The following is a 72089-nucleotide window of genomic DNA, read 5'->3' as shown; positions in this document are numbered from 1 at the left end:
ACAATATTGTTTAAAGGCAGCATGTTTTATCATAAATTTCAGTCGGTGGTGATGCTTCTCTGACACTGGCGATATATATTCAAAGCAGCATTGGCAACTTCATCAAAGGTGTAATATAAATGATCTCTTTACTGTATGACAAAACAATTAACATGTGTCAACAAAAACTGAACCCTGATTCTTACAATACAATAGTGAATTAAACATATCAATAATAGACATATAGAAACAGGGGGATTGTGGTTATTTGATATGTGTATATACATTGTTTAATGTATATGTATTGTATGGTATAGTGTTAGAATATGTATGTAAACTTTAGGCGTGATTGTACAAAACTTGTATTGTATCCTCAGGCGTGTTTTTTTTAACTTATTTTGAGAACATGATTGAGCGTTTGCAATATTCATATTTCCATAATACTGAGAAAATGCAATCGTATTCACAATATTCATATTTCCAAAATATTTAGAGTGTGCATTTGCGTTCGCAATATTCATATATCCATAATATTGAGAACATGCAATTGCATTCGCAATATTAATTTTTTCTTAATATTGAGAATGTGCAATCGCAATTGCAATATTCATATTTCATAATATTGAGATCACCCATAGGCACAGTGAGCGTGTGATAGATAGGCTTTTGCCCAGGGTACGTGCACCACGAGTGGAAAGGTTGAGACTCAACTTGGATTCACTCAGTGATGCTGAGATTTATGACATGTATATGCTCACTAGGTAACAGTTAGCTTATACAATGTCATAAAGGATGACTTAGAGCTACGCAAGTGTATACATACTGCTCTCCCTGGTATGTCCAAAATGCTCTGCTGCATACACATGTTGGTGTCCGGTAATTTCCAATCCACAGAGGGGTATTTGAGTGGGTTAGCTCAAAGCACCTACTCTATGGTTTTTGGAAAATTCCTGACAGCCATCGCCAACAAGTGCCATCTGTTTATAGGATTCCCTCACACTGAGAACACTGGGCATGATCTCAAGAGGGAGTTCTATAATATGAATGGCATACCTAACATGTTGGGGGCAATAGACTGCACCCATATTGCTCTGCGGGCTCCAAGGGCCAAGGAAATGGCATTTTGCAACCACAAACACTTTCATTCTATTAATATGCAGTTTATGTGCATTCGCAATATACATATTTCAATAATATTGAGAATGTGCAATCACATTCGCAATATTCATATTTCATAATATTAGATAGATATTAATATAAAACATGTTTGCAATATTATGAAATATGAATATTGCACCTAAGGATACAATACATGATTTTTACAATCACGCCTGAAGTTTACATACAGTACATATACTACACAATACATATACATTAAACAACGGATATACATATTTAATACACCACATCCCCAGCTCCTAAAGTTTTAATAGGAAGTTGTTGTTTTTTGTCTTTATTAACAAAAAAGACAAAACACTGTCCTCCATTTTAGCTATACCTTTATATACCTCAGCCATATCAGTCTCTCCTGCTTTTCAGTGGTGATATTTCCCAGAGTGACAAATCTAGCGAATCTACAGTGAAACTGAATATACTTGTGCATAATTTGAAGTGTTAATACACAGAAAACATTTTTTATTTTCGCCACTGTACAGTCTGTTTTGATTTTTTTTTTTAATTTCTTTTATTGAGGTTTTGCGCAAGTTACAGTAATACATATTTCACATCAGGTACATAACAAAATATGCTCTGACTAGAAAATCTAGCGGAAAGGATGTACAGAGTAAACTATGCTGATTATAGTAAGTAGTATAAGCAATAACAATAATAGAAAAGCTTTAAAAAAAAAAAGGGAACCTCATTTTTCTATTTTATTACAATAGCCTCACATGACTTATAAGGCCACTCTTGGACCAGACTAATCTAAAGACACAAGTAGAGGAAAATTAGTAACTGAAATGGTCACTTTTGGACCTTAGTAATAAAAATGAAATTTAATAATAGAAAAGCTTTTAGAATGTAACTTAATTTTCCCACTATAATATCCTCACATGGCTCAAAAGGCCACTCTTGGGCCAGAATAATTTAATGATACAAGAAGAGGAGAACTAGTATCTGAAATGGTCACTTTTGGACCTTAGTAACAACAATAATAATAAGATATAAAATAGCACAATCTTGAGGTTTTACGTAAGTTACAGTAATATGTATTTCACATCAGGTACATAACAGAATATGCTTTGACTAGAAAATCTCGCAGAAAGAGCCATATCCTGCACTTCAAATTACAAAATGAACATTTCAGCAAACAAGTGAAAAGGACTCTGGAGGAGTAAGTGAGCGCTCACGATACCTTTTACCCTACAAAACAGAGACGCTTCATCGGAAACGGATCTAGACGTGATGCAAGATGAGCTAAATAAATCACAGGCTACCTGCGGTCACGGGATCCACCAAACAAGAGACCTCGGCAGGAAAAAGACGCAGTGAGTTTGTTTGCAACTGAGCTGCAAAAAGAAAGCTTTGAGACGCTATAAAGTGTGAAGCATATGGAACGGCAGAGAGAGGATACAAGTGACCAACACAAGAGTGTTTACAAAGGGTCACGGAAGGTAAGAGGGTAGTGGGTAAGAACAACAACACCCACTCAAACCCTTTACTTTCACAGCACCGTATTAGTCTTTGCACTATTTAAAGTATTGGATAAAACATTGGAAAGATTGACTCTATCCTAATAAACGGAAACATTTTCTATACAATCCACCTCCTGAATCTAAACTGATACATATTATCAGAGTAGAAACTGAGATTGCTGGACGGTATTATTTCTGGGTCCTTCAATATATTTTAAGCGCAAACAATTACAAAGCGCTTTATGTTAACCCAAAGTTAAGCCCTGTGACAGAATAATCGGTTACTTTTTTAAGTATTTTACTAATGTCATTTGATTGTTCCCTACTTTTTAACATATGAATGATAAATTTATTTTGGATGTTTTTATATATCACATATGTTTAGTATGATTGAATACACAGGTGTAAAAGTTAGAGTGTGCGTGGTGCAAAACCTTACACGCATAGCTTGTTTGATAAATTGACTGTTTATATTATTTGTTCATGTGAAGATTTTGCATATTTATTAAATTGCTTTGAGACATTTTAAAGAAGCTCTTTATTATTGAATTACTATTGAATTAATATCATTACCAATAATAGTATCCCCAGATACAACACTATCTTGGTATTGGAGATATATTTAAGAAATATCTAGATTATAGAGATCTAGAGGTCACATATAATAACCAAACATTTGTCTTTTAGTGTGTCACCAGTTTAATATTTCATATATCCGAAACCCTCACCAGCATATTTTGCGCCAATTCTTTATAACTGTTAGATTTCTTAGTATTTACAAATTAATTTTGGGATAATTTGTATAATAAAGAGGCAGAGTGTGGGATATACAGAATAGTCTCTCCAATATATTTTTTATCTGAAAAAAAATCTAAACCATATTGATTATAGTAAGTAATATAAGTAATAACAATAATAGAGAACTTTTACAAATTAAACCTAATTTTTCTATTGTTCTATCCTCACATGGCTCATAAGGCCACTTTTGGACCAAACTTATTTAATAACACAAAGAGAGGAAAACTAGCAACTGAAATGGTCACTTTTGGACCTTAGTAATAATAATCATGAGGTATATACAGTACAATCTGAACGTTAATGACTTTATAACTGGTAACCCACTCTGAGAAATAAAAGAGGAAAAATATTAGGGTGAAGCAATCATGGTCAAAAGGAGGGTATCTAAAAGCCCTTGGTCAGATGGGACTGGAAAGAAAAGAAAGGGTGGAATCAGGGGTCTTATGAAAGTGTAGGTGTAACTTGTTGTATAGAATGCAATTGCTTATCATAAATAATATGATGTCTACTGTTAGTAGTTGGATCAGATCATATCAGTAGATTTAAGATCTAGATACACTGGCTATAGTAGTATGATTCTCAAGCAGTATAAATTTAAGAGTAACTAAACTCCATTGTCTCGACAGCTGACAAGGAGATATAGCACTTTATATATTGCTATATGACTTGCAGATGTTAGTTAAGGGACCACAGATTTTAAACTAGGGTTCCTATTAGGTAATCTTAGAGAATGAAATATGATCACTGATTTGTGCAATATAATTGAGCTATTGCTATTACAATCCTATGACTGCAACACTCATTGCGTATGGTGTCAGTAGGGATTAACTAAATCTTGGTGTTAGCTGTATAGACCAATAGAGATCAGAAATGTTATTAGCTAAAATTAAACAGCAATATATAAACACAAATATATTTAACATCAATATCCAGTTCCCACATGGTTATCGAAAAGTGTAATCCAGTAAATAGATATAAGGAACAGCAGAGTTAAAAAAAAAACAAAAAGTCTGCTATGTCTAGAAGAAAATATTATCACTTATGTTAACCTATGCCAACCCTTAGTGATTGAGGACAACAGTTATCATGATCCACACCAGGGATAATGATGTCTATCATCATACCAGGACAGACTGTTATGGCACACATTGAATCAGCCCATGCAGGCAAGCACAAGTGCAATGTTAACCTTATGTATTCCATCGTATTCAGAAGCTTGTTGAATCAGGAGCAGTTTGATAAATATCCCTTGTAATCCGAATTGTCATAAGACAGGAACCTGTCTGCTTCAGCATTTATGCCATCTAGGGACACATCAGTGGCATCCGGATTGTCAGGCTCCTCTAATGTCGCATAATCCGTCAAAAGTGGCTTGGTTTGTACCTATTCCGTAGAGCTCACCCGATGTACCTCAGAGAATGCCTCATGAAGCACGTTTTGTGAAAGTAGGCCTGCAAAGGTATCGTGAAGTAGACATGCTAGTTCCTGAAAATGATCATCCAGTATTTGGTGAACATGTGACTCCCATCTGTCAATCAAGGACATTGTTGGTATTCTGAGAGCCAACAGCTTCACCTTGTAATATCTAGAAGTTATATGAGCGTCTTTGTACTAAGTTGTGGGTTAGTGAGATTGAAGATTATATTTTAAGCACATCTTAAATTAATTACCCGGAAAGCCGGGGGGGGGGGGTCTGATGTATCGCGGTCGACTGCCATCCTTAGTTGCGTAGATCGAAGTTTGGGCTCATAAACCTATTAATAACGTTCTTTTCAGATATGTAGGATATTGTGGAATGCCAAACATACATTTTTCTGTCACTGGATGTTGCGTAAAACCTGATATAGTGAGTAGATTGAAGAAATATTGTAGCCACATCCCCTGCACAGTCTATTTTGTGTAAACACACTTTAAAGACAGTTCTACCTCCCCCGCTGCCTACATTGCAGCTCAGCTGCGATTTTGGCGGACTTTTGTTGGAGTTACGATCCCCTTCAAATCCTATGAAAGACACATCGACACTCGTCAGCACAGCAAGGTTCAGCCCACTTTTTTGAATATATAGCCAGACAATATTTTGTAACCAAAAGAGTGCTTTACCTACATTTTAATTTGCAGTTTGTTACTCCTGTTTTAAAGAGACTCTAAAAACTAAAGGCTAGATTACAAGTGAAGCGTAAATTAACGCTTCCGCTTGAGAGTTAATTGCACTAGAAGTAAGATTTTTGCACTCGCTGGGTTGCACTCGAATTATGAGTTGAAAGTAAACTGGTTTTGCTCTAGCGGTAACCCGACTAGCGCAAAAATATGAAGTTAGAATATTGCGTGCGTGTTCGCGTATTCCCCCATAGAAGTCAATGTAGAAAACAAAGTGGGAAAAAAACTAACACCCTACTCTTGTGCAAACACGATTGCATATTCTCTTTTGCGCTAAACCAACATGAAAATATGAATATTTCACATTCGAATGTTCTTAACATAACAGAATATGTTCTATTTATTAATAAATAAACATTTCTACATATATATATATATATATATATATATATATATATATATATATATATATATATATATATATATATATATATATATATATATATATATATATATATATATATATGGCATTTTGGTACAATATATATCTATACCTATATTTATATATATAGGTATAGATATATACAGGTATAAGTAGGAATATCTATTTAAAAATACATTGAACATATTCTGCTATGTGCAGAACATTGGAATGTGAAATATTTACAGCAAATACATAATTAACCTTTATTAAATAAGAATATTGCATAAATATGCCTTTACAACTTGTAATTAGAGCGAAAATCTTGATGTGCAAAAACGGCCACAATAAACCTCTGTTTGCTTGTGCATAACTGTTAACGCGCCACTCTTAATTTAGCCCTTTATAAGCATACTATTATGCATTTAATCGCAATGCAGTTTCTGAGCAAGTTTTCACATTGGTGCTTTTCCTTCACCTACATTCTGCCCTTTGCCTTATTTTACCACTGCATGGCAAGTGTCGTTGGTTCTTAAAAAAACATGCTATATTTTGCCAGTCAGCTGCTACTTGTGGTTTCCATAGGATAGTTAAGTGCTCCCGTACCTCCCCTTATATGTTCTAGCACCCCCCCCGGGGAGGCTACAACAGTGATGTAGACTGACACAGAGGTAACACATGTCCATGGAGATGTTCTAAACAGCAGCAAAGGGAATAAAACAGTAACAGAATGATGAGAAAGAAAGATACATTAAAATGTATAAAGATCAATAGGCTTTGAGTTTTGTAACTACAATGGACCTAGCTGCACAACCCCTAATTACATGTCTAAGGCCTAGATTTAGAGTTTGGCGGTAGCCGTCAAAACCAGCGTTAGAGGCTCCTAACGCTTGTTTTTTACGGCCTCCGGTATTTAGAGTTTAGTTACCGACACTCAAAAATCACCCAACGCACAAATCTCTACCGACAGCTCAAACCCAGTAGTTAACATATACCGACAAAATAAACATCCACGAATCACAAAACAAATATTACACAAAGTACACTTACACTCATACAAACACTACACTATATTTATTTTTCAGATTTAATAATTTTTCTTCAAAATACAAAGGATCAAAGTTGCGAGATCTCGGGTGTTAGAAAAAAAACAACACAAATCCATTTTGCCATTGACTTACATTGACACACGGGAAAAGACCCTCATATAGCTACATCTACATCTAACTAATAAGATTATCACAAACATACACTGGATGCATACAAACAATATACACCACATTACATACACAAAAAAGTTATTTATTACAAAATGAACAAGATTTAGTTACTTTTTCACACAAGCTCATGACGTCACTCACTTTACGAGGAAAACCAGTCTTTGAAAAAAAAATGTCCTAAATTTTGAGCCTCCATTGACTTCTATGGGGAAGACGTGCTCGTGCACGCGACAGACAGATTTCCCTAACGCACGCAAATAGCGTAGACAAAAAAACTCCAAATACCAGCGCTAGAAATAGGAAAAAAATACATGCTTTTCTGCGTTAGACCCAGCTATGATAAATAGATCAAGAAATGACTATTTCCCTATAGTGGACTTATGGATTGTACTTATTGAATATTCACAACAGCATTAAATTGTTTCATACTTTTATATTACATCAACTACAAATCAACATCACTAGTAACAAACTTTTTTAACAAAAAAATCACATTTAAACGGACGCCAAAATGATTTAAACTTTTCAGGATTCACAAACAGTACACAATGGGAAACACCTCTCATTTACCTTTATTATTGCATTTCATTTATTCAACTCATATGCTTGCAGCAACTGCATATCTACATAGGCTTAACACATGATCAGTCATGGATGCACATACATTACTTTTAGCATTCACTCATACATGTGCATTCAAATGATGGGGGAAAAACACATTACATTCTCTCTAGGAATCACAAAACAGAACATATGGATTTTACTGTACTTTTAACATCATGATTCCATCACAATAAACCATTAGGAATTACGTACAAGAAGAACATCATTACACAAGATTACAGATGTCACTTTATGGGAACAATGCCAGACCGCTATATAGAAGTCAGCATATGTGGGACACAATCACAATATATACGTATATGTACATAACACGCATCACCCATCACGCAACCACAAAGCACACATTTAGATTTTATTCAGCACACAATAACAATGTAGCACAATACAACAACACAATGAGGATTTCAGAACTACATAGGCAGGTTAATAATATGATGACGTCATTAGAAGATTCAACCATACACATCACAGATTCACCACTGTACCGCCCCTTTCTGAACTTTAACACTCAATACTACAATACAACATATACTTAAATAACAGTTTGGAACAGCATTATTAGGGAGATTTGAATGGGACAATTAATAAATATTGTCAGATCGCAAATCACTTATATATATAATACTACAGATGACAGCCGGAAGTTATTCAGTATTAGTGCCATTTGAATGGGACGCATACAATATTGACAGCTCGGCAATCACTTATATATACAATACTACAGATGGCAGACGGGAAGTTCGGAATTATTATTGCGATTTTAAAGGGACGCATACAATATTGACAGCTCGGCAATCACTTATATATACAATACTACAGATGACAGCCGGAAGTTATTCAGCATTAGTGCGATTTTAAAGGGACGCATACAATATTGACAGCTCGGCAATCACTTATATATACAATACTACAGATGACAGCCAGAAGTTATTTAGTATTAGTGCGATTTTTATGGGACGCATACAATATTGACAGCTCGGCAATCACTTATATATACAATACTACAGTTGACAGCCGGAAGTTCAGATTTTTTATTGCGATTTGAAAGGGACGCATACAATATTGACAGCTCGGAAATCACTTATATACACAATACTACAGATGACAGCCGGAAGTTATTCAGTATTATTGAGATTTGAATGGGAGGCATACAATATTGACAGCTCGGCAATCACTTATATATACAATACTACAGATGGCAGACGGGAAGTTCTGAATTATTATTGCGATTTTAAAGGGACGCATACAATATTGACATCTCGGCAATCACTTATATATACAATACTACAGATGGCAGACGGGAAGTTCTGAATTATTATTGCGATTTTAAAGGGACGCGTACAATATTGACAGCTCGGCAATCACTTATATATACAATACTACAGATGGCAGATGTTACTTTATCGTTTTCAAACAATGTTGCAGCAACATTGATCAATCACATTCGATGCACATTATACACAACTATGAACTTTCATTCATGTTAGCCTGGACGTGTGCTTGTTACTATAAGATCGCGTTTAAGAAATATTGATTACGCATATGATCAAACATTACAAACATGCACTGTATGTGTGATATTGTACACTTTCACATTGAGATTCATTGTGGGAAAACAACATTTCAGCAAACAACAACAAAACGCCCACTGTGAAAGCATTTGCGCCGCTCACATACAAACAAGTGAATACAATTAGCAATCATTACAAACTCACTACCATTGGACTAATTGTACTATAAATCCCCCAAACAACATGGCCAATGCATCACTTGTGATCCACATCAGATCAAGTGCATACCTTGTTACGCTGTTTTGAAAGATGGATGACGATGACATGGTAGACGCTGCTGGTGCTGCTATTGGCGAACTAGCTGTTGATCGAATCAGGCAGCCTCGGCGGCTCAGACTGAGACGAAGGGGTCGTCTGGTTCGAGGTCCTCGTGTCTACAGGGTGAGACCCACCTTGGAAAACATGAGCGACTTTGAGGTTTATGATAAGTATCGGCTCAATCGCGAACAGCTCATTGGCCTTTACGATCTTCTTAAACCTCATTTGGAGCCACGTATAAGAATAAGGACTGCTGTTCCCGCCATGAGTAAGATGCTAAGTTGTCTATACGTCCTGGCCTCCGGGAGTTTTCAATCCGGAGAAATGTACATGCATGGCCTGTCTCAAGGTACATTCTCTGTGGTGTTTGATAACTTTCTGGATGCCATGGTACGTATCAGTAAGCAATACATAGGATTCCCACAAAATGATGGTGATTGGAGGCGCCTGAAGCGGGAATTCTTTGATATTGCTCAATTGCCCAATGTCTTGGGAGCCATAGATTTACCCACATTGTGCTGCGTGCTCCAATTGATGACTTGCCCTTCAGAAATCGCAAACATTTTCATAGCCTCAACGTGCGGTATGTTTGTGACGCACAGATGAGGATTATGCATGTGTGTGCGAATTTTGGAGGAGCTTGTCATGATGCCTGCATCCTCGCTCAGTCGTCCCTGTGGAGACCATTTGAGGAAAGACAAATGCCCCCTGGGTATCTCGTTGGTGAGTATTTGTGCACAACATGGTTAATTAGTTTGACAATTGCCACTGTAGTTTTAAAATGTTAGCGTAATGTTCAGCTATAGGATGCAATTTAACCATTTATTTTTATTTCCGCAAATGTCTAGTTTTAGTTCAATGCAGATATGTAGCATGTCTTACCTTAAATGCTCAGATAGAGAATGCAATGTTACCATTTAGTTTGCATTTTACACAAGGTTTGGTTTAGGAGAAATACGCATATGTAGCATGTCTTAGCTGAAATGGGAAGATATTAGCTAATGCAATTTAACCATGTCATTGTCTCTTTCCGCTAATGTCTAGTTTTAGTTCAATGCAGATATGTAGCATGTCTTACCTTAAATGCTCAGATAGAGAATGCAATGTAACCATTTAGTTTGCATTTTACACAAGGTTTGGTTTAGGAGAAATACGCATATGTAGCATGTGTTAGCTGAAATGGGAAGATATTAGCTAATCTAATATAACCATGTCATTGTCTCTTTCCGCTTATGTCTAGTTTTAGTTCAATGCAGATATGTAGCATGTCTTACCTTAAATGCTCAGATAGAGAATGCAATGTAACCATTTAGTTTGCATTTTACACAAGGTTTGGTTTAGGAGAGATACGCATATGTAGCATGTCTTAGCTGAAATGGGAAGATAGAGAATAATATTTAACTAGATTATTCTTTTAAAAAATAAACATTTGTTAGTGGATTATCGTGTACAAAAACTTTTATTGGACTCAAAATACTATTTTGAGGATTCAGTTTGAATTATGTTCTGTTCATCATTTATAGGTGATTCTGGGTACATGAGCCGGCCTTGGCTTATTACCCCCTTGCGTAGCCTGACTGATGTGTCTGAGGAGCGCTACAATAGGGCTCATAAGAGAACCAGGGCGGTGGTTGAATGAATGTTCGGGCTCCTGAAGATGAGGTTCAGGTGCCTTGACAGGTCGGGAGGAGCCCTCCAGTACAACCCAAAGAAGGTGGCTAAGATCGTTATAGCCTGTAGTGTCCTGCATAATATTGCACAGCGGGCTGGGATGCTGCAGGGCGTCCAGGCGCACCGAAACCTCCTCAGAGATGAGGAGGATGATCCTGTTCTAGAGGGGCCATTCCGGGACGAGGGGCTAAATGTCAGAGCAGACATCATCAACCGCCACTTTAGACGGTAAATAATAGAAGTTAGACTGGAGTATTGTCAATAGATGTGAACGCTAGGGAAATGACAAGTAGAGAATTGTGCAAACATGTTAGGATTGTTCATGAAATGCTAAAAATGTGTTTGATTTCTTAATATAGGTGATGCTCTGGTCATTGGGTCCTGTAGCGAGTCTTTGCCACCTGGTTTTTAAAGAGGACATCAGCTGGTAAGTATAAATGTATGGACTGTTGCTGTCATGAATTGTACACAAATACATCATATGGCATACATTTTCTAAACTAGTATTTAGTTTACACATTACTTAAAATGTAAATACTCAGAAAGGGATCCTCTAGCATAACTATCCTCTAGCATGACTATGGTTCAATGTCACACATTAGAGGTTCGTTCTGCTCAATATGACTCATCATCACACTTGATAGAACATAACACAAGATGCTACACACGCTTAGTAAGCTAGTGACAGAAATATATTCAGAAATGGGGGGTGGGAGAGGGGTACAGAACTGATTCACACACTTGTATTAGTAATTTTAAAAAACAATTTTATGCCATTAGGGAGATGACTTCATGTAAAGACTGAAAGGGAAGAATTCGAAGAATGACAGTGAAGAATTCCCAGACTGACAGTGGAAAAAGACAAGATTGAAATTGAAGAATACCAATGGGATCATGTCTGGCATTATCTTTCAAATCTGCTGACCTTGAAAACCATACAAAGACATGTTCACATGGTAAGTGCCAACTATTTGATAGAATAAGGCTGTGGAGGCATCCTATTGGAGACACTTAGATTATTTTCTAATTTTTAGATGGTATTTCACAGTCCTCTATTTTGAAAATGATGAATAAGACACCTATTGAAGATCAACTGTTTACCCCTGAATTGACTTTCAAAGACCATGCATTATCCAGGTTGGTTTACCAATGCATGCTAGTTAAGAATCACAGGAAGAATGTCGAATATTAGTAGCTTACATACATTAGTCATACTTAGTTCATAATTAGATATTTAGGTATCACAATCAGACACTTAGATTATTTTACTTTTTTAGATGGTATTTCAGTCCTCTATTTTATGAAATGATGAATAAGACACCTATTGAAGATCAACTGTTTACCCCTGAATTGACTTTCAAAGACCATGCATTATCCAGGTTGGTTTACCAATGGATGCTAGTTAAGAATCACAGGAAGAATGTTGAATATTAGTAGCTTACATACATTAGTCATATTTAGTTCATAATTAGATATTTAGGTATCACAATCAGACACTTAGATGATTTTACTTTTTTAGATTGGATTTTCAGTCCTCTATTTATGAAATGATGAATAAGACACCTATTGAAGATCAACTGTTTACCCCTGAATTGACTTTCAAAGACCATGCATTATCCAGGTTGGTTTACCAATGGATGCTAGTTAAGAATCACAGGAAGAATGTCGAATATTAGTAGCTTACATACATTAGTCATATTTAGTTCATAATTAGATATTTAGGTATCACAATCAGACACTTAGATGATTTTACTTTTTTAGATTGAATTTTCAGTCCTCTATTTTATGAAATGATGAATAAGACACCTATTGAAGATCAACTGTTTACCCCTGAATTGACTTTCAAAGACCATGCATTATCCAGGTTGGTTTACCAATGGATGCTAGTTAAGAATCACAGGAAGAATGTCGAATATTAGTAGCTTACATACATTAGTCATATTTAGTTCATAATTAGATATTTAGGTATCACAATCAGACACTTAGATGATTTTACTTTTTTAGATTGGATTTTCAGTCCTCTATTTTATGAAATGATGAATAAGACACCTATTGAAGATCAACTGTTTACCCCTGAATTGACTTTCAAAGACCATGCATTATCCAGGTTGGTTTACCAATGCATGCTAGTTAAGAATCACAGGAAGAATGTCGAATATTAGTAGCTTACATACATTAGTCATACTTAGTTCATAATTAGATATTTAGGTATCACAATCGGACACTTAGATGATTTTACTTTTTTAGATGGTATTTCAGTCCTCTATTTTATGAAATGATGAATAAGACACTTATTGAAGATCAACTGTTTACCCCTGAATTGACTTTCAAAGACCATGCATTATCCAGGTTGGTTTACCAATGGATGCTAGTTAAGAATCACAGGAAGAATGTCGAATATTAGTAGCTTACATACATTAGTCATATTTAGTTCATAATTAGATATTTAGGTATCACAATCAGACACTTAGATGATTTTACTTTTTTAGATTGGATTTTCAGTCCTCTATTTTATGAAATGATGAATAAGACACCTATTGAAGATCAACTGTTTACCCCTGAATTGACTTTCAAAGACCATGCATTATCCAGGTTGGTTTACCAATGCATGCTAGTTAAGAATCACAGGAAGAATGTCGAATATTAGTAGCTTACATACATTAGTCATACTTAGTTCATAATTAGATATTTAGGTATCACAATCAGACACTTAGATGATTTTTTTTTTTAGATGGTATTTCAGTCCTCTATTTTATGAAATGATGAATAAGACACCTATTGAAGATCAACTGTTTACCCCTGAATTGACTTTCAAAGACCATGCAGTATCCAGATTGGTTTACCAATGCATGCTAGTTAAGAATCACAGGAAGAATGTCGAATATTAGTAGCTTACATACATTAGTCATACTTAGTTCCTAATTAGATATTTAGGTATCACAATCAGAAAAAGGAATACATATTATAGTTGATATAGAGGTATTTGAATGGACATGAAATATTACATTTATGTTCAGCATACATATATATTTATTATTGAAATGTGATATACATTATTATGTATAATTAGAAATTCTGATATTTAAATTTAATTTTTATTACACAATATAATGGTGTATGTTTATTTTATTTATTTTTAAATTTAAATCATAAATATCTTGATAAAATGTTGCACAAAGTTAGAGCATAGACACAAGATGATTGTAAATGTATTTTATGAATATTTGACAATGTGTGTATTAACTTTGTAAAATTTTGTTTTTTAATTTCAGATTGTCATCTGATGACTTCCAGGAATATTTTTTTGTTTTTGTTTTTGTTTAAAAAACTTTTTATTTTTAAATGGTAATAATCAACATTTTATTATTAAATACCCTCTTTTAAACAGATTATAATAAATATCCATATAATCTGTCAATAAAAAACAATTTGACTCCCATGACTGGTAGTTGTCTATTTGACAAGCATATGCATAAGATCAAATTATGCATTAATTTTAGAAAATCCACTGATTCAGAGAATATTAAATTAAACTATCTTTTTTTAAATTAATTGGGGAGTGAGATCCATCGATGCTTTTCTTTTGAAATTCTTAGATGTTAAAATAATTTCGGATATGTAGTCAGAATTTGACCTAAATTTTTTAATTTCACTTTTAAGAAGGGGAAGTGGTTCACTTACATTAAAGTGACAGTGTTGTTGAATGTAAAATTAATTTTATAAGATCTTGTATCTTCCTTAGGTATCTCAAAACATTATTTTATTAAATTTATAAATTTTTACATTTATAAATGGTAGGTCATTTAACTTCATATTTTTCACAGGCTAGTTATTGGATGCCATGTTAATAGATTTTATTTTCTAGTGGAGTCATTTAAAGGGACATTTAACTATAGTTATTAATATTATGTAGTTTTTAAAATCTTACCTCTTGGGTTAGACATCACATATCTATATATAATTTTCATTCCCCTTTAGTTTCTTTCGACAATGTTAAATCAACATTCCGAATGTTTTTGTCCTTAAAGGGACATTCACAAAGTATATTGTGTATTGATTTTTAAAAAATCATAAAAGAATTTAAACATATTTAGAAAGTACTATAGAATTACATTCAGTCTTTAAATATACTTCGAAAAATATACATCAATGCACATATCTTAGTCAATTACATAAGGCATCTATGTGCAACCAACAATCAGCATCAAAATAGCCTATGTAGATATGTATTTAATCCAAGAATATATATAATTACAATCTAATGATTGAATACCAAAACATATTAAGTTGTTCAAATATTATAATCTTATCCAAAATGCATAAATAACATATAGCTTAATGTCCCTCTAAGCTGAAGACTGCGAAATGCATCCATTACAATATATATTTCAGTCAGTGTGTAAAACAATCCAGAAGTTAATCTAAATATGCTTTACTCATATGTTATACTAATTTAGCAAAAGTAAGGTGCCTAGGTTTATGATTTTTCAAGCATTATTGTGAAATGTCTCTTTAAAGGGACATGAACTCAAAATATACTTAAAGGGAGACAGTTAAAAAATTAATGATTTATACATTCTGAATGAGTATTCTATTTTAAGCAACTTTATAAATTGTCTCATATTATCAATGTTCCTCGTGATGTTGCTATCATTACTTTAAAAATAAGGCATTAAATTGATTATTTATTTGCTTCAGTACTCTGGACAGAACTTGTTTTTTTTTTGGTTGGATTAATTTATCCAACAATCATCAAGGACAACCCAGGTTTTTTGCAAAAATTGTCCGTAATCTAAAATATCATTATTGATTTGCAAAGAAAGATAACAAGATAATTCTTAACATTTGAGAATCGGATTAAATTATAAAGTTGCTTAACATTTCATGCTCAATCTGAATCACGAACGCTAAATTTGTTTGGACAGTGTCCCTTTAAGAGATTTAAAGAGTGTATTTAATTCTCTTCTTATCTTGACATACTTTGCTTGAAAAGCATATCGAGATAGGCTCAGTAGATGAAGATTGGTGGATGCACAGAGATGCCTTATGTGATTGGCTCAACCATGTGCATTTAAATTTCTTCTGTTGAGGATATCTAAATACAAAGATAAATTGAGTTACATTTTAAAGTCTAAACAATTTTCTATCTCTACAGATCATTTGATACAATTGTTTGTTTGTAATGTCTATTTAAAAATAAAGACGCCATTGCACAATAACATATATGAGCAGTTCAGACAAATACAAGCTCGAGGTTTATTTACTAATAACAAACAAACCTGTAGTTTAACATCTATAAACAGATTATCCAAGTTACTGACATTATAACCTGAATTTGAACATTCAGAAATGTTGCGTGGGAAACGGATCTTGAAACACCAGATTTGCATCTTTAAACATTAGAGTCTAATGTCACGCAATAGCACACAATCAATGTGCATTATAAAATACATTTAATAGAGCAATGTCAATACTTCACAATAAGTCAACAAATTGATTTTATGAACAATAAAGACATACAATATTAAATATGTATTTGTATTAAAGAAACAGACCATTATTAAACCGAAAAATGTATACAACATTTAATAATGTGACAGTATTAGATTTTAAAGATAATTTAAACATTAATATTTAACGGATCACGGATATTAAATCTGTGTCACACATATCCGCATGACAGGCCCATGAGTTACAAATAAGTCTACATGAAAAATGAAGTAACAGCACCACCAGGAGGTATGTGTAAGGAAGTTACTAAGATATGAAACATTAAGGAACGGCCAATCAGAGTTCATCACACAAACACAACTTGAGTCAGGATGGTCTCACAGACATTCTAACAATATTTCAAACTTTTATCCAATCAGATGTACAGATAACTTGTCCCATGGTGCATCTCATGTTTACTTCACCATATAAAATTCCATTACACGTGGCCATCATTGTCAGTTCTCTAATGCCTGCAGGCAGTTTATATTATTATAATATATTTATTGGACAACCCAGCAGGCATGTCATCTCCCAGGTTCACCAAGCAGGAGAGCGCTGCACTGGTCCACGCCGTCAAGGACTTTTATCCCCAGCTGTTTGGGAACAAGAGGAGGTCGACAGATGCGCCTGTTAAGAAGGCCCTCTGGGAGTCTATCACCAATGCGGTTAAATTGGTGTGTGGCGTCCAGAGGAGCCAGGATCAAATCATGGGGAGATTCGGAGATATGAGGTTGCGCTTGACAAAAAAAGTCAACCTCATAAGGGACTGGGTACAAGCCCGTAAAAGAGGGGGCCAAAGAAAGGCCCCGCGGAAACTATACATACTCCCTTATGAGGTGACTTTATGCGAGCTCCTCAATCTCCGGGTCCCCAAAAGATTTAGATCCTCGCCATCCTCGGCCTCCTCTTTTTCCCTCCCAGCTGCGGGATCTGAAAGTCCTGACGCGGGGGCCAGGACAGCTGCTTCTCCGTCCGGTGGCCTGGGAGGAGATGAAAGAGAATCTGAACCAGGTAACTATCCAACTTCATATAATATCTTAATATTTGATTACAATTTTAGAAAATGTGTATATAGTAAGATACTAAACCTATACAGATCTCACAACATACACTACATATGATGTTTAGATATCTGATTTTAGATTAGTGACACATGAAATAGGAATGATGTTTCTTGCGCTCTACAGAATATGCGTCACAGAGCGAAAATTGAATTGCGCATACACGTTAACATGGGTTTGCTGTAAGTGGCATTGCTTTATACATGTTGGTCAAATGATGGATGCGTAATTCCGCTTGGAATCATTGCGCAATGATCGCAAAAATTAGAATTGCGCGTACACATTAACATGGGTTTGCTGTAAGTGGCATTGCTTTATACATGTTGGTCAAATGACGGATGCGTAATTCCGCTTGGAATCATTGCGCAATGATCGCGAAAATTAGAATTGCGCATACACGTTAACATGGGTTTGCTGTAAGTGGCATTGCTTTATACATGTTGGTCAAATGACGTATGCGTAATTCCGCTTGGAATCATTGCGCAATGATCGCGAAAATTAGAATTGCGCATACACATTAACATGGGTTTGCTGTAAGTGGCATTGCTTTATACATGTTGGTCAAATGACAGATGCGTAATTCCGATTGGAATCATTGCGCAATGATCACGAAAATTAGAATTGCGCATACATGTTAACATGGGTTTGCTGTAAGTGGCATTGCTTTATACATGTTGGTCAAATGACGGATGCTTAATTCCGCTTGGAATCATTGCGCAATGATCGCGAAAATTAGAATTGCGCATACACGTTAACATGGGTTTGCTGTAAGTGGCATTGCTTTATACATGTTGGTCAAATGACGGATGCGTAATTCAGCTTGGAATCATTGCGCAATGATCGCGAAAATTAGAATTGCGCATACACGTTAACATGGGTTTGCTGTTAGTGGCATTGCTTTATACATGTTGGTCAAATGACGGATGCGTAATTCCGCTTGGAATCATTGCGCAATGATCGCGAAAATTAGAATTGCGCATACACGTTAACATGGGTTTGCTGTAACTGGCATTGCTTTATACACGTTGGTCAAAATGAAATGTGAATTATTATGTATGTGAAGAATACAGTATTCTTATTTTCAATATTATACATAATAAAAAAAAATAGCAGAATCCAAAAAAATAATAACATATGCCCATCAATTGATGAGAATGAAATAACACAAAAAATAATTAAAGCTACAGTAAACAACACAACTGATTGAAAATAAGAGTACAGGATATATTTATCATGAATTTAATTGAGGAAACAATTAACTCATGGGACTACCAAAAGATTAATAGTTTTTAATTGATTTGCTAATAATGTAAAGATTTTAAACATGGCATGATTTGTATTAATGATATCCAATCCTCATTTAATATATTACAGATCTGGATGTTGGTGCTGGATCCTCAAGCCAGGGCTTGTCACAGTATGGTATGTCTCATTTTAATTGACATTTGTCTTAGAAACATGGACAGAACATTACATACTAAATCCACATTGTTCAATATTTATATGTATCTGCAAAATGGATTAGTAAAATATTTACAAATAAGAATAAAAAAAAAAAACATAGGATTACATTGTAAGACTACTCTGAATTTTTTTTCAAATTTAAAATATCCCATCTATTCTGGATAACTTAATTTTAATGTAAGATTCTTTGAATGTCCAATTTATATTCTTCCCTTGTGTATTGCTTAATCTTATTTGTATACATTTTGAAAAAATTCACACACTTTTGCATATGATTTGTTTTTTAAAAATATAGATTCCATTTTTTAAATTGATCACGTCATTTAAGGGACATGCCAACTAAATTTTACATTGAATGATTTGTAAACGTGATTTTATTGTTTTGTTTAAACATTTTATGAGCTACATTGGTTCAGTCTATTGTTTTAGTTCTTCTAAAAACATATTGATTTTGGTTTAGGTTAAACAATGCATTACTGGTATTATCCGGCTGTTTTTTTATGCATAAATTGGCATTGGGTCAAAAGTTAAAATCATGGGGCCCATTTATCAAAGGGCTTGCGGACCTGATCCGACACTGCGGATCAGGTCCGCAAGACCTCGCTAAATGCGGAGAGCAATACGCTCTCCACATTTAACATTGCACCAGCAGCTCACAAGAGCTGCTGGTGCAACGCCGCCCCCTGCTGACTCGCGGCCAATCGGCCGCCAGCAGGGAGCTGTCAATCAACCCGATCGTATTCGATCGGGTTGATTTCCGGCGGTTCCTGTCCGCCTGCTCAGAGCAGGCGGACAGGGTTATGAAGCAGCGGTCTTTAGACCGCTGCTTCATAACTTGTGTTTCTGGCGAGTCTGAAGACTCGCCAGAAACACGGCCCTTCAAGCTCCATACGGAGCTTGATAAATGGGCCTGATAGTGTTCAGATAACAGTAGTACATAGTTTCAAAAAGTATACAATTACACATTTAGAGCTTCATGTCCCTTTAATAGATGAAAATTAAATAATTCTTAGGATATCCTTAAATAACATATTAGATTCGAATTGCATGCTCAATCCCATTCATTACATCAACATATGGAGTAGAGAATTCATTAACACCAACCTTGTCAAATCAATATATTTTTATATTAAAGGGACACTGAGCTAAAATTATTAATGTTGTCATTCAGATAGAGCATGCAATATTAAGCAACATTTAAATATAATACTATAATCATATGTGAAATATTCTATTGCTAAATGTATTTTAAAATCAAGAATATACGTTTATCTGCAGCTCAATTTTGGTTGACCAACCTGGGTTTTTATTGATGATTGGTGGATACCTTCAACAAATAATATTTATTGAATCCAATATTGCTTATCTGCCTTTAAGATTAAAATGTAGCAACATTAAAATTATAATAGGAGTCAATGTTAAATCATTTGGAACAGTTTGAACAGTGAAATCAATGATTGAAATAAATCATGTCAGTGTCCCTTTAATAAACAATTGATTCATTAATCCTTACATTCTTTGGATTAGACAATATTGATATATAATTCACATATTCACTGTTGGAGTTACTTTATAGATATAAGCATACTCTAACAGCACCATGATTACATATTTGTACTAATCAATTTGGTTTGGTATTGTGATCAATATGTGTTGTGTCCTAAACAAGATTACTGTACATTGCACAAATGGCTCGATGTGCCACATGTCTTTGTTTATATTTGTCAACAGCTGTTATTCAAAATGTGGTTTGTGTGTATTCTTTTAAGAACATTGATCAATGGGTATATTTAGATATGCAATAGCATCGTATGAGATGAGTTTAATGTCTAATATAGTCAGAAATTAAACATATGTTCAATACATCATTTTTTACAGAATCCCCTTGATTCAATAAAGCATTTTTTTTTATAATGACTGCTCTATTCTTCACATTTTCAAGTTGATTATTCTTATAAATTGATACAGATGTGATTTAGTGCTATCCCAAATGTGTTCACTAATATATATCTATATCATTCATAGAGAGAGTTGGTGTAGGGAGCCCAGAGGAATCCAGCACCGACACAGAGCCGCCTTTGCGGTCTTCTCGTAAGTCCATTGACTCATTTATATGTCATTGAAGGTGTATTGGTAATCAATATTATGAGCATGATTCTGATGAAGCATAACATTTGAAACAAACATATAATTGACTCCTCTGATTATATATTAATTTTATTTGAATATTGAAAGATTAAGAATTAAAACTTTCTTAAGTCTACACCTTTGTTATTCAGAAGATGTATAGCATATGTTTGTTTCCAGGTTCATTTTTGACAACAATCATCAAGTGATACACACATGAGAAATCTTAAATGTTCAATGTACTATGCTTTTATGATTTTAAAATTAATACAAACAATAAATAGAAAATCTGAATCATTGAGAATAACAAATCTAATGTCATTTGTATGCTCCATCAAAATGATGTAAATCATAACTTTGGGTGTGTATATCTTTAATGCAACATTGATGTGTGTCTTTGAGCAACAGTAACATATGTTATAATATCTGATCTTAACGTGTACACAACATGTTATGTTTTACAGAGATTGATTTAACATGTGGGACGGAGGAGGAAGAGGCTCCCTTGAAGTCTGATGGTATGTGAAATATATCTAACATGTTTCCAACATGTTGCTTTATTGGAAATCATTTTATTGAAGACATTCAAAGTTTACAGCTTTTGCACTTTAAAAAGGAATATTATTTGTCTGTTCAAATACACTACTGCCCCCTTTATATATCAGGCAGCATGAAGATATGCTTGGATTTGTTTAAATATTTGGATTTGAAATTCATGCCATCATGATGTCACATGCATATTCTAGGCCAAACCACAATAATAATTTTACAATTGTACAGACAGTCATTGATATTCATCTGAGTGCCTATATGCAAACCATATCCTCATGTCATCATTGTTTAGAAATTCAAACACACTTCTAAGTATATTGCAAACATAATCAAGTTGAAATGCGTTGATTTGATTTCATGATGTATGAGATGTTAATATATTTATTATATTTATTTCAGATGGATCCTCTGCTTCTGGTCATCATTGTTCCTCCCCTGCCCAGCCCCCTGCCCAGTCCCCTGCCCAGCCCCCTACCCAGTCCCCTGCCCAGCCCCCTGCACCTCCCGGCCCTTCCCATTTGTCCTGTCCTATCCCTCCCAAAAAACGCCCCTTCGTCCCCCTTCGCCGCTCTCCCCGTCTTTTGGCCCGTACAGCTACCCCAGCTGCCCAGCCCCCAACTCACCACTCCCCAGCTGTACGAGCTACCCCAGAGCAGCAGCCCATCCCTCCCCAACCCAATCCCATCCCTCCCCAACCCAATCCCATCCCTCCACAACCCAATCCCATCCCTCCCCCCTGTCTCAACCTTCATTGTCCTGGGTGTCGGATTGTCCTTCCCAGGCACAGCTGTAAGTATCATTCAAAATCAACATTATAAGATACTTAAAGGTACACTGAATGAAAATTTTTCAATTGTGATTCAAATAGAGCATGCAATGTTAATCAAATTTATAATTTACTACTCTTATCATTTATTCTTCATTCTCTTGCTATCTTTATTGAAACAAAGAAATGCCTATATTTTTTTTTTTATTCTAAAAAAATATGGACATCATTTCTTTATTGTTGGATGAATGTATCCATCAATCAGCAGGGACAACCAAAGTTGATAACCAAAAATGGCCTGCCCTATAAACTTACATTCTTGCATTTAAAATATAGCTAGAGAATTCTAACATTTAAAGAATAAAACTTTCTTAAGTCTACACCTTTGTTATTCAGAAGATGTATAGCATATGTTTGTTTCCAGGTTCATTTTTGACAACAATCATCAAGTGATACACACATGAGAAATCTTAAATGTTCAATGTACTATGCTTTTATGATTTTAAAATTAATACAAACAATAAATAGAAAATCTGAATCATTGAGAATAACAAATCTAATGTCATTTGTATGCTCCATCAAAATGATGTAAATCATAACTTTGGGTGTGTATATCTTTAATGCAACATTGATGTGTGTCTTTGAGCAACAGTAACATATGTTATAATATCTGATCTTAACGTGTACACAACATGTTATGTTTTACAGAGATTGATTTAACATGTGGGACGGAGGAGGAAGAGGCTCCCTTGAAGTCTGATGGTATGTGAAATATATCTAACATGTTTCCAACATGTTGCTTTATTGGAAATCATTTTATTGAAGACATTCAAAGTTTACAGCTTTTGCACTTTAAAAAGGAATATTATTTGTCTGTTCAAATACACTACTGCCCCCTTTATATATCAGGCAGCATGAAGATATGCTTGGATTTGTTTAAATATTTGGATTTGAAATTCATGCCATCATGATGTCACATGCATATTCTAGGCCAAACCACAATAATAATTTTACAATTGTACAGACAGTCATTGATATTCATCTGAGTGCCTATATGCAAACCATATCCTCATGTCATCATTGTTTAGAAATTCAAACACACTTCTAAGTATATTGCAAACATAATCAAGTTGAAATGCGTTGATTTGATTTCATGATGTATGAGATGTTAATATATTTATTATATTTATTTCAGATGGATCCTCTGCTTCTGGTCATCATTGTTCCTGCCCAGCCCCCTGCACCTCCCGGCCCTTCCCATTTGTCCTGTCCTATCCCTCCCAAAAAACGCCCCTTCGTTCCCCTTCGCTGCTCTGCCCGTCTTTTGGCCCGTACAGCTACCCCAGCTGCCCAGCCCCCAACTCACCACTCCCCAGCTGTACGGGCTACCCCAGAGCAGCAGCCCATCCCTCCCCAACCCAATCCCATCCCTCCCCAACCCAATCCCATCCCTCCACAGCCCAATCCCATCCCTCCACAACTCAATCCCATCCCTCCCCCCTGTCTCATCCTTCATTCTCCTGGGTGTCGGATTGATAAGTATCATTCAAAATCAACATTATAAGATACTTAAAGGTGCACTGAATGAAAATTTTTCAATTGTGATTCAAATAGAGCATGCAATGTTAATCAAATTTATAATTTACTACTCTTATCAATTATTCTTCATTCTCTTGCTATCTTTATTGAAACAAAGAAATTCCTATATTTATTTTTTATTCTAAAAAAATATGGACATCATTTCTTTATTGTTGGATGAATGTATCCATCAATCAGCAGGGACAACCAAGGTTGATAACCAAAAATGGCCTGCCCTATAAACTTACATTCTTGCATTTAAAATATAGCTAGAGAATTCTAACATTTAAAGAATATGAGTAAATTAATAATTCTTTTTAATGTCATGCTCTATCTGAATCAGTAACTAAAATATTTAGGTTTACTGTCCCTTTAATTTGATATCACTACATATACCAATCACCACTATTTGGATCCAACAATGTATGTACAAATGTTCATACATTATCTCTTGTATAACCCAGTGGGAATGTGATTTCTTCTGGTTGCTATGTTTACACAGCTTGTCCTCAACGCCAAAATGTTTAAGGATAGGTGTGCCTACCACAGTATAACAAAAATCTTTAAATTGCTAATGTAAGTACAATGTAAATCCTTTTACAAGATTTTAGACACTCAAGCTGTAAAAGTGGATCATCAAAAACCAATTAAAGGGGACAACATGTTGGATTAAAATGTCCATTTAATGGTTTAGGTCTGTCCGAATAACATATTTCATGTGTAAATAATCAATGCCAACAAATTAATTTAAAGAATGATTTGTCTTTATGATGACAATGTATCTTTGCTTTTTATTTTGTCTATTGTGTTATTATCATTAATATTTGATTTTTTTCTTTATTTTAGGCTGTGACTCAACATGACTCACGCTAGAAGGTCTAGCACGCGTAGAGCAGGCTGTGTTGAGGAACGCAGCTGTCCTGAGAGGGATGGCCGACACCATGCAGGCCCAGCTACAGGTTCAGCATATGACTCTACGTAAGATGAGGCGGTGGAACTCAATGCTTGAATCTGTAGCTGGACAGGCACAGCACAATGAAGGGGATGACCAGTAAGTGGAGGATCTGGAGATGCTCCAAGGGCGCAGATAAGAATCCTCCGTCCACATGTTGATGTTTGTTTTTATGGTTGCCATTTGGCCTTTTTTTCTGTTTATTGTTGTGCCTGTTGCACTCTTTTACCTTGTCATATGGCTCCAATGGGGCTATGCTGGCCCTTGGCAACTCTCTTCATGGACTGTGATGCACTCTGTTACCTTGTCATATGGCTCCAATGGGGCTATGCTGGCCCTTGGCAACTCTCTTCATGGACTGTGATGCACTCTGTTACCTTGTCATATGTCTCCAATGGGGCTATGCTGGCCCTTGGCAACTCTCTTCATGGACTGTGATGCACTCTGTTACCTTGTCATATGTCTCCAATGGGGCTATGCTGGCCCTTGGCAACTCTCTTCATGGACTGTGATGCACTCTGTTACCTTGTCATATGGCTTCAATGGGGCTATGCTGGCCCTTGGCAACTCTCTTCATGGACTGTGATGCACTCTGTTACCTTGTCATATGTCTCCAATGGGGCTATGCTGGCCCTTGGCAACTCTCTTCATGGACTGTGATGCACTCTGTTACCTTGTCATATGTCTCCAATGGGGCTATGCTGGCCCTTGGCAACTCTCTTCATGGACTGTGATGCACTCTGTTACCTTGTCATATGGCTCCAATGGGGCTATGCTGGCCCTTGGCAACTCTCTTCATGGACTGTGATGCACTCTGTTACCTTGTCATATGGCTCCAATGGGGCTATGCTGGCCCTTGGCAACTCTCTTCATGGACTGTGATGCACTCTGTTACCTTGTCATATGTCTCCAATGGGGCTATGCTGGCCCTTGGCAACTCTCTTCATGGACTGTGATGCACTCTGTTACCTTGTCATATGGCTCCAATGGGGCTATGCTGGCCCTTGGCAACTCTCTTCATGGACTGTGATGCACTCTGTTACCTTGTCATATGTCTCCAATGGGGCTATGCTGGCACTTGGCAACTCTCTTCATGGACTGTGATGCACTCTGTTACCTTGTCATATGTCTCCAATGGGGCTATGCTGGCCCTTGGCAACTCTCTTCATGGACTGTAATGCACTCTGTTACCTTGTCATATGGCTCCAATGGGGCTATGCTGGCCCTTGGCAACTCTCTTCATGGATTGTGATGCACTCTGTTACCTTGTCATATGTCTCCAATAGGGCTATGCTGGCCCTTGGCAACTCTCTTCATGGACTGTGATGCACTCTGTTACCTTGTCATATGGCTCCAATTTTCCTGATCTTTACCAGATTATTTATAAACGTTGTTGATGTTTTCTGACATACTAATAAAGGACATGTCATTGCACGATTCTTTGTCCTCCTTATTCATGTCATTGATTGAAATCTCTAGTTTATCTGGTTGATCCTTAAAGGGACCTACCAAAAATAATGGTGTTTCCTGAATCATATATGTAATACAATTGTAAATGACTTTAAGATTAACATCTCCAATGTAATTTTATTATTTGTCTTTATATATTTTTCTAAAAGCTTTATCATTGCATGATTATGATTAGCATAGTAATTCTTTTATATATGTATATATAGATTGTTATATATGTATATTTCAAATTTCACATCCATGTGTGTATTTATAAACTCTGCATGAATTGATGCACCTTTAACAAATGATCTGAGGATTGATACAATGATATAATCCCTGTAAAGTGTTAATTTTATTGAAATAGTATTGTCTCTGTGTATCCTCTTTTTAAAAATAAAAATCATGTCCCTTTAAGTGATGGTGAGCACAATTGTTAATGAATGGATTTCCATTTCTAAAGCGTTTTTGTCCTTTTTATATGAACAAGGACATATAATCTTATTAATAAACAATCTTATTGTAATGTTGACAGCACATGTATTTCATTTTAAATTCTATCTTATTGTAAAAGTGTAACCAAATCAATCTCTGTGTGTAATGCGCATATTTTAGATGAGGAATATGTTTTTCCAAATATTTTTAAAAAATACTTCTCCTCCCATATATGGCTATAGGTAGGCTGACCATATTTCAACTTGAATAAATGACACGTTTGATCAATACATGTGTCATTATTGTTATTTCAAAACAATCTAAACATATCTTAAAACATCAATGGCATATGTATTTCTCATGTGTATCTTTTTAATGTTAAAGATATACACCATAGCTATAGTTAAAGGGACAGTCAAGTCCGAAAAGATGATTCATGATTTCGTGACATTCCTAGATAGCAATATAGACACATACTAGTTACTAAAATATAAATACGTTTCTTAGTGTTATGCCAAGCTGTCAACTGAGTCCGTGTATTGGCTGCGGTTTTTCAGCGATCTCGGATGCACCATGTTGCTTAAGACGTCACCTGCCAGGCTGTCCAATGATTCCTTGTATTGACTGACGTTTTTACGCGATCAAGGATGCACCTTTTATTGGATGGCGTTTTTACGCGATCAAGGATGCGCTTTTTTTTGGTTTGCGTTCTTACGTGATCAAGAATGTGCCTTTTATTGGATTGCGTTCTTACGTGATCAAGGAAGCGCCATGTTAATTAAGACGTCACATGCAAAGGTAAAAAAACGACTGATTGTATTACGTAGTCCCGCAATATTTGTTTGTGCACGTTAAACACGTTTGTGAATGAGAAGACAAGTTTAAAAACATGGCGAATATGGATTGTTTGCATCATGTTACATTGTTGACCCATAGCTGATAATTCACGTCTCATTTTGCTTCTGTTCAAATAAAATGTAAGTAATTTTCAGACTCCTCGCCAAGCCTCAAAGTTTCATGTGAGTACCATCTCCAGCTTTCTCCTGTTTGTGTAAAGGGTCTTTTCATATGTTAATGATGGGGTATTGTCTTGTTTTACGGTTGTAATGGGGGTTCATCTATATTTTCAATAGAGATAACCCGATTTTCTTAGAAAGTGTTTAAAGCTTTGTAATATTGATATCAGTATATGTTAATCTTGTTGTTTCTAGTAGTGTCTATTACATGCAGTTCTGTTAAAAATATAGTATACTGTCCCTTTAATGCAAATGTTGATTTTTGTATCATGTATGAGTTCCACATTTTTTAATCTCCAAATATATTATTGTTAGCATATTTTCACCCCCCACTCCTAAAAGGACTTTAAACCATATTCATTGTTAAAACAAATGTCTTTATAAAAATAAATTAACACAATAATGTCTCTTTAAGAAAATAGACTTTATTTAACACGTCAATATAAATCTGTTTTCAATATTTATTGTTTGAACAAGTACATATAGATATACCAACAATCTGCAAATATATGTTAGCATATGTAATTTTGTTAAAGGGACAGTTTAGAAAACAAATAATGTTTTGCATTATTAAAATAGTCAATTTTGTAATATCAATGATATCAAAAGTTTCTCACCAATTAATCATTTGTCTGTGTTTATTTTAATTTGCTAGCTAAACCTATGAGGTTTGTGTGCTCATTTCTTAGAGCTTGAAGAGTGCATGTAATCATTATGCAATTTGACCACTAGAGGGCATTTGGATATCATTTGGATATCTAAAACCTTGAGCTCATACAGCATATTTACCATGTATTGATCATTGATGTCTAAAATGTTGTTATGTCAGAACAACAAATAATTGGTAGTTTTTCATAGGCATAGATACAAGGGTAAGCACATAAGTCACACATATTTCTCCATGTTTTGTTGTTTCCAACTTGATAATGCGTAATACAGTGTTTTCTTTGTAATCAATAATTCTGACTGTCCCTTTAAGCTGTGTTATTGGCATTCAAACAGTAATATGCCATCATGGATAATTGTAATGGTAATTTTGTTTGCGATTCGGGAAACAGTTTGGACATCACATCACAGAAACCAATCAATATCATGAACAAGGATAGGTATGTGATGTGGTTTTCACACACTTATAACCCACACTCTGCAAACAATCTGCCTCCATGGACCCGGTCCCATAGAAGTAGATTATATACAGAGTGTGGTCCTCAAGTGTATGAAAACCACATCATTACATACCTATCCATTACACATTAAATAAAAAAAACATTAAACATGAAAACAAATACTTACTTCCTCTTCCTTCCTCTCTTCCCACGGGGCTGAGGCTCTGGGAGGGTCAACTGCCGACTCCGACGAGTTCTCATTGGATATGTTGTGGGAAGAGTGGAAGGAAGAGTACTGGGACAACCAAGGTGAGGAGGAGGAGATGGGCCGGCAGGAGGAGATGGGCCGGCAGGAGGAGATGGGCCGGCAGGAGGAGATGGGCCGGCAGGAGGAGATGGCCCGGCAGGAGGAGATGGCCCGGCAGGAGAAGATGGCCCGGCAGGAGAAGATGGCCCGGCAGGAGAAGATGGCCCGGCAGGAGAAGATGGCCCAGCAGCAGGAGGCCCAGGAGCAGGAGGCCCAGCAGATGGCGGCCCAGGAGCAGGAGGCCCAGCAGATGGCGGCCCAGGAGCAGGAGGCCCAGCAGATGGCGGCCCAGGAGCAGGAGGCCCAGCAGATGGCGGCCCAGGAGCAGGAGGCCCAGCAGATGGCGCCCCAGGAGCAGGAGGCCCAGGAGCAGGAGGCAGACCAGCAGATGGCGGACCAGGAGGCAGACCAGCAGGAGGCAGACCAGCATGCGCCTCCCGGAACAAATTAAACATCTCTTGGTGGAGTGTAAAGGTTCTGTTTTGGCCTTCTTCTATTCGAGTAAGGAGGTGTATGATTTGGGTTTGGCCTTCAATGATTTTGTTTTGTCCTTCAATGATTTTGTTTTGTCCTTCAAGAATTCTAGTTCTGCCTTCTATATTTTGTATCCGGGAGTTACGCATCTGGTCAATGTAGTCTAGTAGAACCCGCACCTCCGCTATTTCCTCTTGTTGTGCACGGCACAGCGGCCTGCTGGTGCACGGCGGCCTTCTGGTCCTTGAGGGGCCTCTGCTTCCGCGGCCTCTTCCTCTGCTTCAGGGTCCTCTTCGTCAAAGGGGGCCTTTTCGTCAAGGGGGGCCTCTTCCCTCCGAGGTGGAGATTCATCCCCACCACTCTCATCCCTGGGAAAAGGAGGAGCCTGTATTTGCTGTGCTGCCTCCTCCCCAGACTCTGTATATTTGAAAAAGAAATAAATGTATATATTAGCATATTTCCAAATAAAGCTTTAAATTACTTAGCTTACGATACAATTACAAATGTAGCCTCATTAATCCAATTTTAAATCTAACAATCAATACGATTTCCGCATTTTCTAAACCGTGTTTGTGATATCTCTGGTCAATCTGAATGTTTTAGCGTTTGTTTTCAGTCTGTTTAAATGCACACCTAACCTATAGCCTAGATACTGATTTAACCGCAAAGTAATTGTGAATGCGTGTAAACAACGTAATAGCATTAATCTGATCCTTAAAGGGACATGAAACCCAATGTTTTATCTTTCATGATTTCGAAGCATACAATTATAATCAACTTTCTAATGTACTTTTCTTATCTAATTAGCTTCATTCTCTGGATATTCTTTGCTGAAAACCATATCTAGATATGCTTAGAAGCTGCTGATTGGTAGCTGCATATAGCTGCCTCCTGTGATTGGTTCACCGTGTGCATGGCTATTTCTTCATTAAAGTATATCTAAGGAATGAAGCAAATTAGGTAATAGAAGTAAAATGGAATGTTGTTTAAAATTGTATTCTCTACCTTAATCATGAAAGTAAAGGTTTGCGTATAGTGTCCCTTGAAATACATTCGTATGTTAATTCATTCTTAAATGAGCTTACCGTCAGATGAGAATGGCAGGTTCCCGGTATCAATTCCTCCGATACCGACTATATCCACCTCGGAGATGCTGGGACGCAACATTTCCTCCCATCGGCAGTAATCGATTTCCAGTGCAGGGCCGCCACCGGTTCCTGCGGCATGTCGGGCCTCCCGGCTTAACTTTTTCTTAAGATCCATCTTGCAGTCCCGGTATCGATGTTTAATAGAGTCCATATCTCTGTTCCGGCCACCCACTGCATTGACTGCATTCCTTATCTCATGCCAGAGCTTCCTCTTCTCAGTCGGGGTGGTCTTCTGATGCTGCAGCCTCCTATACCTGGCCATATAGACTTCTACGAGGGCCTCCTTCTCCTCCATCGAAAACCTCGCCTCCCTAGTCGCCTTGGCCTTCCCCTGTGACGATGCCCTCTGTTTCCCGGACTGTGAAGCCCTACTCTGTCTGCCACTGGGCCCAGCCACTTGTTCATCTTGAACCAAGTGGCTGGGTCCACCCACCGCTTCCACCCCCGCTTCCTGCCCCCCTTCCTTCCTGCCCCCCTTCCTGCCCTGTTCCTTTCCCCCTCCCTCTCCTCCCCCCTCTACCTCTCCCCTGCCTGCCCTCCATCTCTTCCCTAAACTAAACCCCAACTAAGCAAACAAAAAGTGAGTGTGATCAAATGAAAGGGGGTCAAAATAAAGAACTAAAAAGACCAAAAAAAGCGCTGAAAGTGTGAAAGGGATATAAATAAAAGAGGGTAAGGAGTATTTAAATGAACAAAATGAAGAAGAACACTAAAAGGAGGATATGTTAACTAAATGTAACTAGGGGATGGTGATGGGATGGGGATGGGGTATGGGATAAGAGTAAATGGGATGAAAGGGAATGGGACTACAGGGAATGGGGTATGGAGTGTAGTATGAGAGGGTATAGGGTATGGAGTGTATGTAGTGTTATTGATAAGTGTATGTATGTATTGAATGTGTTTGCGTGTAAATGTGTTAAGTGTACAGAAAAAGCACTCGCACACTCACCCAAACCAACTGTTGCTCACTAACTCACACTACCACTAACTGACTCTCTCACACTACCACTAACTCTCAATAACTCACACTACCACTAACTCTCTAACTCCCACTACCAATACCTCTCTAACTCCCACTACCACTACCTCTCTAACTCCCACTACCACTACCTCTCTAACTCCCACTACCACTACCTCTCTAACTCCCACTACCACTAACTCTCACTACCACTAACTGACTCACAATAATGCACCAAATCTCTAAGCTCCAATCTCCAAAAACCCACCAGCAACACAGTGAGAGAAGCCATTCTTGTGTGGTGCTTATATACCCTGTGTAAATGTTTAATGATGCACCGGTTTGCGTTGTAAATTGTGTTCAGGTGTGCTTTATTCTTACTTATTATTTGTGCAATGTGTATTAGGTGTGTGAATTTGCGCATGCTCATTTGGAGTTAGTATTTGTGGAATGTGTAGAATGCGATGATGTCATAGTGCTCGTTTTCTATAACATTGTCCAATAGTATTATGTTTAAATGTGAATTTGCGATGGTGTGGTATTAGTGAAGTGTTGTATATGTATGTTTGTCCTAATATATAGTAATATTGAATGCGAGTATTTTGCTAGTGTATTTTTTTTTTTTCCTTGTTGTTATTTTCCGTATTTCCGCATCTTAAAGTATATGCGTATTCCCTGTATTTTATTTAAATAAAATTCCCCCCGCTTCTGAATGTGTAATACTTATGTGCTTTGTTTAGTGATTGTTGTTGTGACATTTGCGGCGTGTTATTGTTGTGCATGATGTGGTATGCGTCATATGACCGAGCTGTGCGTATTTCTCGCAAGATCAGGTGTTAGATGAAAAAAGGGTGTTTGTTTGCATTTCCATTGATCTCTATGGGAGACTGTCTAACGCGGGCAGGATTCTGCGTGTGAAATACACGCGTTAGGAGTATCGTTAGAAGGTTTTGTTTGAACTCTAAATACCGGAGTCAAACAATGCCGTGCGTTAGACATAAACCACGCGTAGCGTTAGCACCCCATCTACCGCCAAACTCCAAATCTAGCCGTAAGTTTGGCTAGGAATTGAAATAGGTATTTTCTCAATTTTTCAAAACAGACATTTAATATTTTTTTTTTCTTTTTAATATTTTTATTTAGGCACATTACAGATATATTAGAAAGATGCAGAAGGTCTGATATTTATGCAAATTAGACATCTAGTTGTATGATGAGTACTTGCAGTAAGTACAATAATGCCCAATAATGCAAAATGCCTAAGTTTTGTGGTTAGCAATAGCTATAGGTTTCATTCAGGGATAGAAAACATTTAGAGCTTTAATATGCTCTAATAAAAAGGGACAGTAAACACCAAAAAATGTATTGTTTGAAAAGATAAATAATCCCTTTATTACCAATTCCCCAGTTTTGCATAACCAACATTGTTATATTAATATACTTTTTACCTCTGTAATTACTTTGTATGTAAGCTTCTGCAGACTGTCCCCTTATTTCAGTTCTTTTGACAGACTTGCATTTTAGGCAATTAGTGCTGACTCTTAAATAACACCACGGGCATGAGCACAATGTTATTTATATGGCGCACATGAACTAATGCCTTATAGCTGTGGAAAAACTGTCAAATGCATTCAGATAAGAGGTGGCCTATAAGGGCTTAGAAATTAGCATATGAGCCTACCTAGGATTAGCTTTTAACTAAGAATACCAAAAGAACAAAGCAAATTTAATGATAAAAATAAATTGGAAATCTGTTTAAAATTACATGCCCTATCTAAATCATGAAAGTTTAACTTAGAATTTACTGTCCCTTTAATAGTTTGGAACCCAAGTACATAGGTAAGAATAAGATACTTTAAATATAAACACTAGATAGCCCCTGTGACGACCAAATTTTGGACCAAAATAGTAATATATTAAATTAAAAGCAGTGGAGGACAAAGGGCAGGTATGGGAGCCACTTTTGGACTCCAAAATTAAGTGAAGTATATAGTTAATATTACCTGCGTAACAATGAGGTAATTATAAAACTTTATATAGAACTAGCTCCAGCAGTGTATTAATATGATAAATTATGTAGTAAAATAACAATAGCCTCAGCTGGGACATTAAACACTAGTAGGAAAAAACTCAATTCAATATTGGAAAATATACCAGTGAGGAAGTGTTGGTTGGATTTTTCAAGCATCAGCATGTAATAAAATATGACCTTTGCACAATTAAACTAAACTCTTCAGTAACATACAATAACGAGTAGAAGTGCATACAAAAAACAGACATAGTAATTAACTGAATTTAAATTAGCCAAATGGCCATCATTCATTGTGAGTAGATGAGGGATTTTGACCACGGTATTGCAGCCTGAATAATAGGGTGTTCAGTAGTTCAAACAGCACCAACATAACTAATCTGAGATGCTTAAAGGGACATAATACTCATGTGCTAAATCACTTGAAACTGATGCAGTATAACTGTAAAAAGCTGACAGGAAAATATCACCTGAGCATCTCTATGTAAAAAAGGAAGATATTTTACCTCACAATCTCCTCAGCTCAGCAGAGTAAGTTCTGTGTAAAAAGTTATACTCAGCTGCTCCCAGCTGCAGGTAAAAATAAAAAAAATGAAGAAATTAACAGCAGCCAATCAGCATCAGCAGTGCTGAGGTCATGAACTCTTACTGTGATCTCATGAGATTTGACTTAACTCTCATGAGATTCCATAGTAAGCTTCCTTTACCTGATTGGTGAAATAATATGAGCGTTCACGAGGCTCATCCCCTAAGCTGTCCCAGGACAGACACACTAAAATGCTGCTTAGAAATCCTTTACAATGGGAGGTGGCTACGGAGGAACTTTTGAGGTAAAATATCTTTCTTTTTTACATAGAAATGTTCAGGAGATATTTTCTAGTCAGCTTTTTACAGCTATACTGCATCACTTTCAAGTGTTTAAACATTTGGGTATTATGGCCCTTTAAGTATAAATAACTTTTTAACCAATACCGGTTTTAACAGTCAGTAAGGGATGTAAAACATGAAAAATTGTCAAGGTTGCTAGCAGACCTAGATCCAGAGAACTGCAGGAGAATCTGGAGACAGTGTTCTATCTGGAGTTATACCACTTTGTCATGCAGCTAGATGGTAAACCCCTGAACAGATAAAGGGGGATATTTATCAAAGCCTCAACTTAGTTGTATTTGCCGGCACCAATCCGTCTGGATGAAGACTTCTTGCCGCCTGGATGAGGACTTCGCTGGCTGGATGAAGATCGAAGAGGCTGCCTGGATGAAGACTTCTTACCGGTTGGATGGATCCTTCAAGTGGGGTTTCAATAACTGTAAGTGGATCGTTGGGGGTTAGTGTTAGGTTTATTTAAGGTTTTTTTGGGTGGGTTTTATTTTTAGATTAGGGTCTGGGCATGTAAAAGAGCTAAATGCCCCTTTAAGGGCAATGCCCATAGAAATGCCCTTTTCAGGGCATGGGGAGTTTAGGTTATTTTAGATAGGTTTTTTATTTGGGGGGGTTGGTTGAGTGGTGGGTTTTACTGCTGGGGGTGTTTGTATTTTTTTTTTTACAGGCCATTGGTAGTTTATTGTAGGCTAGGGGTTTATTATTTTCAGGGGCTTTTTTATTCTGATAGGGCTATTAGATTAGGTATAATTCTTTTTTATTTTTGATAATGTGTTTTTTTATTTTTCATAATCTAGTGGGGGGTTTTTCTGTAATTTAGTACTTTTAATAAGGTTTAATAGTATTTAAATAATTTGAGTAGGGTTAGGTTTTTTTAATATGTAATTTAGTTAATTTAATTGGTAGTTTAATTTAATTGTAGTATAATAGTTACAGTAGGTTAATTAATATTTTAAAATAGTTTATTTTAATTCTACAGGTAATTTTAAATTTATTTGAAGATATGGATGTTGTAATTTTAATTTAAAGTTAGTGGGTTGTTAGGTTTAGGGGTTAATAGCTTAATTTATTTTTTTCCGATATAGGGGCTGACGGTTTAGGGGTTAGTAGGTTTAATTAGTGGTAGGGATGTGGGAAGCCAGAGGTTTAGGGGTTAATATGTTTATTAAGTGGCGGCGGTGTCGGGGAGCGGCGGAATAGGGGTTAATATCTTTATTTAGGTTGCGGCGGGGTCGGGGAGCGGTGTGATAGGGGTTAATACATTTTATTTGTATCGACAATGTCGGGGCTGCGGATTAGGGGTGTTTAGACTCTGGGTTTATGTTAGGGTGTTAGGTGTAAACGTTACATGTTTTCAACCATAGAAATCAATGGGATATCTGGCAGCATCGAACATAAGCTTTCAGTGCTTTCAGACACCTAGGAGATTAATGGTCCAGTCCAGGGCCCCAGAAGCAAAGGCTTAACAAATAATATATCCTTAGCAACCTCAGACACTTCTGCAGATATGTGTGAACTTAGTGAAAGTGGATGCAGTACCTATCTATTGATAATTGGCTGATTAGAATTGAGGTCTACCATGGCCCTTGCCTGGACATTCCCCCCCCCCCCCCGACATTTAATATTTCTATTCCTTATATGTATACATTCCTTTACAATTTTGTATGTATGTATATATCTTGCAAAAGGATGTGGACATACAAGCCAACATACACGCTCACTTTAAGAAACATTTGTTTTGAAGTGACACGAAAACCCCATTTTTTTTATTTCATGATTCAGACAGGGCATACTGTTTTAAGAAAGTTTCTCATTTACTTTTCTTATAAAATTTACTTTGTTCTCATGGTATTCTTTGTTGCAGAAAATACCTAGGTAGGCAGCGTGCACGTCCGGAGCACTTTATGGCTGTGGTTTTGCAAGAATCCTTTTGAGCACTAGATGGCAGAAGTGTTTGCACAATGTATAACATTTTTAAAAAATCCTTGTAATACTACTTCCAAATAGTTCTCTACACACTTGCACACTCCTGAGCCTATTAACGTTGTATGAATCATGAAAGAAACCATTGGGGTTTTAAGTCCTTTAATAGGAAAAACTCTTATATTTAATTCAGTGATCATAACTGGAGAACTCTTTACAAAATCAAAGCATTTTTTATTGTACTATGTATTTAAATACAGCAACAAAGCTTATAGGATAAATGAGAGCAAACGTGTCTGTCCTATATGCTAATATAACCTGTAAAGTGTAATTAATCCTCAGAAGAGACGACTATATTACTAAATTCATTTTCTCATCTTGTCCTTGCCATTTATGCTGTGCCTATCAGTGGAATAGCTGGCTCTTGGGCAGACTGGGAGCTTGAGCAAACGCAGAGTTGACATGTAAGGTTTAGCAGTGCTTAGCAGAAATGAAAGATGCATCTGCCAGACAACATAAGGAACACATTATGTCTGATAACAGAGCCAAGAAGAGGAAGCCAAGAGCTGGCGGGTACAGTCAGACAGAATCAATTCTGCAAGCCAAACACGCACAGCATGAAAAACAAGGGAGAATAATGACATATACAAAAGCTGATCTTCATTTTGGACCAATCTGACATAAGTAACAAAGAATGATGGGCATTTTTTAATCTTTAGTGGTATACATCAAATATTGTTCTGTATCATTATTTTTTTCTTCTTCTAATCTTAGTAAGTGCTAAAGTAACAAGAAAGTGCTCAGCCAATAGCACATTGGCCAAAACTAAAATTATATATATCAAGGGGTAGTAGAGTGAGATATAAGTACACTGTAATTATAGGATATTATAAGACATTGATTATCATCTACAGAGTAAACAACATTTTAGGCTAGATTATGAGTGGAGCGCTAACAGTTAGGCGCAAGTGAAAAAGGGGTTTATCATGGCTGTTTTTTTTTGTTTGTATTACAAGCTGAAAGTAAAAGCAATCACTTGAACGCAATTTAAATAGAAATGAGGTGTTAGAAAAAAAATGCAGGCAAGGGGCTTTAATATTGAGTTACAAACATATACATGTCTAAATATGTATACGTATGTATATATTTACGTTTATATGTGGGTACAGATGTATTTTTATGTGTATTTACAGACATATATACACATATATAAATACATATGTACACATATATAGACATATATATAAGTGCATTGGAGCCCTTTGCAGTTAAGTAGTAAAAAAATAACAAAAAAATTATGCAATATTCATATTTAATAAAATGTTATACTGTGTACGTATTGTAAATATTTGACATTCCATTGTTCTGCACATAGGGAAATATGTTCTAAGTATTTTTAAATAGATAATCCTATTTATTTATCTGTATATATCTATACCTACAGTATATATAATAATCTATATACAGTATATATATATATATATATATATATATATATATATATATATATATATATATATATATATATATATACAGTTCCTTGAGGGGAAAGCACAATCTCACCATTTGTTTGAATGCCACGGTGCTCTGCTGAAAATAATCCACAATGTCCACAAAATGCAGGCACTCACTGGTCTTAGTAAAATATAACAATTTATTTAGAAATCATTAAAAAGACATAACGTTTCGGCACCAACACGTGCCTTTGTCAAATGTCAGAAAGTAACAAAACGAATATGCAGCACACTTAAAATCAATATGACACACATTTAAAATCATACCCCTTTTAAAGATGTGAGCAAACTAATTACCGCCATGCCTCCACTCGCGTCTTCCCATCCATGGCAATGACGTCACGTACGCACGCTGCGTGCCTAGCGTGATGACGCATGGCACGGCGTTGCCATAGCGACGTCGGATAGCCACACGCGTCAGAGTAGGGAGTGACTTAATCACGCATACAGATTACTGTCAGGGATGTCCGTGTGTACTTGTTGCTAATAGCAACCCAAACAATCCACAATATGTATAGCGTGTTTAATATTTTGACATAGCGGTTTACAGACATAGTATTAGTGATGTTAGAAACGTATTATTAAATGGCATATTAGAACATAGTCTGTTGGATGATAGATCCAAATGATGTAATTTCTATATGCGGAAAAACTGTCAAGCTCAGAAAAAGAAGGAGGCCAATCTAAGGGCCATCCTTATAGAATGGGCACGAAATGCCAGACTAGATAGTAAAGGCAAGAGCGTAAAAGAAACAAACACTTTGTCAATACAATACATGATGCAAATTACAGATGAAGGTAAGCGAAAACTATCACTATTAGCTGTATCATTATTGCGTTTGTAACCCCTGGTGCCGATCATTAGTAGGTGCATTAAGCAACATAATTATCTAAATACATTGTAGCATCATGCCACCCTGGGGTACAGATAGAAACTTTTTAGTGATTAGTGAGCTATCATTTAGATATGTCCAGGGCAATAACTCTTCAGTATGGTGTTAATAGAATGGACTAAAGTCCAGTGAGGTGTTGAGGCCTTTAGGGACCAATGTGTCCAACCTGTGGATCCATCTGCTTTCAAGTTGGAGCAGTCTGTTAGCCCTATCTAGCAGTGAGCTATCACTACGTACCACTCAGTTGGAGGAGATGGGCAAAAAATTGAGCAACAGAGGGTATGCCAGGGCCGAAATTATTAAAACACAAGAGAGGCTATGTATGGATGGCCCCAAAGAACAGAGTAAAGCTAAACACGAACAACTCAACCTGGTTACCACCTATACACCTGGTAATGAAAAGTTGACAGGAACAGTGCGTAAACACTGGCCGGTCGTGGAGACTGATCCAACGCTACCTTTCCGGAACATGCCACCTCCGAGATTGGTCTATCGCAGAGCCAAAAATCTCAGGGACCATTTAGTAAAATCGGATCCTATCAAACACTATCATAAGGAATCATGGCTTAAAACCTCTAAAATGGGGTGTTTTCCCTGTGGTAATTGCACCACATGTAATAGCATGACTCGGGGTAATTCGTTCCAGCACCCACATTCAAACAAGAGGTACAAGATAAACCATCGTCTGAGTTGCATGAGTAACTATGTAATATACATATTGATTTGCCCTTGTTCCAGTGTATATGTGGGTAAGACGATTACCCCCTTCCATGATAGGATGGCGAACCATCGGTGTGCAATTCGTGCTGCATTGAAATCTGGCGAATCAGATCAGCCAGTGGCACGCCACTGTGTGGCATTGAAACACTCCGTGTCAAGTATTAGGTCCATGTTAATTGACCACGTCCCCCCCATACCACGAGGGGGTGATAGGGCTAACAGACTGCTCCAACTTGAAAGCAGATGGATCCACAGGTTGGACACATTGGTCCCTAAAGGCCTCAACACCTCACTGGACTTTAGTCCATTCTATTAACACCATACTGAAGAGTTATTGCCCTGGACATATCTAAATGATAGCTCACTAATCACTAAAAAGTTTCTATCTGTACCCCAGGGTGGCATGATGCTACAATGTATTTAGATAATTATGTTGCTTAATGCACCTACTAATGATCGGCACCAGGGGTTACAAACGCAATAATGATACAGCTAATAGTTATAGTTTTCACTTATCTTCATCTGTAATTTGCATCATGTATTGTATTGACAAAGTGTTTGTTTCTTTTACGCTCTTGCCTTTACTATCTAGTCTGGCATTTCGTGCCCATTCTATAAGGATGGCCCTTAGATTGGCCTCCTTCTTTTTCTGAGCTTGACAGTTTTTCCGCATATAGAAATTACATCATTTGGATCTATCATCCAACAGACTATGTTCTAATATGCCATTTAATAATACGTTTCTAACATCACTAATACTATGTCTGTAAACCGCTATGTCAAAATATTAAACACGCTATACATATTGTGGATTGTTTGGGTTGCTATTAGCAACAAGTACACACGGACATCCCTGACAGTAATCTGTATGCGTGATTAAGTCACTCCCTACTCTGACGCGTGTGGCTATCCGACGTCGCTATGGCAACGCCGTGCCATGCGTCATCACGCTAGGCACGCAGCGTGCGTACGTGACGTCATTGCCATGGATGGGAAGATGCGAGTGGAGGCATGGCGGTAATTAGTTTGCTCACATCTTTAAAAGGGGTATGATTTTAAATGTGTGTCATATTGATTTTAAGTGTGCTGCATATTCGTTTTGTTACTTTCTGACATTTGACAAAGGCACGTGTTGGTGCCGAAACGTTATGTCTTTTTAATGATTTCTAAATAAATTGTTATATTTTACTAAGACCAGTGAGTGCCTGCATTTTGTGGACATTATATATATATATATATATATATATATATATATATATATATATATATATATATATATATATATATATAGGTATAGATATATATTGTTCCAAAATAACATTAGATATATGTAGAAATTTACTAGTTGATAAGTCTGCCCAGAGGGCAGTCTATGTGTTGAAAATACAACCGCCCAAGCTACAAAAAATAAAAAATAGAAATACAGTAAAAAATAAACAAAGCTATCAAAAATAATAAAATTAAACCTAAACTTATACCCCTATAAAAATAAAAAAAACACTTCCTAATCTAATACCAAACTACCAATAGCCCTTAAAAAGGTTTTTTGTAGGGCATTGCCCTAAGTTTAACAGCTCTTTTACATTAAAATTAAACAAAGTTCCCCCTAACAGTAAAACCCCCCATCCACCAAATCCCCCAAAATAAAAATAAAAACTAACACTAATAAACCTAAACTACCCATTGCCCTGAAAAGGACATTTGTATGGGCATTGCCCTTAAAAGGGAATTCAGCTCTTTTTCACTGCCCTTAAAAGGGCATTCAGCTCTTTTGAGGTTTGCCCCCAAAAAAACTAATCTAAAAAAAACAAAACCCCCCCAAAAATTAAAAAAAACTAAAACTAAAGCCCCAAAAAGGTACTCAGAACTCCGACAGAGAAGGTCTTCCAGGCGGGACCATCATCTTCATACACAGTGAAGGCGGTGCGGAGCAGAGGTCCGGAGCGGTCTTCCCAGATGTTGCGATCCTTGGCGGTGGTCATCTGTGGCGGCGGCGGTCCTTGGCAGCGGTGGCGGTCTTCGGCGGCGGCGGTCCTTGGCAGCGGCGGTGGCGGTCCTCAGGGCAATGGGTAGATTAGGTTTATTATTGTTAGTTTTTTTATTTTGGGGGGTTTGGTGGATGGGGGGTTTTACTGTTAGGGGGGACTTGGTTTATTTGCAATGTAAAAAAGCTGTTAAACTTAGGGTAATGCCCTACAAAAAGCCCTTTTAAGGGCTATTGGTAGTTTAGCATTATATTAGTGTGTTTTTTTATTTTGGGGGGGCTTTTTTATTTTCATAGGGATTAGGTTTATTTTTTTCATTTTGGATAGTGTTGTTTATTATTTTTTGTAGTGTTAGCATTTTTTTATTTTCTGTAATTAGATTAATGTATTGTAATTTTTTTGTATTTTTGAATGTAATGTAGTAATTTATTTTTATTGTAATTAAGGGGTTAATTTAGGGGGTGTTAGGTTAGGGGGCTTACTCATTAAATTAGGTTTAATGCGTTGTGGGGGGTTGGCGGATTAGGGGTTAATAGATGTATTAGGTAGTTTGCGATGTTGGGGTTTGCAGATTTAGGGTTTAATAATTTTATTAGGTAGTTGGAGATTTTTTCTTAATACTTTGTGCGGGCGGTTAGGTTTTTTTTATCTAAATACTTATTGTGGGTGCTTAGGTGTTTTTTTCATACTTTTGCGTGCGGTTCTTTTTTTTTTTAATACTTATTGAGGGCGGTTAGGTGTTTTTTTTTCATACTTATTGCGTGCATTTTTTTTTCTTTTCAATGCTCCGTTTGCCTTCGCTGCATCCCGGTGGTGGATTCTTTCACCACCCTGCCATTTTCGGAATGTGCTGGTGTAAAACTGCATAGTTACAGTGAATTGGGTAATTTTAGACAACACATGATATACTAAGCTTTATTTCAACTTCTTCACTAGTTATCTGTTGTTATTTAAGATTTCTCTGCTTGTTATTTTTCCATTGTTGTGAGGCAACAGGAGGGGATGTGGCACATTCCTAGTATGGACTCTAAATACTTTCACAACACATAGAGCAGAGGTCTGGGCCACAGCCTGGCTAGAACCACTTATTTTCTCCTCTAATGTAGCCAGTTTTTTCAAAATGAAGAATAAACTCTAAGGCCTAGATTTGGAGTTTGGCGGTAGCCGTGAAAACCAGCGTTAGAGGCTCCTAACGCTGGTTTTAGGCTACCTCCGGTATTTGGAGTCACTCAAAAAAGGGTCCAACGCTCACTTTTCAGCCGCGACTTTTCCATACCGCAGATCCCCTTACGTCAATTGCGTATTCTATCTTTTCAATGGGATTTTTCTAACTCCGGTATTTAGAGTCGTGTCTGAAGTGAGCGTTAGAATTCTAACGACAAAACTCCAGCCGCTGAAAAAAGTCAGTAGTTAAGAGCTTTCTGGGCTAACGCCGGTTCATAAAGCTCTTAACTACTGTACTCTAAAGTACACTAACACCCATAAACTACCTATGTACCCCTAAACCGAGGCCCCCCCCACATCGCAGCCACTCGATTAAATTTTTTAACCCCTAATCTGCCGACCGCCACCTACGTTATCCTTATGTACCCCTAATCTGCTGCCCCTAACACCTCCGACCCCTATATTATATTTATTAACCCCTAACCTGCCCCCCTCAACGTCGCCTCCACCTGCCTACACTTATTAACCCCTAATCTGCCGAGCGGACCGCACCGCTACTATAATAAAGTTATTAACCCCTAATCCGCCTCACTAACCCTATAATAAATAGTATTAACCCCTAATCTGCCCTCCCTAACATCGCCGACACCTAACTTCAATTATTAACCCCTAATCTGCCGACCGGAGCTCACCGCTATTCTAATAAATGTATTAACCCCTAAAGCTAAGTCTAACCCTAACACTAACACCCCCCTAACTTAAATATAATTTAAATCTAACGAAATTAATTAACTCTTATTAAATAAATTATTCCTATTTAAAGCTAAATACTTACCTGTAAAATAAATCCTAATATAGCTACAATATAAATTATATTTATATTATAGCTATTTTAGGATTAATATTTATTTTACAGGTAACTTTGTATTTATTTTAATCAGGTACAATAGCTATTAAATAGTTAAGAACTATTTAATAGCTAAAATAGTTAAAATAATTACAAAATTACCTGTAAAATAAATCCTAACCTAAGTTACAATTAAACCTAACACTATACTATCATTAAATTAATTAAATAAAATACCTACAATTACCTACAATTAAACCTAACACTACACTATCAATACATTAATTAAATACAATACCTACAAATAACTACAATGAAATAAACTAACTAAAGTACAAAAAATAAAAAAGAACTAAGTTACAAAAAATAAAAAAATATTTACAAACATAAGAAAAATATTACAACAATTTTAAACTAATTACACCTACTCTAAGCCCCCTAATAAAATAACAAAGACCCCCAAAATAAAAAATGCCCTACCCTATTCTAAATTACTAAAGTTCAAAGCTCTTTTACCTTACCAGCCCTGAATAGGGCCCTTTGCGGGGCATGCCCCAAGAAGTTCAGCTCTTTTGCCTGTAAAAAAAAACACATACAATACCCCCCCCCAACATTACAACCCACCACCCACATACCCCTAATCTAACCCAAACCCCCCTTAAATAAACCTAACACTAAGCCCCTGAAGATCATCCTACCTTGTCTTCACCTCACCGGGTATCACCGATCGGTCCTGGCTCCAAAATCTTCATCCAACCCAAGCGGGGGCTGGCGATCCATCATCCGGTGGCTGAAGAGGTCCAGAAGAGGCTCCAAAGTCTTCATCCTATCCGGGAAGAAGAGTAGATCCAGACCGGCAACCATCATCTTCCAAGCGGCATCTTCTATCTTCATCCGATGAGGACCGGCTCCATCCTGAAGACCTCCACCGCGGACCCATCTTCATCCGGCGAGGTCCAACTGAAGAATGACGGTTCCTTTAAGGGACGTCATCCAAGATGGCGTCCCTCGAATTCCGATTGGCTGATAGGATTCTATCAGCCAATCGGAATTAAGGTAGGAATATTCTGATTGGCTGATGGAATCAGCCAATCAGAATCAAGTTCAATCCGATTGGCTGATCCAATCAGCCAATCAGATTGAGCTTGCATTCTATTGGCTGTTCCGATCAGCCAATAGAATGCAAGCTCAATCTGATTGGCTGATTGGATCAGCCAATCAGATTTAACTTGATTCTGATTGGCTGATTCCATCAGCCAATCAGAATATTCCTACCTACCGCTTGGGTTGGATGAAGATTTTGGAGCCAGGACCGATCGGTGATACCCGGTGAGGTGAAGACAAGGTAGGATGATCTTCAGGGGCTTAGTGTTAGGTTTATTTAAGGGGGGTTTGGGTTAGATTAGGGGTATGTGGGTGGTGGGTTGTAATGTTGGGGGGGGGGTATTGTATGTGGGGGTTTTTTACAGGCAAAAGAGCTGAACTTCTTGGGGCATGCCCCGCAAAGGGCCCTGTTCAGGGCTGGTAAGGTAAAAGAGCTTTGAACTTTAGTAATTTAGAATAGGGTAGGGCATTTTTTATTTTGGGGGTCTTTGTTATTTTATTAGGGGGCTTAGAGTAGGTGTAATTAGTTTAAAATTGTTGTAATATTTTTCTTATGTTTGTAAATATTTTTTTATTTTTTGTAACTTAGTTCTTTTTTATTTTTTGTACTTTAGTTAGTTTATTTCATTGTAGTTATTTGTAGGTATTGTATTTAATTAATGTATTGATAGTGTAGTGTTAGGTTTAATTGTAGGTAATTGTAGGTATTTTATTTAATTAATTTAATGATAGTATAGTGTTAGGTTTAATTGTAACTTAGGTTAGGATTTATTTTACAGGTAATTTTGTAATTATTTTAACTATTTTAGCTATTAAATAGTTCTTAACTATTTAATAGCTATTGTACTTGGTTAAAATAAATACAAAGTTACCTGTAAAATAAATATTAATCCTAAAATAGCTATAATATAATTTTAATTTATATTGTAGCTATATTAGGATTTATTTTACAGGTAAGTATTTAGCTTTAAATAGGAATAATTTATTTAATAAGAGTTAATTAATTTCGTTAGATTTAAATTATATTTAAGTTAGGGGGGTGTTAGTGTTAGGGTTAGACTTAGCTTTAGGGGTTAATACATTTATTAGAATAGCGGTGAGCTCTGGTCGGCAGATTAGGGGTTAATAATTGAAGTTAGGTGTCGGCGATGTTAGGGAGGGCAGATTAGGGGTTAATACTATTTATTATAGGGTTAGTGAGGCGGATTAGGAGTTAATAACTTTATTATGATAGCGGTGCGGTCCGCTCGGCAGATTAGGGGTTAATAAGTGTAGGCAGGTGGAGGCGACGTTGTGGGGGGCAGATTAGGGGTTAATAAATATAATATAGGGGTCGGCGGTGTTAGGGGCAGCAGATTAGGGGTACATAAGGATAATGTAAGTAGCAGCGGTTTACGGAGCGGCAGATTAGGGGTTAAAAATAATATGCAGGGGTCAGCGATAGCGGGGGCGGCAGATTAGGGGTTAATAAGTGTAAGGTTAGGGGTGTTTAGACTCTGGGTACATGTTAGAGTGTTAGGTGCAGACGTAGGAAGTGTTTCCCCATAGCAAACAATGGGGCTGCGTTAGGAGCTGAACGCGGCTTTTTTGCAGGTGTTAGGTTTTTTTTCAGCTCAAACAGTCCCATTGTTTCCTATGGGGGAATCGTGCACGAGCACGTTTTTGAGGCTGGCCGCGTCCGTAAGCAACTCTGGTATCGAGAGTTGAAGCTGCGTTAAATATGCTCTACGCTCCTTTTTTGGAGCCTAACGCAGCCTTTATGTGGACTCTCAATACCAGAGTTATTTTTATGGTGCGGCCAGAAAAAAGCCAGCGTTAGCTACGCGGGTCCTTACCGACAAAACTCTAACTCTAGCCGTAAGCCTTTTGTAAAGGGACAGTCTACTCCAGAATTGTTATTGTTTAACGAAATAGATAATCCCTTTATTACCCATTCCCCAGTTTTGCATAACCAACCCTCTTATATTAATATACTTTTTAGCTCTGTGAGTACCTTGTATCTAAGCCTCTGCAGACTGTCCTCTTATCTCAGTTCATTTGTCAGACATGCATTTTAGCCAATCAGTGCTGACTCATTAATAACTCCACATGTGTAAGCACAGTGTTATCTATATGACACATACGGACTAGCACTGTCTAACTGTGAAAAACTGTAAAAATGCACTGAAATACCCCACATGGGATTAGTAGGGGTTTTTCCTTCCCCTCCTTCTCTTGTTTAGAAATGATTATTTGGAAATAAATGTTTTGTTGGGATGCTAATCGTTTGCACTGTATAAACTCTGTTCTCAAGCGAGATAGAGGCAAGAATTGTAAGAGAATGTAACTTTGATGGAATTCTTTGTAATTGGAAAATTCAATAAAAACCTTTTTTTCAATTAAAAATGCACTGAAATAAGAGGCGGCCTTTAGGGGCTTAGAAATCAGTTTATGTGACTACCAAAGTAAGGTTTAGCTTTCAACAAAGAATACCAAGATAACAAAGATAATTTGGTGATAAAAGTAAATTGGAAAGTTTTTCAAAATGTCATGCCCTATCTGAATCGTGAAAGTTTAATTTTGACTTGACTGTCCCTTTAAATTTAATAATCATATATCAGGGTTCAGAAATTTCCCAAATATACAAAGATATATACAGATCAATTTGTGCTAGTTTTAAAGGCAAACAAATGTGCAGTGAAGATCACAGCTTCAAATTATACTCAAAGCAGTTTATACTAATTAACCCCATCATATGCCTGCCTGTACTTCAGTTTCTGGGAAATTTGTCTTTGGAAGCAAACTCCCAGCCCATCAGACATTGGGGGGTATTTATCAAAGCCTCAATTATGCTGCATTTGCCGGCACCAATACGCTCGCCTAACATTGCCTAACATCGTGGCCGCTGACCTGAATATGCTCTCCATATTTATAAAAAAAGCCGTCAAAAAGCTGTGCACCAAGTACGGGGCGATGAGCATCGGACTGTTGTTAACTAACAGTCATCAATCTTGCTGCTATTCGGCTTTTTACCAACTTTATTTATACCCTGTCACTAAACGCCGCCAATATACTAAAATGTTTAACCCCTATCCCGCCACTCCCGGACCCCACCGCAACCGTAATAAAGTTATTAACCCCTATCCCGCCGCTCCCGGACCCCCCGCAACTGTAATAAAGTTATTAACCCCTATCCTGCCGCTCCCGGTCCCCGCCGCCACTAAATAACGTATTAACCCCTAAATCTCTGGCCTCTCACATCACTACCATTAACTAAGCCTATTAACCCCTAAATTGCCAGCCCCCCACATCGCCATAAACTAAATTAAGCTATTAACTACTAAACCTAACAACCTGCTAACTTTATATTAAAATTACCCCATCCCTGTAGAATTAAAATAAACTATTTTTAAACTATTAATTAACCTAAATAGTCAAGAGTTTGTATTTGCAGCACCTGCTTGTCTCACTGTAGTTACACTGTATGCCTGTGAATCTCTGTAGATCAGCCCGTCAATATGTCTATAGGACAAAGTATAATGCCCACATCTTGTTATCCGTTGTAACTGTCGTCCACCCTTATGAATAATGTATCCAATGTGGTGTCCCTCCCCCTACACCGTGTATCCTCACACTAGTCAGACTCGTCATACACAATCCATAAGAAAACGTGCAAACTCACATATTCTGGAAGACGTATACGTGCCGGTCCTTGGGGAACTTATGAAGTCATCTGTTCCAGGATGCCTCTACTGCAGACCGCATACTCTAAGGGCAGATTCCCCTCTTTCAGCACGCCATCCGTTATTCCTGTCTGCTTGTGAGCTGCTCCGTACTGCTGCCAAACGTATTGAAGCGTGTGACATGAAGGGGGAGAGGAAGAGGGGAGGGGCTTATCCTCCGCCGTTACCTGATGGCTCCGTTACTGGTTCCCGATATCAGTATCTTAAGGGCTGTTTTCTCTGCTGAAGCTGGACAATCCATGCTCTCTTTGGATATCCATTTGAATACAGTTCAAAAAAAAAAAAAGGAAAAGAGCACCGGATTTGGGAAAATACAAAAAGTTAACTTTATTCCTTTAAAATCCAGAAAACAGGTTACAGCATATAACCTGGGCTGACGCGTTTCGGCTTCTTTGTGTATTCCTAGCTAATGGGTACCTGTGCTTACACCCTTAAGTACTAAAACACACTCTCTCATAGGTAAAAACAAAACACGTGACTATACAAACACACCTACATCTAGGTTAAAAACACGCCCATTTTGAGGGTTTGGATTTACTATCCTTATATCCTCTAACCTTAATTTCCTCATAATATTATTTACCATACAAACCTAAATATTGTTCTTTAACCCCTTAATGACCACAGCACTTTTCCATTTTCTGTCCGTTTGGGACCAAGGCTATTTTTACATTTCTGCGGTGTTTGTGTTTAGCTGTAATTTTCCTCATACTCATTTACTGTACCCACACATATTATATACCGTTTTTCTCGCCATTAAATGGGCTTTCTAAAGATACCATTATTTTCATCATATCTTATAATTTACTATAAAAAAAATTATAAAATATGAGGAAAAAATGGAAAAAAACGCAGTTTTTCGAAATTTGACCCCCAAAATCTGTTACACATCTACAACCACTAAAAAACACCTATGCTAAATAGTTTCTATATTTTGTCCTGAGTTTAGAAATACCCAATGTTTACATGTTCTTTGCTTTTTTTGCAAGTTATAGGGCAATAATTACAAGTAGCACTTTGCTATTTCCAAACCACTTTTTTTCAAAATTAGCGCTAGTTACATTGGGACACTGATATCTTTCAGGAATCCCTGAATATCCATTGACATGTATATATATTTTTTTAGAAGACATCCCAAAGTATTGATCTAGGCCCATTTTGGTATATTTCATGCCACCATTTCACTACAAAATGCGATCAAATAAAAAAAAATGTTCACTTTTTCACAAATGTTTTCACAAACTTTAGGTTTCTCATTGAAATTATTTACAAACAACTTGTGCAATTATGGCATACATGATTGTAAATGTTTCTCTGGGATCCCCTTTGTTCAAAAAAAGCAGACATATATGGCTTTGGCATCGCTTTTTGGTATTTAGAAGGCCGCTAAATGCCGCTGCGCACCACACGTGTATTATGCCCAGCAGTGAAGGGGTTAATTAGGGAGCATGTAGGGAGCTTGTAGTTTTAATTTTAGCTTTAGTGTAGTGTAGTAGACAACCCAAAGTATTGATCTAGGCCCATTTCGGTATATTTCATGCTACCATTTCACCGCCAAATGCGAACAAATAAAAATAAAACGTAAAATTTTCCCAATTTTAGGTTTCTCACTAAAATTATTTACAAACAGCTTGTGCAATTATGGCATAAATGGTTGTAAAAGCTTCTCTGGGATCCCCTTTGTTCAGAAATAGCAGACATATATGGCTTTGGCTTTGCTTTTTGGTAATTAGAAGGCAGCTAAATGCCGCTGCGCACCATACGTGTATAATGCCCAGCAGTGAAGGGGTTAATTAGGGAGCTTTTAGGGAGCTTGCAGGGTTAATTTTAGCTTTAGTGTAGGTATCAACCTCCCACATGACACATCACACCCCCAGATCCCTCCCAAACAGCTCTCTTCCCTCCCCCACCCCACAATTGTCCCCTGCCATCTTAAGTACTGGCAGTAAGTCTGCCAGTACTAAAATAAGAGTTTTTTTGGTTTTTTTTTTTTTAAATAATAATTATGTTCTGTAGTATCCTCCCTTAGCCCCCAACCTCCCTGATCCCCCCCCCAAACAGCTCTCTAACCCCCCTCTCTCTGCCTTATTGCGCCATATTGGGTACTGGCAGCTGTCTGCCAGTGCCCAGTTTAAAATCAAATATTTTTTTTTTAGTTTTTTTTAGAAAAATACTATTTTCTGTAGTGTAGCTGCCCTCCCTCAACCCCCAACCCCCCAACCCCTGCCAGATCGCTAACCAGTTTTTAGAAGCCCACCCTCACTCCCACCGAGTACCATCATTGTTCCATAGTGTAGGGCTCCCACCCGCCCGCGCGCATGCGCGCCCGCTCCCGTGCACGCGCGCGCACCCGCTTCAGTTCACGCGCGCGCACCCGCGCGCATGCCCGCACTCGATCCCGCCCCCCTTCCCACCGATGGCCGCCCACCCGCCTCCCTTGGTAAGCTCCCACCCACCAACGAACATGGCCATCAATGGCCGATGCAGAGAGGGCCACAGGGTGGCTCTCTCTTCATCGGTGGGCTAAAAAATGTTATAGCAGGATGCCTCAATATCGAGGCATCACTGCTATAACATGAAAGCAGTTGGAAGTGATCAGGATCGCTTCCACTGCTTTCAAAGACCAACGACGTACGGGGTACGTCCTTGGTCATTAACTGCATTTTTTTGCAGGACGTACCCCATACGTCGTTGGTCGTTAAGGGGTTAAAGTATTCCATATTCATAAGGTATTTTAAAGAGGTAAGTGAATAGTGGGATATATATCTGGAAATGATGGGAAAATAGCATATCCATATTTGCTGTCTAGTTAGAATATGTACCACGGCTGCAAAAGGGTAGTAATTCAAAGCCCTCAAAATGGGTGTGTTTTTAACACTAAGGTGTAGGTGTGTTTGTATAGTCACATGTTTTGTTTTTCTCAAATTATTTAAATCTACTATTAAAAATTACTAAATTACAAAAAAATAAAAAACACTAAATTATGAAAAAAAAACACCACAGTATCAAAAATAAAAATGAATTACACCTAATCTAATAGCCCTATCAAAATAAAAAAGCCCCCCAAAATAAAAATAAAAAACTAGCCTACAATAAACTACCCTTAAAAGGGCCTTTTGCAGGGCATTGCCCCAAAGAAATCAGCTCTTTTACCTGTAAAAAAAAAAAATACACCCCCCAACAGTAAAACTCACCACCCAACCAACCAACCCCCTCAAATAAAAAGCCTATCTAAAAAACCTAAGCTCTCCATTGCCCTGAAATGGCATTTAGCTCTTTTTTTTTTATAAATACAGTTTTTATTGTTTTTTCAAATAATCAGTAAGTACAACAACTGTACGGGTAAATGTACAACAAGTTCAAAGACACTGAAATATAAAATAAGACAATACAAAATTGACGGAAACTCTTAACAGATAAAGTTGCGAATATCACTTTGAGGGATGAGGCAAGTTAGATATAGGCAAGGGGGGGGTGGGGGATCGGGGATGGAAGGACCAGGGAAGAATTAGGAGGGAACCTCATAAGGAGGCAGTCAAACTAGTGTTATTGGGTGTGGGGCAGGAAGCCTATGTCTCGAAGCTGGGGAGCCAAGATGTGTCAAACCTACTCTTCCAGTCGGACCACACTAGTTCAAAAAAATCAGATCTGCCTGACGTATAATAAAAAAATTTCTCCATGGAGTATATGTAAGCCATTGTTGATACATTGTCCGACCAGGCCGGGGGAAGAGATCTCTTCCAAGATCTCGCTATATTTAGTTTAACCGCAGAAAATAGGAAAATACTTAGGGTACCATAGTGTTTGGGTAGGTTGCACGTACCTAGATGGAATAAGGCCGTCTCGGGGGTTCTGGGTAGTCTGATGCCTAAGCTAGCAAGCGTTGCAAAGGATTGATTCCAAATGGGCCTGAGCTTAGGGTAGCTCCACCAAATGTGAGTCATGTCGCCTGTGTGTGAGCAATCTCTCCAACATGCAAGGGAGGCCTCAGGAAAAATTTCAGCAAGTCTAGCCGGGACATAATACCAATGTGTGAGTAGCTTCATGTAAGTTTTGTAAATGGTAATGCAGTGGAGGGTTTTTTTTGTAAGTAAGAGTGTACGCTGCCACTCCTCTCCAGGAGCTGAGAAATCTAACCTCCGCTCCCATTTTTGGATGTGTTGGGCTTTATCAGCAGGTATTGCCCCTTCCATGAGAGTGTAGTTCAAGGATAGAGGTTTACCGAGTCTGAGCCCCTGCCGCCACCTGGATTCCCATACCCACCCCAGCCGGCCAGAAAACTAGTAACTCTCATATGTTCAAATTTCATGTATGATGGGGTAGATGAGGAGATCGCTAGTTGATTGTAAGGAATAAAAGTTGCGTGAGGTGACACAGACCAAAGGTCCGCCACACTCATAATACCTAGTCTGGACCAGGAGGTCGGGTGAGAGTCCAGTAAACCAGACAGGAGGCCAGCGATAGAAGTTATTGGAGACGGGTGGGGAGCCAACTGGGGACAGTGTCGTAGGCGGTCCCAGGCTGCCAAACATTCCTGAATTATCAGGTTAGCCACTGCTAAATTTCTCCTACAATGAGGTGGTGTCCAGACTAGGTCCCTCAAAGTAAGGCTGTGTGGTAAAGAGGCCTGTTCAATCGACCTCCATTTACTATCGGAAGCTTTAACTACCCACTGAGAGATATGTGTGAGCATGGCTGCATCAGCATACCTAAAAATAGATGGGGAAACCATGCCTCCATACATTCTAGGATATTGTAGAATTTTATGGGAGACTCTAGGGGGTTTTCTTTGCCAGATGTATTTATTGCATGCACTCTGGAACTGGATAAGAAGATTTCTAGGCACCCTGATAGGCAAAGCGTATGTCAACCTAGGGAGGTAGCTCATCTTCAGGGCTGCAATGCGGCCCAACTAAGAGACGTATTTAAAGTTCCACTTAGAATTTAGGGCCCGGAGTTCGGCCAGAAGGAGTTTAAAGTTATTGTTGATTATTTGGGGGAGAGAGTTGGACAGTTTAACACCAAGATGAGAAATAAATTTATTACTAGAAATAAATTTGTGTTTTTCACACAAACTTTTGGAGACATCCTCAGGGAACCCAAAAGTAAATAATTCGGATTTAGACTGATTTAGCTTATAATATGAAAGGGTGCTAAATGACTTAAGCAGGGATAGAAGTCTTGGAACCTCCTTCAGGGGTCTGGAGAGGAATAGTGTGGTATCATCGGCGAATAAAGCCACCTTATGGACCGTACCATGTAAAATGATTCCAGAAATTTCCCTATCAGCTCTAATGGCAGCGACCAAGGGTTCCATGGCCACTGCAAACAGGACAGGGGAGAGAGGGCAACCCTGTCTCGTGCCATTAGTGATGGAAAAAGGAGCAGAGTCAAACCCTAGCCCCCTAACTGAGGCCACCAGGGTGGAATATAGAGCCCGCACCGCCCGGACCACCTGTGCAGGAAACCGGAAAGCCTCCAGGACCCCCCACAGGTACTCCCAGCGGACCCGGTCGAACGCTTTTTCAGCGTCTAAGGAGAGCACCGCAAGAGGCTTGTTTAGCCTCTTGGCCTCAAGGAGAATGTTGAGAAGTCTCCGGGTGTTATCAGGGCCCTCTCTCCCAGGGATAAAACCAACTTGGTCCAGGTTAATAAGGGAAGGAAGGACTTTTGCTAACCGGTTTGCAAGGATTTTGGAGTATATTTTGACGTCAGTATTAATAAGCGAGATGGGGCGGTAACTAGCACAGAGTGTTGGGTCCTTATTAGGTTTGGGAATTGTGACAATGGAGGCCTCAAGGAATTTGCTATCAAATTTCCCCTTGTCCATTGCCAGGTTAAAAAAACCTGGTGAGGATAGGAACAATTTCGTTTAGATAAGTCTTATAAAAAATGGCAGTAAAGCCATCTGGTCCTGGGGCCTTGAGAGACTTTAGCTTTTAATGACCTGTTTGATCTCCTGGCTTGAGATTGGAGTATCAATGCTCTCAATATGGGCTTTTTCTAAGGTGGGGAGCTTCAATAATTGTAGAAATGGGCCTATAGTTTCTGAGGGAGCCTGGCGAAGCGCCAATTCATATTTAATGTTATAAAGTTCGGAATAAAACTTATTAAACTGTTGGCCAATCTGGGAAGGGAGTCTGAAAGATTGAGTGCCCTGTTTGATCTCATGGATGCGGAATGCGCCCGTACGTTGCCTAATTTTATTAGCGAGTAAGGAGTCAGCCTTATTACCTTTAGAGTACATAAGTTGTTTCAATCTAAGGAGGTTGGATTGGGTTCTAGTGAATTCCAAGTGGCAAATGTGTCGCTTAATGTCCTTAATTTCCAAACATGTAACGTGGGGTCTAAGGCCCGCCTTTGGGTTTCAAGAACCCTTCGCCTGCAGTGGGCCTGGGAGAGGGAAAGGACTGCCTGCTTTTTAAGGTGAGCCTGTTTGCGAATAAAAAGGCCTCGAGTAGTGGCCTTAAAGGCCCCCCACAATGTGTCAGCACTGATGTCAGGGGTGTCGTTAACTTGGAGGGTGAAACAAATCTCCCTCCTAATTTCCTCTCTGAATGGAATGTCCGAGAGGAGGTGGTGCAGTAGCCTCCATGGGGCTCTGGTTCTAGTGGTGTGCCTAGAGTCTAAGTCAAGGATAACAAGGTCATGATCCGACCATGGGCATGTATAAATGTTCGAGGAGCGAACAAGGTCTAGAGCTGCAGGGTGGCAGAGGAAGTAATCTAATCTAGAAAGTGTGGAATGCGGGTGGGAGAAGTCGGTAAAATCTTTATCTAAAGGGTGAAGGGACCTCCAAACGTCAAAATAATTAAACTGGGTCATGAGCTCCCTGAATCTGTGGCTAGTCGGGTCGTGGCTATTAGAACTAATCTTGGGCAATCTCGATTTCCTATCTAGCTTCCCATCCCACACCATATTCAAATCACCTGCCAGGATCACATTTCCCTGTTGGACCTTATCTACCGGTAGAAGGATTTTCCTTAAATACCTTGGTTGTAGCGAATTCGGGAGGTAAATTGAAACTAGGGTGTAGGTGACATGATCTAAATTGCACACAAGTATGAGGTATCTGGCCTGAGGGTCTCTGATCACGAGAAGGGGCTCATAAGCCACCCTCTTGTGGATGAGGATAGCCACTCCCCTAGTTTTTTCAGTAAAGGAAGCAGCCTCGAAAACTGGGAATTCACTACCAGTATGTATAGGGGGGGAGTCGACCAGGAGATGAGTCTCTTGCAGAAAAGCCACGTCGGCCCCATGATAGCGCAGGGATCTAAATAGGAGGCTTCTCTTACCTACAGTATTCAGGCCTCTGACGTTATGGGTCAGGAACCTAAGGGGAGCCATTTACTGCCCTTTTACGGGGGTAGGATAGGAGGGATTGGGGACTGGGCAGAGGGATATGGGAAGAAAAGGGGAAAAAGCAGGCGAAAATAGTCAGCTTATGTAGGGCCCTAGAATGGGCACCAAGTGTTGGGGGGGAGCTAACACAGCCTAAACAGCAGTGGGGCCAGTGTGAACAGCCCCGCTCTGTATACACAGAGAAAAAATTATGAAATACAATAAACTAGAGAATGTACAAACTCTAACTGAAACTGTTACATAACATCAGGCAAGCAATTTAACAACATTTTAACTTATCATTAATAGATAGTAGTATCTACACAACTTCAGGTGGGTGAGGCTTGGGGCCTCTGAATGTGGTCAGGGGGGTTAGGTTTTGGGCGCTTCGGCCTTTGTTCCTTGATAGTCCACTCTGGGGCAGAACCCCTCAATCTGGAGCGGCCACCTTCTGGATTTACTGGTGCAGCTTGGAGACCCCAATTAGCAAGGAGAGTACCCCCGATGGAGGGGGAGGGCACTATGTGGGTCTGGTTGTCCCTTGTCACAATAAGTTTAGTGGGGAAGCCCCATCTGTACTTAATGGCTGCCTTCCTAAGTTGGGAAGTGATTGGGGTGAAGAGCTTCCGTTGTTGAAGAGTGTGGGAGGAGAGGTCCGGCAGGAGCTGTATATCCTTAAATGTGTCAGGAAGGGTGGGTTTACTGTAGGCCACCTGCATTAAGCGATCTTTAAAGGTGAAGTGATGAAAACATACCACCACATCTCTTGGTCTGTCGGATGACACTGATCTTGGTCTAAGAGCCCTATGGGCCCTTTCCATGGCGTGTATATTTCCATCCAAGGGACCCAGGAGAGCGGTGAACAAGGAGACAAGGAAGCCCTGTAGATCGCCCGTGGCGACCGTCTCTGGAATGCCTCGAAACCGAACATTGTTCCTTCTGGCTCTATCTTCTACATCGGCTAACTTTAATTCGAGCTGAGATATTTGTTCAGCAAAGCTTTCCGCATAAGACAGCAGGTTCGAATGGTCGGTAGCCAGGTCGTCCTGTTGGCGCTCGAGGGAGTCCACTCTCTTGCCAATTTCAGCGATATCTTTTTTAAGTTCCTCCGAGCTTCTCTGGATCTCAGCTGTAATAGATTTGGTCTGGGCCGCCAACAGTTTTTGTAGAGTACTTTCAGTGATGTAGTGATTGAGGTGAGCGGCAGATTGGGAACTCGATTGCGAACCTTCGTCCTGTGACTCCGGATCACTGACATCCTTCCTCTCGGAATTGGACACCTTGCGTGACTGAGAAAAATGATCTAGAACAGTCTTTTTAGCTGCCGCCGGGGTCCTGGAATTTTTCCTGGTGGAGTGCGATATAGTTGGGTTTATATGAAGAACTGATACTGCCCCGAAGATCTACAAAGAGGCCCAACCCTGACCACCTACACACAGAATGGTTGTTAGAGCATTGAGAAATAAACACAGATTATAACATTCAACTAGGTTATCCTAAAGGCTAAACTCTGATAATTGGTTAGAGCATTTGCAGTTTATAGTAGAATGAGAGAGCAGGGCTAAACACAACCCTCAAATACAGGTTACGTCTGACACATATTATTCAAACATATATATTTGACTCGAAAAGGTCCAGCTAGTGGGCCAGCAACTGGCAATTGTAATGGCCCCTAAGGACCCCCACGTACCTCGGGCAAAGGGGGATACGACCAGTTGGAAGGGGAAAGGGGGAGTGGCAGTGACCAACCCAGACAAGCTGGGCCGGAAAGGGGGAGGCACGAGGGGGACCAGAGAAGCCAGTCCCTACCCTGTGGAACCCACAATCAAATACCAGTAAAGTACAATGTAGAGAAGAAATTAAATGGAAGGAAAGGGAGCAGTACACTCAAGGGAAAAGTTGTAATGTAACAGTAGGCAACGGGGTAGCTTTACTGATGTATCAAATATCTGGGTATGTTCACCTCCCAAGGTACAATCAGAATCAACACTTTCCACCAAACCTGTAGAGCGGGGCTGGAAGGAATGTCACATTTACAGTCTACCTTATTATATTCTTAGGCTACTACACATTACAGGCAGATAGTAGGACCCAGGAACCCAGTGAGTGGGCCAACACTAAAGCACCTTAAAAGTTCTGAAACGGACACTGTAAGCTTACTCTCCACATGTGCAAGTGTCCTACCACTTAGCGGGGGCCAAAGTGACCTCTAAGGACTCAGGGTACAGGGGATACGACTTGTAAGAAGGGAAAAGGGGTAGTGGAAGTGACCAACCCAGACAGGCTGGGTTGGAAAGGGAGAGTCCTCAGGGGAATATACTTACAAATAAGAAATGAACAAACTCAGAGGCCTTATGTAGAGGAGACCAACTAGTAAAATGTAATTAAAAGTGTGTGTAATATTACGGGGCTACTGCAATATTGATAAGGTCTCATAAAGGTTAACAGCCCCAAGAGAGCTGTGGTTCAGCTAAAAGACTATAAGGTCTCAACAGTAGAATACTAATATTTTGTTAAAGGGTCAGATATCACATTAGTATGTTCTCCAAAGGGGTAGGGTTGTCAATTAATTACCTAGTAAGGGGTATGAGTTCTGTAAATTCCACCTAGAGATACTTATAAATGCTAAGGGCCACTAGAATTGATCAGGAGCCTGTACACTATCTAGGACCAAAACATGAAGTGTGGGCAAAGAAATAAGAGTGTGCGTTGGATGCTGTGAACCATGTAACACATGTGAGTTGTGAGCAGGTGGGAATTGCATACACATATAATCACACTCCACTCTGAGCAAGGGCCTCAGAGAAACATTTGCTGATGCAGCAGCCTTCCAATAACCCCTAGTGCAAAAGTAAATGATATGGGAGACCTTCTCAAGTCCAGGATAGCTCACATGGGGGTTTGACTGATTATAGACAGCGGTCCTGAAAATAGGTAACACATACACAGTAGATTAGTCGTCCTTTTACCAAGTAACACTATTGCTGCCACACAATTTAGGTAAAATGGTCTCTCTCCCCAGAGCTGTAGTTGGGAGGCTTAATGTAGAGGTATATGGATTGTCCACCTTGTTATGGAGGTCATAGCCCACTAGTGGGGCAAGTGAATGCGTGCAACTGTGGATTGAGACCTCAGTATCCCTTGTGGCCTTACACAGGCAGGAGATCCTCCTGATTAGGGGGGGATGGGTTGGTGAACCTTAGGCCCGTAAATAGGCCTCAAGCAGACATGTGTGAAGGCCCCCAGGTGTTGCCAGATACCTTAAGGGGATAGGGGTACAGTTAATTTAGGGAAAAAGAAAACAAAGTCTTACCCCCTGTGGCTTGGTAGAGATGTCCCGGTAAAGGAGCAGGCCTCAGTCACCGGCTGGGTAGCTAACCCTTTCTGGCTCAGCTAATCAGATGCCCACTTGGCCTCCAATGCACACCGGCAAATGAAGCAGCCCAAGGAATAATATGCGGGCCAGATCCGGCCTAAGGGCAAGCAGTAGGGTGGCCCCTCTGGGCAAAATGGACAATACCAACTTGCTGATTGCTCGCCTCAGCAGCGCCTCTCAACAGGCCTCCCAGATCGGAAGCCAAAGCTGCATGAGCCGGAAGTAAAGTATGGCGGTCGTTAAGAGCTAAAGTGAACTGCTCCTCTCGGCACACCTCCGACCCCTCTCCTCACCAAGTATGGATCAAGACACTCAGCCTCAGGAGTCCGCTCTCGGAGTGTCTCACCAGCAGTCCCCCTTAAGCAGAGCACAGTGAAAGGAACCTGCGCACCTCGCCAATGGCGGCATTTCGCGCCACATCAGCCACATGGAGATCACTCCGGCACCAACATTCCAGGTGCAGCAGGTGAGTTTGGACGGGTCCAGGGGAACTTCCTCAGAGATAGATAAACCAGACAAGCTGGTGCCCAACGTCTAGTTAGTAGTGGATAGGGCTGACCTGCAGTCAGATCACGATGGTGTGGGCCAATGATAGCCGTACGGTAATTGCCGATTCCTCCCTCCAGAGAGGCCAGATAGACCCGATCTTGAGATGCTGAGACACCGGAGCGGAGCCCCGACCCTCCGGTGTCTTAATAAGGCCTCTGCTTTGCGTCTATCAAAGGTTGCTCGCTGGCTCGAAATATGATCCTCCCTTTTTGTTGTGGGCACAGGGTGGTCAGTATCGATCTAGAGAGGTGGTCTAGTAACAAAGACCCTTGTTAATTTATTAAAAACTGCAGATTTTCTTTAAAGGCTTGCAGAGCTCCACACAACTGCGACCATTCAGCTCGGCAGTTAGCTCCGCCGCCCCCCCATTTAGCTCTTTTACCTGCCCAGACCCTACTCTAAAAATAAAACCCACCCAAAAAACCCTTAAATAAACCTAACATTTACCCCCAACAATCCACTTACAGTTTTTGAAGTTCCGCTTGAAGGATCCATCCAGCTGGCAAGAAGTCTTCATCTGGGCGTCAAGAAGTCTTCATCCAGACGGCCTCTTCCATCTTCATCCATCCGGCGTGGAGCGGGTCCATCCTGAAGACATCCGGCAAGGAGCTCCTCTTCAATACGGTCGCCGCCGTAAACTGGAACTTGAATGCAAGTGATGTCATCCAAGATGGTGTCCCTTGCATTCCTATTGGCTGAAAGGTTCCAATCAGCCAATAGGATTAGAGCTGCTAAAATCCTATTGGCTGTTCAAATCAGCCAATAGAATGAGAGCTCAATCCTATTGGCTGTTTGGAACAGCCAATAGGATGAGAGCAGGCAGATAGCTAGACAGATACAGGCAGATAGATTGCAACATAGACAGACAGATACAGACAGACAGATAGATAAATGCAGACAGACAGATAGTAACATAGAGAGACAGATGGCAGACAGATATATATAGATAGACAGATAAAGGGAAATAAAGAAAGATAGGAGATAGATACAGACAGACAGACAGACAGATAAAGAAACACATTATCAACCACATGATTAAACAGAACTGGATGGCAATTGTTTTACAAACTAGGAAATCTGACAAAAGGCTGACACCTATTTAGTTGTTGTGAGAATTATAAATAACCAGTTCAGGTATTATTAATTTACTCACAGCTCCTGTAAAGGGGACAGTTCCCTCACAGCTGCAGCTACACAGCCTCTCAGGAAGTTACAGAACAGTAATGGATCAAACTTCTAACCTGTCAGCTCTGTGAGGCCCGTGGTACAGAGGCTGTAGTTCCCTGCAGTGGTGGTTAACTGCTCCTCTATTGCTAATTTGCCAGTGCAGCTGTCAGTCAGCTCAAAGGACTCCCAGTTTGATGATATCACTATTGAAACGGTCCAATGTAGGCTGCTGCTTTCCTGACTGAGCTTGTGTAAGTACCGCCCACCCTCCTGCTGATTCAGGCTGCTCTTATTACTCCTCACACAGAAAGTGTCACTACACTTCTGATCTGTGTGCAGCCTGAAAGATTACTAAAGTAGAGTAAGTTCCATTTCCTGACTGGTGGTGTCACCCCCTTGGACGGTGTCACCCGGGTGTGGTCTGCACCCCCCTAGTGACATCACTGCCTACGTGCATGAACAAAGCACGCCAGACATCCACATTCACACAAAAGCAGGCACCACAGGTATCAAAATGCATAATCAAGAGGAGTTGCTTCTCTGTGACTGGCTCAAAGACACAGCAAGACAGTGAGAGGCATGGACCTGCATCATGCACAAATAATAATGCTGGTGACTGGGTGTGGCTAAGGCAACCAGGCATGGACTCCTTGCCCTATATACTTAGAGAGATCACTGATGAGGCCCAAAGGAGGCCACAATGATCATCGGGGGCGGAGTTAACCGCTGTGCTGAACGGACGCTTATGTGCAAAGCTCCGTATTTATGCTATCTAAAAAGCTCAAAATAAGTTATTTATTACCCTGAAAAACCAGATTACTCTATGGAGGGGGTAATTGAGCTTCCTATATCACTTTTCACCTTATTCCGAGGAAGACCCGCACCCTTAAAAACTATTTGCATGCTTTGTCATGGAAAAGGCTATCGGCCCAACATCCATTTACCCTACACCACTGGCGCCCACCTAGAAGATCTGCTCCAGAGGGTCGGGGCTCCGCTCCGGAGCCGCAAAGTATTCCTGTGCCTTAGATGGACTTGGGGCCTACAAGGGTTTGTTGCTTGATTGGCGCCATTCCTCTGAGACCGGGCTAGTGTTTACCTAAAATCTCCAAGAGTGGTCTGGGTTACGAAGGATTCGGTGAGACTACTCCCCACGGATACAGCTCTACAGGCATCCAAAACAAGCTCCAGAGGAAGATACTCAAGGGATCGCCATTTTGCCTCCGCACCTAGTAAAAGACTTCTGAGACTACCGAGCACCACACACGACTCCTGCCCACATCGAGTGGAGCTGACGCCCAGATTCCTCACTGGCCTTGTTCCTGAGCTTGTTGGGCCTCATTTCTAGACATGTGCATGGCGGAAAAATTCGGTTCGGTTCGGATCGATTCGGATGTTTTCGAATTTCGGTTTGGATCGATTCGAATTCGGAATAATTCGAATCAATTCGGTTCGGATTAGTTTCAGATTCATTCGGATTCGAATAAATTCGGCTGGATTCGGTTCGGTTTGGAAATTCGGAATTTCGGTATGTGTTAGGTGGGATGTGCTGTGTATTAGACTAGTATTATGTACTGTATATTAGGTGTAACCCATAGCAGAGTGATATAACCTAATATACTGTACAATACTAGTGTAATCCATGGCCATCCGAATCTACCAAATAAATCTGTACTAATTCAGATTTATTCGGTAGATTCGGCACTATTTCAATTCGGAAATTCGAATTCATCCGAATCTCCGAATTTACCAAATTCGGCCGAATTTCCGAATCGATCCCTAATGAATCACACATTTCTACTCATTTCTTGGGACCGGAGTTGCATCCATGATGGCGCACTTACGATGCTGAAATTCCATAGCGCCTGGACTAGGTGAAACATAAAGTCCAACCAGTGGAGCTGACGCCCAGATTCCTCACTGGCCTTGTTCCTGAGCCTGCTGGGCCTCATTTCTTGGGACCGGAGTTGCATCCGTGACGGCACACTTACGATGCTGAAATTCCTTAGCGCCTGGACTAGGTGAGACATATAGTCCAACCAGTATATCACACGTTTATTGGAAAATTCAACTCATACACGCTTGCTTCTCCCACTAACCCCGACCCAGTACCTAGATAAGAGGACAGCCGTACACGCATAGGTCTCTACAATTTGAGTAGTAGGCCCTATAGAGACCCAGTTTTTTTACTATCCTTAGCGTGCCTTTAATAGAGCATATAAAAAGGCTTCACGTAATAAAAGATCCTTCCTTGCTCCCAGACTACGGTCTATCTTGCAGCCTACACTTGTTCTACCCTGGAGTATACTTAAAGTTCAAACACAGGAAGCCTAATAGCAGCAACCTGCGCTTTAGAAGAAATTCTTGGGCACATTACATCTAAGGAGCCTTTCTAACCACACTAGAGAGTAGATCTGTACTGACCCCCTTCCCATCCCTTTCCCATATACTGCATCCTTGTGAGCTGAGCCCTTATTCCCCTGCCCTTACGTTGTTCTAAAAGGCTATACCCTGGGAGGGGGTGTAGGTGTTTTAGCTCTGAATCCATGATCTGTAAAGCACCATAAACCTAGCTACCCAGCTGAAACTTCATGTGAAGACAACTATCATCTCTACCTCCCTGGCTCCCACATTCTCTAGCACAGTAGGCTTTGCATAAAGATCAAGTTCCTGCTGGGCCTTTCTCTATATCAGTGGATACGAACTACACATACCTCATACAGCCTTGCAATGTCACACAACCAGGAAAAGAAGCCGAAACCGTCTGTCTTTCAGAAAAAAATCTGTACTAGAACACTACCATTTCACTCCCTCTAACCAACAAGATGCCTCAGAAGACGAGATCTCAGATTCTAACTCTATACTGGACAAATCACTGGGAACCTCTTTATCTCGCACATCTGCTAGCTTAGAAGCGCACCCAGAATTAGTTGAAGCCATTAAAACGTTGCTGGCAGGTCACCACGACTCTCTAACAAAAAGATTTGATAAATCTACTGCAGAATTAAAAAGAGACATTGCCTCTTTCGAGGACAGAACAGATGCTTTGGAGAGGAAGCAGGAGGATCTAATTGTTGACCATACTAACTTGCTGTCCTATACAGAATCCCTTGCTAACCAAATGTCAGATATGGAATGGAAGATGGCAGACCTAGAAGATAGGTCACGAAGCAATAACATCCGAATTAGGGGCAAACCAGAAACGGTTCAACTCTAAGATATAGAACCCTATTTAAAGGAACTTTTCAAAGAAATTGTAGCGGAAGCCTCAGATAGTGATGTTATGATTGATAGGGCCCACAGAATTGCAAGGCCTAGAACCATAGCGATGGATAGGCTTAGAGATGTGATGGTAAGATTACATTACTTTGCCTTCAATAATAAATTAATAAGCACTCCACTAGGAGGAAAAAGCTTGTCTGAGAAGTTTGAAAATATCCAAATCTTCACAGATCTCTCTACTCATACACTCTTCCTAAGGAGAACTTTTTCAGACTACACCAACATCCTTCAATCCTACAGAATCAGATATAGGTGATGGCCAACTTTACACAGCATTGACTCCCCAACAAGCTCAGTCACTGCTTCAGAAATGGAAGCTGCTAGACTCTACTGTTGATACTCAGAATCATACACCGACAGGCCCACCAACCTTGCAAGTCAATTCTCTAGAGTGGCAACCTCTACCTCACAGAGTACAACAGCAAAGAAGGGGTTCTTCCATGATCAAACTGAGCCCCCCCCCCCCATTCCCATTTGATCCAGGAACACCTCATTTTCCCTACACCAAGGAAGGACTTTTCAATTCTCTTATATAAATATCCTTTGCAAATCTAATGGTTTAACAATCTCTTGCAGGATTTTGAAAGTTTCTAAGTTTTGACTGTTTTAATTGCACAATTACTCATGTTACTGGTGGTTTTGCACTAATGTTTTGATTTGTTCACTTCCCAGCAATGACAGGTCCTTCTTAATTTTACAAAATCATCCTATAAGTTATAAGACCCCTAAGAGACACCCCCATATATCCTCTTTGCTAAATTCTACTAGGCGTGTTGGGACCTCATATGTAGGAGCCAGGACGACCCTGGTAACATGGCTTACTTATTTTGATCTTGTGGTGAAGGAGTGAATTATATCTCACATAAAAGTCTTTAGAACCCCTATGGCTCAAAAACCCTTCTGGTCAAATTACATTTATCCCAGCCAGGGAGGTAAATAATTCTACCCAACTGGGTAACCTGTACCCCCTTCCCCTCGCCCCCATAGTTTATATGTATACATACTTATCTTTGCGCTACGCTGAGCCCCCTGGATAAGGGGCTACAGTGTGACCTCGGGCAACGCTTTTATGCGCTTGTCACAAACATGCTTTTTCTCTTGATGCTTTCATTTGCAGGTTCAGTAATATGTTCTCTTGTAATATATACAAGTTAAACCCTTCCCCTTTCCATCCCTTCCTTACAGCTCCTCTTTTCTCTCCTGTCACTTCTTTTTCTGGGTTCTGTATTTTTTCTTCCCTTTTTTTTTTCCTTTCAACAGGTGTCCCATTTTGACAATGACACACGGAATTCACTCCCCAACCATTGAATGGTGCCAATTAGATTAGCCACCCTTAATGTCTTAATGTTAAAGGTTTAAACTCCCCTACTAAGAGAAGTCTTCTTCTAAGACATCTACAGAAAGCTAAAATTGACATTGCTTACCTTCAAGAGGCCCATTGGACTGACTCCCCTCAATATGCTCTGAAATCTAATCTCTACAATATATGTGCACACACTACATATCCAAAAAAGAAGAGAGGAGTAGCAATCCTACTCAGGAGGAATATAGTTTACACTCTGATTGTAATTGATACTGATTCAGGAGGTAGATATGTGATTACAGTATGTGAACTAAATAATGTGGTATGTACCCTTGTGAGCATATATGCCTTGAATGAGAAGCAAGGGTCCTTTTTTCAGCAGTTATTACAACATGTTGCACAGATTAGGCGAGATCCACTCCTATTGGAAGGAGATTTTAATATCACTTGGGACCCTCAGGTAGACAGAATACACCCTAGGAAATCTAAACCTGACCTAAAAATAGTAATGGAATCCAAGAGGTTCCAAAACATCATGATACAACACAACTTATTTGACTACTGGAGATGCCTAAACCCCAATAATCAAGACTATACGTTTTTCTCCAAAGCCCATAATTCCTACTCCCGGATAGATACCTTTTTTTGTGACTCATGGTCACTAGATAAAATTTCCTGAGCAAATATATGTGTGTGCCCATGATCAGATCATGATATGGTGACAATTAATCTATGCCTTTCCCCTCAGAATGGAGGTAACAGGGCCTGGAGACTCGCGGACTATCTAATTAAAAACTCATGGTTAGCCCAGACTGCCACAGACCTACAGGAATTTTTTACTCTTAAAGATACTGGACAGATAAGTGACAATATACTTTGGACCTCAATGAAGGCCTATATAAGAGGGACTTTCTTGAAGAGAGCAGCACAATTACGAAGCAATAGGGGGGTGACTCTAGCTCAGCTATTCAGAGAACTGAGGACCCTGGAAAGGAAAACAAAGACAATCGAGAGAGTAGATTAGCGACCCGTATAGGTGAATTTCGAACAGAAATAACCGGTAAAGAAATGCAAAGAATCCAATACAATGTGCTTAGGTACCAACAATTATTCTATTATCAAGGAAACTGGGGGGATAGACTTTTGGCAACCAAGCTAAGGGCTAGACATAAATCGTCCTGAATTCAAAAACTAAAAATAGTAGACAAAGTAGTATATTCCCTGAAAGAGATCAGTGAGGCATTTAAGACCTATTACAACACATTATACAATATAGGAGATCAAGAAGATATAGAGCTATCTGACTGACCAGTTATCTCTAGGTTTTTGGAGTCCCTAAAAATCTACAAATTAGATCATGACCAAGTTGAGCATTTAACTGAACCCAATAACACTTCAGAAATTAAATCAGCGATCAAGCAGCTAAAACTTCATAATGGATTCTCACCCCTGTTCTATAAAATTTATAGCAACATTCTAGACCCCTTCATACAGAGGCTCTTTGCCAGAGCTTTTGATACCTGATTGTTTCTGCCGGAGTTCCTAGAGGCCAATATTCTCACAATACCAAAAGAAGGTAAAGATTCCCAGTTGTGCCCCAGTTACCATCCCATATCACTCATAAACATAGATGTTAAACTGTTCGCCAAAATTTTAGCTTTTAGGCTTGGTAAATTATTACCTGACATTATCCATAGGGAACAAGGGGGTTTTACTATTCATAGACAAGGGTCAGATAGTACGAGAAGGCTCTTAAATATATTCACAGAGACATAAAGGTTAGGCCTTCCACTATTGACCCTATCGTTTGATGCTGAGAAAGCATTCGATAGAGTCCGGTGGGAATATATGAATGAAGTCATGGCTCACATGGGCATCCCAAAAGATTTTCAAACAGCGATTGGAGCTCTATACTCAAACCCTCCAGCCAGAGTGAGAGAATAAGGTTTCTGCTCTGATTCATTCCCCCTTAGTAACGGGACTCGGCAGGGGTGCCCTCTATCCCCACTCTTGTTCACCATAGCTATTGAGCCTCTGGCTATTGCGATCAGACAAAATTCAGATATTAAAGGTCTATAACTTCATTGTACACTGCAGAAATTGAGCCTGTTTGCGGATGACCTAACGGTCTTTCTAACGGACCCAACTAAATCCTTACCCAATCTCTTAGACCTTTTTAAATTCTTCGGTACTTTATCTTGCTACAAACTAAATGTGGATAAGATGGTAGCCTACCCACTAAATCTCCATGAAATCCAAATCAGAGCCCTTCGGAACCGATATTCATTTAAATGGAACAGAGATGGAAACAATCATTTGAGTGTACATCTCTCGCCTGACCCGAAAAGAGTAATTGAGCAGAACTATACCTAAATTTTGCAAATTTTAAAACATGACCTTGCACTTCCCAGATAAAGAGAGATATCATGGATGGGGAGAATCTCTGCTTTCAAGATGATGTTGCTTCCGAAGCTAACCTACCTATTTCACTGTCTGCCCCTAAGAGTCCCGAAAGCACTAATAGATCAATTCCAATCGCTTTTGAACACATATGTTTGGGTTAATACCAAACCCCAGATTTCCCGCAATATCCTCCAGGCACCAATTGATAGGGGGGACTAGGGTTGCCCAACCTGAAATATTATTATGATGCAGCAATGTTAACACACATATCTAATTGGTGGAGGTCTGGGGAACAGCCTAGATGGTACGAGATAGAACAGGCATCGCTCCCAGCTGCTATTTATCTGCAGGATCTCCTATGGCTCCCTCAGCATTGTTTAGTGAAACTTTCGATTACCAACTTTGTTTTAATCGATTGTTTAAAGGCATGGTACAGACTGAGACACCTCTCCCAGGTGGCCCCCCCCCACCCCTCTCCAATTTAAAGTATCAGAGGCCTAGTTTTAGGACTCCCAGAGCCTAATCCTAATCTATGGGAAAATCCTAACCTTAAAGTCATAGAAGATCTTATTGATGGGTCTAATTGGCTCTCACATGCTGAAATTAACCTAAAATGTTGTATTTCCCAGAAACTCGTATTTGAAACAATGCGCTTCCTTTCTATTATACTCAGGTGGGGATTCACCTCCTCAGCTCCTAGAGACCTGACTTTGTGGGAAGTAAGATGGAAGGCGGGATTGCAAGGACAGAGACCTATGACAGTACATTACCCATCCTTACTAGATACCCTGTCTCTGTGCAAGGCACACAACATCTTAGCATGGGAAAGAGACTTTGGATGTACTATAGAACCAAAGAGATGGTCAATGGCTATTGAAATAACTAGGTCTCTGATACATTGTATTACACTATTTGATCTTTATTACAAACTACTGACTAAATGGCACTGGGTGCCTACTAGACTGTGTAGACTCTCCAACACTAACTCAGACTTGTGCTGGAGGGGATGTGGAAGTAGGGGTGATGATATCCACGTATGGTGGGACTGCCCACGTATACAAGCTCTATGGGGGGATATACTGGACTTATGTTTTTAAGCTGGGACTCCCAGCAGTTAGGAGCCCTGGTGCATGCCTTCTACACCTAGAACTCCCCAAAATTACCAAACCGAAAAAACACCTATTTGTCTATATCATGATAGCAACCAAACTATCCTTTGCAAGACATTGGAAATAGCAAGTTGTCCCCTCAACACACAAAGTTTGTTAAATATATTAGGGGTATGGAGGAAACGGTATCAATAAATAGAGGCACCTTAGAACTCTATTGAAATGCCTGGGAACCCTGGGACTTCTTACATACTAAACCGAAAACTCAGCGATAAACTTCCTTCACTCACATACCATGTACCCCTGAGAGGTTTCTTTTTCTCATCTCTCCTTTTTTTTTCTCTCTCTCCCTTCTCTTCCCTTCCCATTCTTGCCTTTCCCCCTTCCTTCCCCTCCCCCTAATGTCTCCCATTTTCCTTCCAGTCAATATACAGTTCTGATATCACTGCAAATGTCTTATCGTGTGAAATGGTTAGATAATGTCTGTTCTTTATATTGTTTCTACTATACTAACTTCCAATGTAGATTTTGGGCTTGATTTATCAATTTTTTTATAATTCTCCTTCAAGTTCTCCTCTCAGTTCTCCACATCTCGCCATCAGAGAGGCGCACATGTGCCCCGTTATTTATCATTAAATCGGTCTGATTTTTATGTTATTTTCCAAAGGCGAGATTCGGCGTGATATTGATAAATCTCTCCATTAGGAGTATTTTTGCACTATATTTATTATTAAAATTGAGAGTAATTATAGTGCATAATAGAAATTAAATGGTACCTTTATTTGTATAGAAATATACGCCTAGATTACGAGTTTGGCGTTAGCCTTAAAAAGCAGCAGCTGCTTTTTAACACCCGCTGGTATTACGAGTCTGGCAGGTACAGGTGTACCACTCACTTTTCTTCCGCGACTCGAGGCTACCGCAAATCTCCATACGTCAATTGCGTATCCTATCTTTTTAATGGGATTTTCCTAATGCTGGTATTACGAGTTTTGGAAAAAGTGAGCGGTAGACCCTCTCCTGTCCAGACTCCTACCGCATTTAAAAGTCAGTAGTTAAGAGTTTTATGGGCTAACGCCAGAACATAACGCTCTTAACTAAAGTGCTACAAAGTACACTAACACCCATAAACTACCTATTAACCCCTAAACCGAGCCCCCCCCCCCCCACATTGTAAACACTAAAATAAAATTTTTTAACCCCTAATCTGCCGACTGGACATTGCCGCCACCTAAATTATACCTATGAACCCCTAATCTGCTGCCCCTAACATCGCGACACCTACATTATATTTATCAACCCCTAATCTCCTGCCCCCAACGTCGCCGCCACCTACCTACAATTATTAACCCCTAATCTGCTGACCGGACATCACCGCCACTTTAATAAATGTATTAACCCCTAAACCGCCGCACTTCCGCCTCGTAAACACTAGTTAAATATTATTAACCCCTAATCTGCCCCCCCAATGTCGCCGACACCTACATACATTTATTAACCCCTAATCTTCCGACCTCAACGTTGCCGCTACAATAATAAATGTATTAACCCCTAAACCTAAGTCTAACCCTAACCCCCCCTAACTTAAATATAATATTAATTTAACATAATTAAATAAATTAATCCTATTTAAAACTAAATACTTACCTATAAAATAAACCCTAAGCTAGCTACAATATAACTAATAGTTACATTGTAGCTAGCATAGGCCTAGATTTGGAGTTTGGCGTTAGCCGTGAAAACCAGCGTTAGAGGCTCCTAACGCTGGTTTTAGGCTACCGCCGGTATTTGGAGTCACTCAAAATAGGGTCTAATGCTCACTTTTCAGCCGCGACTTTTCCATACCGCAGATCCCCTTGCGTAAATTGCGTATCCTATCTTTTCAATGGGATCTTTCTAACTCCGGTATTTAGAGTCGTGTTTGAAGTGAGCGTTAGACATCTAACGACAAAACTCCAGCCGCAGGAAAAAAGTCAGTAGTTAAGAGCTTTCTGGGCTAACGCCGGTTTATAAAGCTCTTAACTACTGTGCTCTAAAGTACACTAACACCCATAAACTACCTATGTACCCCTAAACCGAGGTCCCCCCACATCGCCGACACTCGAATAAATTTTTTTAACCCCTAATCTGCCGACCGCCACCTACGTTATCCTTATGTACCCCTAATCTGCTGCCCCTAACACCGCCGACCCCTGTATTATATTTATTAACCCCTAACCTGCCCCCCACAACGTCGCCTCCACCTACCTACACTTATTAACCCCTAATCTGCCGACCCCAAAGCGCCGCCACCTACGTTATCCTTATGTACCCCTAATCTGCTGCCCCTAACACCGTCGACCCCTATATTATATTTATTAACCCCTAATCTGCCCCCCACAACGTTGCAGCCAGCTACCTACAATAATTAACCCCTAATCTGCCGACCGCAAAGCGCCGCCACCTACGTTATCCTTATGTACCCCTAATCTGCTGCCCCTAACACCGCCGACCCCTATATTATATTTATTAACCCCTAATCTGCCCCCCACAACGTCGCCTCCACCTGCCTACACTTATTAACCCCTAATCTGCCGAGCGGACCTGAGCGCTACTATAATAAAGTTATTAACCCCTAATCC

This window comes from Bombina bombina, chromosome 2, assembly GCF_027579735.1.
Source record: "Bombina bombina isolate aBomBom1 chromosome 2, aBomBom1.pri, whole genome shotgun sequence".
In the NCBI taxonomy this organism is placed as follows: Eukaryota; Metazoa; Chordata; class Amphibia; order Anura; family Bombinatoridae; genus Bombina; species Bombina bombina.
This window is presented reverse-complemented; position numbering follows the sequence as displayed.